This window comes from Panicum virgatum, chromosome 1K (assembly GCF_016808335.1).
Source record: "Panicum virgatum strain AP13 chromosome 1K, P.virgatum_v5, whole genome shotgun sequence".
Taxonomy (NCBI): domain Eukaryota; kingdom Viridiplantae; phylum Streptophyta; class Magnoliopsida; order Poales; family Poaceae; genus Panicum; species Panicum virgatum.
The window spans coordinates 25266654-25338742 of record NC_053136.1 but is presented as its reverse complement, the minus strand read 5'-3'; positions in this window follow the sequence as shown (position 1 = coordinate 25338742).

The following is a 72089-nucleotide window of genomic DNA, read 5'->3' as shown; positions in this document are numbered from 1 at the left end:
CGGCCTTTATATCTGGCAAAACCTTGGGACTGCACCGTCTTGCTCCTTGCTGATATGGCCGATATCTTGGCTTTATAGGTAAACGATGTTCAACAATAGATCTGTCCAAACTAGGCATCTCATAATATTCCCAAGCTGTAAGGATCGATGGACCAATAGGGGGGTGAATTGGGCCTTTTTCAAATTTCTAAAACAAGGTAAAGCAATCTTAACCTATGCAAAACTAGTAAGGCTCAATTCACCAACTGGTTAGCTAGACAAACTACACAAGCTTACAAGGAAACAACTAGATAAGAAACTAAGCAAGGTAGAGCTAAGCTATGATCTCTAAGGTCAAGCACATGGATAATTGCATGAAAGTAAGTGCTTGAAAGTAAAGAGTGGGCAAGAGACAACCGGATTTTTTCCCGTGGTGTCGATGTGTTGGCACACACCCCTAATCCACTGTTGTGACACTCACTACGAGTCTTGTCACCTCCCAAGTCACCGAGACGAGGGCGCTCACTAAGAGTCTCCGTTCACCATCCCGGTGTGGTAGAGCTCAAGCCACGTACAAACTTCTTCGGGCTCCCACAATCGTTGGCAAGCTCCGGAAGAATCACCTTCAATCACCAAGATCGCCTAGGTTCTGCCAATCACCAAGAGTAACAAGCTAAGTCCTTCACTTGAGCAAGAACCAATCACCAAGAATGAATGCACTCAAGCTTCTCTCTACTCAAGTCCTTAATCTTGCTTCCTGAATGATTGAATGAACAAGTATGTGAAAGATGAAGCCCAAGGTGGCTCTCAACAATGTATGAGTGTATGAATGTAGCCTGGTGTTTAGAGAGTGCAAAATGACCCATTGGAGGAGTATATATTGGCAGCTCACACGAATAGAGCCGTTGGAGAAAAGCTGCCAGAAAACTGCGTAGCATCAGTTAATCCGACGTACCTCCAATAGTCAGCGTCGGTTTAACCGATGAATGTAAACTGCCCATTCTGAAAACTAGCCGTTACAACTTGGGCAGATTAACCGACGTATCATCGGTTTAACCGGTGAGTGTAGTTGTCCACTGATCAACTGAAAAACTAAGTCTGTGGATAACTGCACCGACGTTAACTCAAAACCATCGTCGGTTTAACCGGTGAGTACAACTTCTGAAATCCCTGGAAAAACCATCTCACTGGTCAATTGCACCGACGTCTCATTTCAAACAGCATCGGTTTAACCGGTGTATTGAACTTGAAATGCCCTGGAAAAACCAACTCTAGACTAATGCACCGACGTTAATTCAATCAACATCGGTTTAACCGGTGTATAGAATCTGTCCAGACTTTTCTGACTGCGTTTAACCGAGGTATAGAAAATTGGAAGCGTCAGTTAAACCGGTGTATAGACTTTTTCTGATTTTGCCTTTTCTGATTTGAGTCTTGAGTGAAATCCAAATATTCTTGAGATATAAGTTGAAAACCACTTATTTGAACTTCTAGAAACCTGAGTGACCATAGTGTGCATCCATTTTCAAATGACCATGTCCATGCTCAAGTTACTTGACCTTAACCCCTCTTAATAGTGCGATCACTATAAAACTATAAAACCTATACTAACCTAAGTGTCCTTCTCAACCTTACGACACTTAGGACTAGAAAGATCCTTAGTCTTGATATATATATGAGTTGAATACTGAGATCGCCTTTTTGAATAATGAAATTGAGGGGCCTCTTTTGACATATGACCAAATGAGCGATAATGATCTATTAAGCTACACAAACTCATTAGTCACAATAATGGTTGTCATTAATCACCGAAACATACCTTGAGGGCCTAGATGCTTACAATCTCTCCCTTTTTGGTGATTGATGACAACACAAACATAAATATCGAGAGAGCGAGAAAGATAAAACAGGATAAACACAAGCAAACTCGATAAAGGACCAAAAGAGCTCAACGGCTCAAATGAAATCCATAGATATGTCTCAAACCACAGCATACTCAAGCGACAAATGTACATATCCATGAATTAACATCAAATGTGATACAAAGCATCAAAGTCCTGATAACTACGAGCTCTCTCTAATCTACCCGCCCCCTGACTCCAACTCCCCCTGACTCTCTCCCCCTTTGGCGTCAAAGCACCAAAAAAGGCGAGCTACTGGTCCGGCTGTCACGGTACGGCAAGGAAGCGGGAGCTGCTGGTCCTGCGGGTCTGAGCTAACTGGAGGTGTAGCTGTCGTGGAGGCTCTCGTGCTAGCACTGCCTAGGAGAGGATCCGTAGAAGTCATAACCGGGTCAGCAGAAGAAGTGTCAACGTCTGAAGTCGTGACTGCTGAGGCTGCCGGCTGCGTCGACTGTGGAAGCAGGGACTCCTCTCGTGCTCCTCCCCCTAAAGGTGCTGTCTGAGGTACAATGGGGAGGGCGACTGACTGAACCGTCAACGGTGACTCCTAGAAGAGCGTGGTAGCTGGCAGTGGTGAGAAGATCGGTCGACCGGCAGACCCAAGAAGTGCGGACATCGAGAACGAGGTCTCCGGTGTCGTCGAGAAAGCAGGAGCTGCAGTAGAAGCTGGCGGAGGAGCTGGTGTGACTGCAAGCTGAGGTGCTGCAACACCCTGAAGTCCTGGCTGCTGTGGGACGAGTCCGGTGTGAGTGTAAAGCTGTGAGATCATCCCGAACATCGCCATCATGCCCTGCTGCATCTGCTGGAACTGAGCGTTTGTCCTCTGAGAAACTCAGTCAATAAGCCCGACAAAGCGCTCCTCGGTCGCAACACGCTCTCGAGCAGCCTCCCTCTGAATGGCTGCAAGCTGAGCCTCGTGGGCTCTCCTGGCCTCCTCCTGTGCGATCCGATCCTCTCTCTGCTGGGTAACAAGCTGCTGAAGAAGAGAGGTGAGCTCGGACGGCTGAGTCACCTGGGACTCTGAGACTGTAGCAGCTGCTGAAGTCTGTGGAGCTGGCTCTCTAGACGCTCCTGCCTCGTGGTCGTGACTAGCTGGTGCTGCAGGAGGAAAGTACTCGTCGTCCTCGGAGGAGTCTGACTCAAGCTCAGACCAGTGAATCTCATCGTCTCCTCCGGGAAGCTCAGGCCTGCACCTCTGGTGAAAGTTGTGCCATAGCAGCTCTGTCTGCCGGTCTGCCCCTTCTCCTATCCTGCGGTGCAGTGGGTCGGTACACTGGAAACTTGGGAGCCTCATCGTGACGGTAGGGAGCGCTGATGGGTGACTCTGCTGGCACAATCATAGAACATATATAACTGATCCAGTGTGCATAGGGAAACTGTCGCACCACACCCATCCCGTCTGTGATCACATCCTCTATCTCAGTCAGAATAAAATCTACAATGTCAAACGGCTCGTGAGTGAGGATGTGTAGAAGCAGTAGCTGCTGCAGACCAGTAAACCCCTCTGGATAGCCACTCCTCGGTAACAGAGTCCTCCGGAGTGCCATGTGTACTGCGTACGCCTCTGGGGTCAGCAAGCTCGGAACTCTGGCGTAAGAGGCTGGGAACGGCTGGCAGAAGCACTGAGAGATCGCCTCGTGAGAAGGTGCAATCCCGCCAACCATCGCCCTTCGGGGTGGATCTGAGTCCCCGTAAACCCTCTCGTGCAGTGAGACGTCAACCAGGTCAACTCCAAGGATGCCTACAATCGTCGCCCTCGATAGACCAAAATCCTGCCCTCTAAACATGAAGTGCACGGCTCTGCGCTCGGGAGCTATCCAAGCTGTAGCGTAGAACACTCTGACCCAGTCCTCGATATATCTGTTCTGCTCCATCTCTAGCAACCTGGACAGACCTCTGAAGTGTGCAAAGTGTGCTCTGATGTCTGCTCCCCCTGCAGCTGTCCTCAGTGAAACCCAATCGAGCACTCTGTGTGGAAAGATCCGGTGGCCCCTCCTTTGATAGGTCTCGTAGAAGCTGGCCTGTAACAAGGTCCAAACCCTCCTGTCGACCCTGCTGTCACATGTCACTGGGAACCATACCTCCTCCTCAACACTCCACCTGAGCCTCTTGACCTTGGCCGCATTGGCTCTGGTCAAGTTCTGGAGCATCACTCCTGGCTCCAGACACACAACAGTGTCCATACGGAACACTGCGCGCTCGGCCTCTAGGGCCTCAGCTCTGCGAGCTGCTACAGCTGCTGCTGCGGACCTGCGAGGCTCCTGTGACTGGTGACCTCCTCGCGTCCTCAGTCCAGTGCGACGCTCGGTCGCTGGTGAAGACTCTCTTGCTGGGGATGTCTACCGAGTGCGGCCAGAAGTCGTAGTGTCGGTGACCCCTGTGTGCTCTGCCCTGAGTCTGCTCTGACTGCGCTGCATCTGAATCTGCATCTGAAACTGAGTGATCTAACTCTGCAGCTGTCGGCTCCCCCTTTGACGTATCACCCTCGGTCTGCTGTGTAGTGGCCCTGGTGGCCCTGGCACCTCTGACCCTGCCCATGCCTCAGCCTCTGCCCCTGCCCCTGGCTGGCTGCTCTCTGATCGCGAACGGGCGAGCACGGCCTGACGCCTGCTCCTCGGCGGCCTTGGCCACCATCTCAGCCCTCTCAGCCTCCTTCTCTGCACGAGTCCGCTTGCGAGCGGGCTTCTCGACCCATCTTGACTGGCGGTGGCTAGAGCGTGGCGCGGGAGTGTGGGAATGCGTACGCGGCGCGAAAGCAGTGCAAGACGCGGCTCAGGCAATCTATCGTACAGCTCGCGTGCAAGGTGTGGAAACGGTTGGAGCTCAGGCAATGCGGCGAGACGGCGCTGCATGGGCGATGTGGAGCGGCTTGGCTTGCTCAGAGTGATGCTGCGCATGGGCGGTGGCGATGGCATCACACAAGTGGCGGTGGCACGGTGCGGCGACGGCGGTTACGCGTCGCAGAGGGAGTGCGGGCGGTGCAGAGGACGCACAGGCGGTGTGGCGCGGCGGCGCAGCACGGTCGCACAGTGGTGGTGTGGAGCGGCGGCGGCGCACAGTGATGGCGGCGTGGATCGGCAGCGCTGGAGAGGCGGACCGAGCGGCGGCGGTGAGTCGAGTCGGGAAAACAAAAAAAGTGAGACGGGCGTGCACGGGCGAGAGAGATATATGACATGTGGGCCCTGCAAATTTCTTTAACGCCGGTCGATCCGACGCGTAAGGTTTGAACACCGGTTGAATTCGTCGGTTCAGTTCACTCGAGACTCAGCAAATTTGCATTTGGACGCCGGTTGAACCGATGCTGCTAGAAGAGAACTCGCCGGTTGATTGATCAAATCGCTGGTTGATTACTAGGACTGAACTGTATTTGCATTCGCCGGTTGATCCGATGATCTGGCTTTTGTATACGCCGGTTGAACGCCTGCAACTGACTAAGCTGAGACAAAAACTAAGTAACGCCGGTTAAACCGATGGGTATGGATCCATTGAGCGTCGGTTTAATCGGTGAACCCGAAAACCCCTCACTCAGCTCACTCTTCTATGCTAAGTCTAATAAACTTATAGAATTCAACTAAACACAAGTTAATGGACTTGCATAGGCGACTTTACCCCTCAAAATAAATAGGATAGCACACTAGCTTATTAGTTTTTTCTTTTCAAACACAAGGAAAAGCCGCAAAGCGGGACAAAGCACCAAATAAAATGTATGAGCCATGTCATAGGAATATTGAAGATAGAAAGCTTCAAACTCATCATGACATTGCTCACTAGGCAATAACGCACCTAACACTTTGCTCATTTCACTTTTCATGAATTAAGATCTTGCATATGAAACAAGTCTCATTTTCATCAAGTGATCTCCTTTGTGACCCTTACGCATGCAATGATGGTGCAAGCTACAACCACATGTGAAAGTAAAGTAAACATGAAGTGCACATCTATATGACAAGAAATGCATAGCAAGAATTTAAGATCTACTTGCCAAGTTTGAACCCATGGGAAACTTCTTCATGATGAGCCTTTCTACAAGCCTAGAGGAAAACAAGTGGACCACCACCTCTAGCTAAACCCTTGCTCATCACTATCTTACCATGGTTAGACAAGTGTCCTATATGTATGCATTTTTCTATATGACATAGCAACTTACATGACATTTGCCGCATCTAGCACATAAAGCTCATTCCTTAGCCTAACAAAAATACTCTCGTCTAATGGTTTTGTGAAAATATCCGCCAATTGCTCCTCGGATCTCACACCTTGAAGAGATATGTCTCCTTTGGCTTCGTGATCACGCAAGAAGTGATGGCGAATATCAATGTGCTTTGTGCGAGAGTGTTGAACCAGATTCTTGGCAATTTTTACGGCACTTTCATTGTTACAAAGGAGTGGGATCCTATCTAGTTTCACACCAAAGTCCAAAAGGGTTTGCTTCATATATAGGATTTGGGCACAACATGCACCGGCCGCTATATATTCCGCTTCCGCGGTGGACAAAGCCACGGAATTTTACTTCTTACTCGACCAAGAAACTAGAGAATGCCCAAGCAAGTGGCAACCCCCGGAGGTATTCTTGCGATCCACACGGCTTCCGGCAAAATCCGAATCCGAGTATCCCAAGAGATCTAAGCTAGCGCCTTTGGGGTACCACAAGCCTATGCTAGGGGTGTGCTTGAGATACCGAAGGATCCTATTCACAGCCGAAAGGTGTGATTCCTTTGGGTTTGCTTGAAAGTGGGCACACAAGCACACACTAAACATTATATCGGGCCTAGATGCGGTAAGGTAAAGCAAAGACCCTATCATGGAATGATAGAGGGATTGATCAACCGGTTTACCGTCCACATCCAAGTCGAGATGCCCATTGGTTGCCATGGGTGTCTTGATTGGCTTGCACTCATCCATCTTGAACTTTTTCAAGATATCTTTAGTATACTTTTCTTGATGGATGAATGTCCCTTCCTTCAATTGTTTGACTTGAAAACCAAGGAAGAAGGTCAATTCGCCAATCATGGACATCTCGAATTCCCTAGACATCATGGTAGCAAACTCATGGCTTAGTGAATCATTAGTTGAGCCAAAGATAATATCGTCAACATAAATTTGACAAATGAAAAGATCCCCGTTGATGTCTTTTGTGAACAATGTGGTGTCCACCCTTCCGATCTTGAAGCCTTGCATGATTAGGACGTCACGAAGCCTCTCATACCAAGCCCTTGGAGCTTGTTTGAGCCCGTAGAGTGCCTTGTGCAACCTATAAACATGGTTAGGATTCCTCGGATCTTTAAATCCGGGAGGTTGCTCAACATAAATAAGTTCGTTAATTACACCATTTAAGAAAGCACTTTTCACATCCATTTGATATAACTTAATATTATGATGTGAAGAGTAAGCAAGAAGGATGCGGATAGCTTCAAGTCTTGCGACCGAAGCAAAAGTTTCACCAAAATCCAAACCTTTGACTTGAGAAAACCCTTTTGCCACAAGTCTTGCTTTGTTGCGTATCACCACCCCATGTTCATCTTGCTTGTTTCGAAAGACCCACTTGGTGCCGATGATGTTCTTGTCTTTCGGAGGAGCTTCGAGGACCCAAACTTCATTGCGGGTGAAGTTGTTCAATTCTTCTTGCATGGCCATCACCCAATCCGAGTCCTCAAGTGCTTCCTCTATGCTAGTGGGTTCAATGCAAGAAACAAACGAGTAATATTCGCAAAATGAAGCATGCTTAGAGCGAGTTCTTACTCCCTTGGAAGGACTACCAATGATTTGACCAATTGGATGATCCTTGGAGATGCGACCATGCTTCACTAGTGGTACTTGCGTGGATGCTTGTTGGGGTGGATCATGGGTGACTTGTGCTTGTGGTGGAACATTTTGCTCTTCTTGTTCTTGGACTTGGGGTGTTGGCGTTGGCACATTTTCTTGAGGTTGTGGATCATCTTTCTCTTGATCTTCATCCACTTGGGGTGCCGTAGAGGTGCTTGGTGTAGATGAGGAAGGTCCTCCCCCTTGATCATTGCCTTCATGCACCTCTTCCAGTTTGATATCCCCAATGGACATCTTCAAAGCTTCATCAATCTCCTCATTACCTACATTGTCATAGCCAACAACCTCCTCTTGGGAGCCATTAGATTCATCAAACTCCACATCACATGTTTCTTCAACTAACCCGGAGGTTTGATTGAATACTCTATATGCTTTGGAGTTTGATGCATAACCAAGAAAGAAACCTTCATCACATCTACTCTCAAACTTACCGAGCCATTTCTTCTTATAGATGAAGCATTTGCAACCAAAGACTCGAAAGTATGATATATTTGGTTTCTTCCCGGTGATGAGCTCATATGGAGTTTTCTTGAGGAGTCGGTGGGGATACACTCGGTTGGATGCATGACACGCCGTGTTGATTGCTTCCGCCCAAAACTTCTCGGACGTGCCATAATCATCCAACATTGCTCTTGCTAGAGTGATGAGTGTCTTGTTCTTTCTTTCCACCACTCCATTTTGTTGAGGCAGTGTAGGTGGCGGAGAATTCATGCTTGATGCCCTCTTCATCGCACTATTCTTCAATCTTCATATTTTTGAACTCGGTGCCGTTGTCACTCTGGATCTTCACAATTGGGGAGTTGTACTCCCTTTGAGCTCTTCTTGCAAATGTCTTGAAGACTTCCGGAGTTTCACCCTTATCGCCTAGAAACATGACCCAAGTGTAACGTGAAAAATCATCAACGATTACTAGGCAATAGAGGTTACCACCAATGCTCTTGTATGTAGTTGGACCAAAGAGATCCATGTGTAGTAGCTCGAGCGGCTTGGAGGTGGACAACATCGTCTTGATGGGATGATGCGTTGCAACTTGCTTCCCGGCTTGACATGCTTTACATAGCTTGTTCTTGTCAAATGTGACATCCTTCAAGCCGGTGATCATCCCTCTCTTTGTGGGCTTTCTTGAGGTTGCTCATACCAATATGAGCAATTCTTCTATGCCAAAGCCACCCAAGAGACGACTTGGTGAAGAGGCATGTCATGGAGCTTGTTTGCTTTGAGGAGAAATCCACCAAGTAAATGTTGCCATGCCTAAACCTCGTGAATACCAATGACTTGTCTTCTTCAAGAGTTACTACAACACCATTCTTGTCAAAGGTACACGTTAGTCCAAGATCACATAATTGAGCAATAGAAATGAGATTAAAACTAAGTGCTTCTACAAACAAGACATTAGAAATAGATAAATCTTTTGAGATTGCTATTCTACCCAAACCTAAGACATTCCCCCTTGAGTTATCACCATAGGTGACATGTTCATGATCGCCGGGGTCTTCAAGAGAGGTGAACATGCTATCATTGCCGGTCATGTGTTGAGAGCAACCGCTATCAAGTACCCAATGTTTTCCACCGGCTTTGTAGTTCACCTACACACATGAGAATTCACTTTTGAGTTTTAGGAACCCAAACAAGCTTTGGGCCTTGCACATGTGTGACAAGAGCTTTTGGGACCCAAAGTTGCTTGGGGAGCTTCTTCTTTGACTCCTTAGCAATTTTGCCAATGAATTTGGCCTTCACCTTGCCCTTCACTTTACTCAAAAGAAAATGGTTATTTTGAAACATTGATGAGTAATTCTTTGGTAAAATGGGAAGAGGGCGTGATGGTAAGGTGCACTCCCTAGTGTGGTGCCCGGTGACTTGGCAATGTTGGCAATATGAACCAACTTCCTTGATGAAGCTAGTCTTGATCTCCGGAGAAGGAGTGGTGCCTTGATTTGGCTCCGGAAATGAACCAAGACCTCTCTTGCCATAGTCACGTGCATTGTTGAAGAGAATTTCCTTGTGGATGTATTCTCCTCTTGAGAGCTTCTCCACACTACTCTTGAGACTTGCCACTTGATCCATCAATTCCTTTTCCCTAGAAGGAGCAAGCTCGGGCACAATGTTAGTGGCATTTGCATTAATGAGTAGGTCATCACATGAGGTAGAAGCATTGACCTTTTCAATAGTTTCATTGACAAAGTTCTCAAGACTTGGGTCAATTGCTTCATAGGCAAATTCAAGTTCTTGATACTTGTGAGCTAACTCCCTATGCTCTTGTTTAAGCTTTTTGTGGCTCTCTTCAACTTGCTTAGCAAGTACACTTGACTCATTGTGCTTTTTGAGCAAGTCATTGTACTTGCCAAGCAAATCGGAGTGTGCAAGCTCTAACTTGGCATGAGTGCTCTCAAGAATCTTGACTTTGCCCTTTTCCCTCTTGATAACGGATGTATACTCATTAATGAGGTTAGTAAACTCATAAGGGTCAAGCTCTTCATCACTATCATTGTCACTATCCACCTCACATACCTTTGTTTTACCTTTTGCCATGAGGCACATGGGAGGTGGAGGTAGCGATGATTCTTCATTGGTGAGGGCGATGGTGACGATATCTTCTTCCACATCACTTGACTCTTCGCTTGATGAGACATCGGTCACCCACTCTTGTTTTTCTACCAAGAAGCTTCTCTTGGTGTTCCCCTTTTTCTTCGGGAAGAGCTTGGTCTTCTTGTCATGTCTCTTCTTCTTCCCAAATTTCTTGTTTTTGTTCTTCTTCTCATCTTCATCATCATCGCTTGAATCATGGCGATACTTGCTCTTGTTGTCCTTCTTTCTTTTGTCCGGCTTGGGGCAATTTGGAGCAATGTGACCTTTTTCTCCACAATTGTAGCAATTTTTGTTCTTGACATCTCCCCATGGCCAGAACATTCTTCTTTTAGGGTCAAAGTTGAAACCCTTTTTGTTGATCTTGTCATTCAAGCGTGTGAACTTTCTCATCATGAGAGCAAGTTCTCCATCATCTTCTTCATTGCTTGAGCTTGATTCTTGCTTGACCATCTTGAGCTTGCGGTGCTTGTTTGCCTTGGTTTTGAGAGCAATTGTTTTGCTTGTAGTTGGCTCTTCGGACATACCAAGGATCCCCATTTCATGAGCATGAATTTCACCCACAAGCTCTCCCACTTCCATTGTGTCAAGATTCTCCTTTTGAAGCATATCATTTATGATGTTGTATTTGGGCTTTGGTAGGAGCATGAGAATCTTGCGGTTGATGGAGCCACAGTCAATTTTAGAAACTTCAAGAGCATTAATGTCCTTGACAATGACATTCAAGCGAGAATACATATCATTGCAATTTTCATGAGCTAGCATCTTAAAGGAATCATATTTAGCTCTAAACAAGTGATACTTTTGCTCACGAACTTTTGTAGAGCCTTCATGAATTTCAATTAGCTCTTTCCAAATATCACTTGCTAAGTCCATGCCATTTACTCTAGCAAAGACTTCCTCACTAATGGCTTCGAAAATTGCATTTCTAGCCTTTGCATTCCATTTTAATTGTTCCGTGGTGGGAGTTCCGGTGAACCCGGTCTTAGTTGCCAACCGCACTTCGGGGGCAATCGAAGTGAGGCGGCGAACCACCCATGCGAACTTTCCAATAAGCAAAGTTCTTGCCCTCGAAGTGAGGCGGCGAACCACCCATCTTGGCCATAGCTCTAGGCGGTGAAGCCTAATGATCCAAATGAGCAACGAGGCTCTGATACCAATTGTAAGGATCGATGGACCAAGAGGGGGGTGAATTGGGCCTTTTTCAAATTTCTAAAATAAGGTAAAGCAATCTTAACCTATGCAAAACTAGTAAGGCTCAATTCACCAACCGGTTAGCTAGACAAACTACACAAGCTTACAAGGAAACAACTAAATAAGAAACTAAGCAAGGTAGAGCTAAGCTATGATATCTAAGGTCAAGCACATGGATAATTGCATGAAAGTAAGTGCTTGAAAGTAAAGAGTGGGCAAGAGACAACCGGATTTTTTCCCGTGGTGTCGATGTGTTGGCACACACCCCTAATCCACATTGTGACACTCACTAAGAGTCTTGTCACCTCCCAAGTCACCGAGACGAGGGCGCTCACTAAGAGTCTCCGTTCACCATCCCGGCGTGGTGGAGCTCAAGCCACGTACAAACTTCTTCGGGCTCCCACAATCGTTGGCAAGCTCCGGAAGAAACACCTTCAATCACCAAGATCACCTAGGTGCTGCCAATCACCAAGAGTAACAAGCTAAGGCCTTCACTTGAGCAAGAACCGATCACCAAGAATGGATGCACACAAGCTTCTCTCTACTCAAGTCCTTAATCTTGCTTCTTGAATGATTGAATGAACAAGTATGTGAAAGATGAAGCTCAAGGTGGCTCTCAACAATGTATGAGTGTATGAATGTAGCCTGGTGTTAAGAGAGTGCAAAATGACCCATTGGAGGGGTATATATAGGCAGCTCACACGAATAGAGCCGTTGGAGAAAAGCTGCCAGAAAACTGCGTAACATCGGTTAATCCGACGTACCTCCAATAGTCAGCGTCGGTTTAACCGATGAATGTAAACTGTCCATTCTGAAAACTAGCCGTTACAACTTGGGCAGATTAACCGACGTATCATCGGTTTAACCGGTGAGTGTAGTTGTCCACTGATCAACTGAAAAACCAAGTCTCTAGACAACTGCACAGACGTTAACTCAAAACCATCGCCGGTTTAACCGGTGAGTACAACTTCTGAAATCCCTGGAAAAACCATCTCACTAGTCAATTGCACTGACATCTCATTTCAAACAGCATCGGTTTAACCGGTGTATTGAACTTGAAATGCCCTGGAAAAACCAATTCTGGACTAATGCACCGATGTTAATTCAAACAACATCGGTTTAACCGGTGTATAGAATCTGTCCAGACTCTGCTGACTGCGTTTAACCGACGTATAGAAAAGTGGAAGCATCGGTTAAACCGGTGTATAGACTTTTTCTGATTTTGCCTTTTCTGATTTGAGTCTTGAGTGAAATCCAAATATTCTTGAGATATAAGTTGAAAACCACTTATTTGAACTTCTAGAAACCTGAGTGACCATAGTGTGCATCCATTTTCAAATGACCATGTCCATGCTCAAGTTACTTGACCTTAACCCTCTTAATAGTGTGATCACTACAAAACTATAAAACCTATACTAACCTAAGTGTCCTTCTCAACCTTACGACACTTAGGACTAGAAAGATCCTTAGTCTTGATATATATATGAGTTGAATACTGAGATCGCCTTTTTGAATAACGAATTTGAGGGGCCTCTTTCGACATATGACCAAATGAGCGATAATGATCTATTAAGCTGCACAAACTCATTAGTCACAATAATGGTTGTCATTAATCACCGAAACATACCTTGAGGGCCTAGATGCTTACACAAGCAAAGCAATCTTTGTATTCTTTCAATTAATTCTTTAGTTCCTGCTTGTATTAGGGATCCAAATTAGCACTAATAAACGTCAGCCTTGGCCTATCACCATCTCCAATATCAATCTCTTCCAGTAAATCGGCCGATGTAAACCCGCGCCCCAACTTTCCTTCTTCTTCTAGGAACTCATCCATTAATAACTTTCTAAAGAACCGACTGCTTGGATTGGTGTAGAATCGTTACCAGCCGATGGACCATCATTCTGTTCACCATCAGCTCTGGCCTTGACTCGCCAAATCTGTGCCTTGACTCCTTTTTTGCTTAGAGTCTGTTCGTGTTCTTCTTCTATGACCTCCAATTGATGTAGCCTCTGAACACGCCTCTTCTGCGATCTGGTCAAACCTCCTGGACACCATTGAGGTTGACTAGTGCGATCTGTACACGGCTCTCTTTCTGAATCTCTACGCATCGGTTGATCATCTTGTACTCTGTCATCGGCCATCTGCTCTAGCCAATCATGTGCAGGTATTCTTCTTCTAGCAGGATCACGTAGCATGGTCCTGCCCCCCAGTCGATCATACATCGATACCCTTTTTCTTAGCCGATCATGTATAGGAATACGCTCACGTCGGTGTGACTCATAATCATTATGTGGCTTCTTATTTGATCCGCTGCCTTGACCATTGCACTCAGGACAGTCATCTGTCGATGGCAATGTCAACCCTTCTTCCCAGCAGTAAACGAAGAATGGACACCTCCAATGTTCCTTCCCACGATGTGCCTCCTCCTCTCTGCGCTGCTGCCTTTCGCAGTCACGATGGAACTTATTCAACAGCATCTGAGACGTGACACGCCTGCATGGTGCTGAAGAGCATTCGGCCTCTTCCTGCAGATTCTTTCCTTTGACTTCATCGGCTGTTATCTGTGCTTTGGGATCAACAACCCCAGATTTCTTAGCCGATGATGACATCAGTATCTTGGCTTGAGGAAGACTTTTCTTTTTGGTCACATCTACCATGTTGGTGGCAAATGGATGCTGATCAATCTTCATCGTCCTCTTGGGTGCTTCAAATTTCGGCTTCCCTTCCACAAAGGCCAATTGAATCTGCTGTCGGAATACTTTGTACTCATTTGTATCATGTGACGTGGCATTGTGCCACTTGCAGTACTTCATGTTCTTGAGCTCTTCTTCCGACGGGATCTTGTGATATGGCTTCACCTTAATTAACCCTTCCGACAATAGCAAGTCAAATATCTTGTCGGCTTTGGTAATGTCAAACCCATATGATTCGGGTTCCTTCTTTCCAAACGGACACATCACTGGATTTTTGTTGTTTTGAATCCACTCAGCCGATGCGACCGTTTCTTGTTCTTTATCAGAATCATGATCAGCAGAATATTCCACGAAGGTCACTTTCTTCTTAAAAGGCTTCTTAGACTCATAGGACCGAGTCTCTCCTATCATCCGACTCGCGATCTAGCTAATGCTCTCAAACTCTTGTGATGCATACTTGTCCTTGATGTGTGGCAAGAGTCTGTTGAAAGCTGCATCGGCCAACTGCTGATTTGACAGAACCAAGCTATAGCACCAGTTCTTGACATATCTGAACCTTTGAATAAAGGCAGCCACTGATTCATCGTTTCTCTGCCTTAAATTGATCGGATCTGTGAGCTTCAGTTCTGTAATTCTAGAGAAGAAGAACTGATGGGACTGCTTTTCTAAATCGGCGCAATATAATATGGAATTTGTTGGCAATGTAGTAAACCAAGCAAAGGCCGATCCAAATAAAGATAAGGAGAATAATCAGACTGTAAGTGGGTCCTGATTGGCTACTTCTCCCAATTGCAGAAGGAACCTATTGATGTGCTCCATAATAAAAACATCCCCCTGCCCTGAAAACTTGGTGAAGTCAGGCATCTTGTACTTGTGGGGGAGAGGAATTTGATCATAAGCCAAAGGATAGGAAGTCTTGTACATAACAGACTGATGTTTCAGCCATAACCCGAGTTGCTCCCTCATTACTTCAGCTATCTTAGAAGTCCAATCAACCTATTGACCAGTCACTGGTATCTGCTGAGTAGAAACCACATTAGTTGGATTCATTGCCATTGCAGGTTGTGGTGATGTAGGGGTCATCGGCCGTTCTGCCGATGCCATCTGTTGTGCTTGCTGAGCCATCTGATTGGGTGACTGCTGATACATTGCCAGCGCTGAAGTGGTCGTCGGCTGTGGAGCCGATAGACTAGCTGACTACTGAGCCGTAGGATCCATGTATGGCACGTTGATGTATCATAACACTCCAGTCATCTGATCATGGAATATCCAGTTGACTCCACCCTGATGAGGGGATTTTGAGATCAGAATCTCTGAAGGGGATCTAGGTTGGAGTAGTAATGCAAGATGCTGCTGAGGGGTCATCGGCGGTGGCGCCGATGCGTTGACTTGTGCAGCCATCTGTGGACTCCATGTACCATGTGCAGTCGGCTGTGCTGCCGATGCATTCTGCTGGGTAATCATCGGCTGAGTAGCCGATGCACTCTGCTGTGGAGCAATCGGCTGGGTAGCTGATGCATTGACTTAAGGTGCGGATGATGCGATGAAGAAATCAGGTGGCATCCCATATCCAGTAGCTAGATTCCATCTCTTTGGGAATCCGAAAGAAGATTCCCCTTGAACCGCTGTAGGAACAGGCGCAGGAGTAGAATAAACAGGATTCTGCGGATGCGATGATGTCACAGCAGTAGTTTGTGTCGACGTCTGACTGTTACTAGCCTCTAGTTGGCCATCTGGTGCCGCCAAAGCTGCTGCCATAGCTGATTCCAAAGGAACATAGTTCATTTGATTCGGTTGTATATATCTTGGACCCACACATCCCTAGAATGTACCTTCTGCAAAAGTCTTGACTACTGCATTGTGCACCGTGTTACCCATGACTGTTGAGCTCTTGATGAATGCTTGCGCTACAGCTTGAGATACCATATCTATCATCTTATTTTCACGCTGTGCTTCTGTTAATGGTTGGAAGGATGGAAAGTCAAACTTCTTAACCACTTCTCCAGATCTAGTAGTGCTGAATGATTTGAGGCATTCACGCTTGTATCTCTCAACAGCTTCAAGATATTCTGTTTGTTGATCTTCTTTGAGCTTGTCCTCTTCAACGGGGACATAGTTGCCTTCACTGACTTTAGTTTCAACGCTAATTTTCGTCATGTTGAAGCTTCTGGTCCCACCGAGCGTGCCAAAAGATGTGTTGACGCAAAAATCAACACACTGAAATCCAAGGGCAAATGTTCAACAAGCTTAAGAAAGTCAACCAAGCGTTCTAGTCAATTTGACCTACAATTGACAAGGAATAAACAAAAATTAAATCTGAGAGCATATCGGCTGGAATTCAGAATATCTCTCACACAACTCGTATCGACAAGATCTGCTGATAGGGAAAAATGACAAAGGAATATTAAATGTAGGTGCGGAGTAAATAAGCGTGTCGGCAGGCCAGCCAATGCGGAAAACGACAAAATCAGCCTACGGGAGCCGATTGCATGTGTGTAACAAAATCTAAGCTACGAATGTGTAACTCAGATTATGTTGCTCGATAACACTTGAAATAGATCTAAACCAGATTTTATAATAACAAGATATTATTGCAAATTCTAAAGCCGATCTAATATGTTTCTAAGCAGATAAATGTGATAATGGCCAAAAACATAGGAAAAACCTACAAATCTAGCCGATATCGATAAATTGTGAATAAATCTAGACAAGAAAATAGCGATGCGCCCGAGATCAAAGCCTAGATAAACTCGATAACTTTTGAATAGATTTGAACGAAGCCACAGTGATACGCCTGGTAGCTAAAGCTCAAATTTACTCGATAAAACGAAGACTCACCAGCAAATCAAGTCGCTCGAATGTGAGATGTCCTTGATCAACTTGAAAGAACTCGCCAAAAAGAAAATAGTGAAGTCGCCGACAGAAAAGTAAATTGCAAGAAAATTATAAAGGGTTGTTGTATTGGATGTGTATCAAGTTTTCTCGGTCCCGTACAACTAATATATATAGCCTACGCTAACAAGTCCTAGACGATTACGGCAAATACATTACTTGACTAAAAAGTAAAAACTTTCTAATTTAAACTTCCTAAAAATCTATAACCGAATCATCAAAATTCTCATAAAGTTCGGACTTCTTCTTTCCTTCTGACTCGTCAGCAACTTCCATCGGCCGATTACAAAACGACGTGGATTAGCATCTTCCTGGCATATTCCTTTGGCTCATCGACTGCAACTCGATCGGCAGACCCTGGCACTATGCATGCTTTGGTTTCTTTCATATCGACAACTTCTCCTCACCGTCATGTTCCTTGACACGTGTCAAAAAATGGTGTCAACAGCTAGGCTAGCTATATCTATGTTATCTTATGGTTAGATCGTCAGAGATTAAACTACATAACACGGAGACCGCTATCGAAGTAACGAGAGAAGCTCCTACAACCCAGCGGCGTTATGCACCTCCTACCCCTCATACTGAACGTGGAGGATTACTAGGGCTCGAACAGGGCTGCCACCACCTGCCGGCTACCTCTACAAACCGTGGGTATAGCTGACATCCAGCAACTCGTAGCTAATCTAGACACCATGCCTACACTAGTAAGCAATTCTCTAGCACCCCGCGTGGAGCCCCCACCCTCCGGATGGACAGATATCACACTAGAGCAATGATACGAATACTGGAGCAGTTGATAGAGTTCTAAGGCCGATATGTTAACCATCGCAAGCACAGGGCGATCATGCAATGCGAGCATTGAATAATAACGCAACATACTTCTATTACATACAACCGAATATTACAAGAGAGAGCTAGAGATGAACCCATACCAAAACTCCTGTGCAACTCCGGCAACTCAATGACTCCTAGACTTCTCCTAAACTCCACTAGGCCTAAAGACTGTGCAAGATGAACTTGAGAAGAGATGAGTGTGGTGTGTGTGTGTGTGTGTGTTCATTCTCTACCCCCCTCCCCTTGTATTTATAGGAGGGACCCACGGGCTAAGACCTGCAAAACCGACTTGAGCAACCACTAAGGAGGCGACATGTGGCAAAGTTGAGGCGGTGGGGCCCACAGGCCTGGTCGGCTGACCAGGGTGGTCGGCCGACCAGGGTGGTCGGCCGACGGCCCAGGGGCTCTAATTGCCCCCAACTTCCTCTGGTGAGCTGTCCTGGGCTGTCTTGTCTGATCCCCATTGGTCATGGCCTGTCTTGGGTGGTCTGATCTGAGTTCTTGGGCTACACTTGGTACATTTGAGCCTGAATCGGTGCTCTGATATTTTCTGTGATTTTATGTCAGGACAAAGTGTGCTTGCAACCTGCATATTAGCTCAAAAACACATCTTGCATTGTCTAGAAGGTGAAGTGTGATTTAGGGACTTTATTGGATAAAGATGCGTGTAAGAAATGCAAACTCTCATGATTTTCTGATCGAGTTGACGCCTAAAAATGGTCGTTAGTGAGCGTCAACAGTTAGTAGCACAAAATTCAACATCAATATTACAACATCTTGCACAAGTTTTGCTCGTGGTAGAAATGAAGGATTTGGTTGCATCATTGGAGTCCTAGGTGTTATTCTTAAGGATGTCATGTTTTACTTCAAGATCCGTGTAATTAGCATGTAAACATGAGAAGTTTTCTTGAAGTGTTTCATTAACACCCTTAAGACTAGCAATTGTTTCATTTGATAAGGATAACTCTTTTCTCAAAATTGCAACCTCTTCTTTCTCCTTAGCTAAAGACGTCTCAAGTTCAAGAAGTTTACCAACTTTAGCATTGAGCAAGTCCTCTTGCACCTTGAAACTCCTCCTTTCTTTGGATAGAGATTTCTCAAGGCCTGTGGTTTTCTTTCGCTCAAGCTTAAGTAGTTCTTCTTGAGCCTCAAGAGTCTCATGCCTACCCTCAATTTCTACCATGAACTTCATGATTTTATTTGTAGCTTTTGGGCCTAGTTCTTTTATCATGTTTTCCAACTCACTATCATCCATATCGTCATCACTATCGGGAGAGGAGCATGAGTATACCTTGGCTTCTTTTGCCATGAAGTATGTGTGAGTGAAGTCATCTTGATCATCGGTGAGTTCTCCAAAGAGTGATGATTAGGTAGTACAAGCTTCGATAGCAAAGATCGCTACATCTTCATTATCGGATGAATCATCACTAGAGTCTCATTCAGTGCCTAGATGAGCTTCCCCCGTGTGTCTTGTCTTTCTTCTCACTCTTGTTCTTGTTCTTTGGGTTTGGGCAATAGGCAATGAAGTGACCAATTTGCCCGCATCCAAAGCAAGGATAGTTCGATTTTCTCTTGATGTTGCCTCTCTTCTTGTTCTTGTTGAAGTACCCATTCTTCTTCATTACTTTGTTGAATCTCTTGATAAAAAGTGGCATATCATCATCATCATCACTATCACTCTCTTTCATTTTTGATGATGTGCTCCCGAGAGTAATTTTCCCATTGTTCATTTGGCTTGCCTTGAGTGCTACGCCATTGTTCTTCTCTAGTTGCTCATGCAGCTTGTATATTTCTTGAGTGAGCTTAGCTTCATTAACAGTGATAACTTGTAGTTCTATTCTTCCAATAACATCGGCGGGAGTGAACCTCTTGAATCCTCTCTTCTCATGAATCAAGGTAGGAAGGTTGACATCTCTCGCCATGTATGCAACAAGGATCTTGTCAACAACATCTCTGTCAGTCCACTTCTTTCCACCAAGAGCTCTAATTTTGTTGACTATCTTGTTCAACTGGTTGTACATTTCTGATGGTGTTTCATTCTCACGGATGATGAACCAGTTGAGTTCTCCTTCAAGAGCATGAATTCTTCCTTCACACACTTCCTTGGTTCCTTCATGACTCAATTGAAGTGTATCCCAAATTTTCCTTGTCGAGTCCATTCCATCAACCTTGTCAAATTCTTCTTGGCACAAAGAACCAAGAAGTATTGATGTAGCTTGCATGTTACGTTGAATCTCGAATTCTGGATCTTGTGTGATAGGTTCAATCTTCATCGGGAATGTTCAAACCTACACACACAATCTTCCATAGAGCCAGGTTGACCCCAATCAAATGCATGTGCATCTTGTGTCTCCAAGAGGTATAGCCCATCCCATCAAAGTGAGGAGGCTTCCCTAGATTCATAGATGTGCCTTGAAAAGACGAGCTATTCAAATGTTCATAGTTGAAAGGAATTTTTGTGAAGGTCTTGGTACTTCTCTTGTTCCTTACCTTAGCCGACTTAAAAAAATAGTCGGAGTCGGATTCACCGAGTATATCTTCGGTCTCATCGTCAACTTTTCCTTTCAACCTGCCTGAATTTTCTGCCTTCTCGCCTTCTTCTCCTTCTATGATAGGAGGAGGATCAACTGGAGCTCCCATTGTCGACATCTTGATTCTCCAAGTGGTTAAGCTTCAATGCGGAGAACCTATGCTCTGATACCAATTGAAAGGTCCCTTATATCGACTAGAGGGGGGTGAATAGTAGATACTGAAAAATTTACACTTAATAGCAAACTGTCAGCAAACTTCGGAGTCTCCAGAGATTTGTCCAGGATATCCGAAGATGTTCGGATATTCCGGAAATTTTTCTGGAGATTCCAAACACTAAAACTGAAATCAAACTCGACCAATCAAACCTTGACCAAAAGTAGATTGAGTAAATTTCTAGACCTTATGAGAGGTAGTCCAACACTTTTATCTAGGAACCTGCAAACAAATCTTCTCCAACAAGTAGATCAAAAGCAAATACTAGAGAGAGCATTTGAACCAAGAACTATGACAAATCTCAAGAATCAAAGACAAGTACTCAGAGATTTGTTTACCGAAGTTCAGTTCCAAAGAACCTACGTCTCCATTGAGGCACCCAAGGAGTACACTTACTCCTTGGGCTATCTAGCCTCACCTTAGCAACCAAAATCACTAAGGGCTCTTGCTTGATGTCGAGGTTGTACAAACTTCTCGAGGCACTCCACAAGCCTGGGTGCTCAACAGGTGATGCCTAGCCGGCTAGGAGCTTGAAGCTCCAAGAGTAACAAACATGAAATCCACCAGCTTGACGAAGAACGAGGTGCTCAAGAGATGGAAAATCAGCTCACTAGCACTCTTTCTTGCTCTCCCACAAGTTTCCCTTCAATCCCCTCACTAAATCTTGCTAAAAGGCAAAGGGGAATGAAAGCTAGAGTTTTGAAAGCTCAGAACAAGAGGAGTCCCGAAACAGGTCGGAGAGGGGGGACACTGAAGGGGTATGTGGGGTTATTTATACCCCATCCCTCAAAACTAGCTGTTGTGTACATAAGTTCCGGAGATTCCGAAGAAATCTCTGGACGTTCCGAACATGTCTGGACATTCCGGATGATTTTCTGGATACTCTGAACAACTTGCAGAGAAGGCACTTTAAACTATTCCCATGTGAAGTGCAAGTGCAAAGGTGTCTCTCATAGGTTTGTTAGGTCATCTTGAGCACCTTTTCTATGCAAGTCAGTAGAAATCATGTCCCTCTTGATAGTACGACATTTCTAAATTCAATTTCAAAATATAAAATAAATAAAATCTCCATGAGTTGCCACTTATATCCTTCATTTCCTTTTTGGTAGTTATTTCCATGACTTAGTTTATGCTTTCTTGTTAACACCTGCTCATGATTCTCAATAAAGCCATTAGTTCCACAAGTATGTGTCATTTACCCATCAAAACCCACTAAACGGGCCTAGATGTACTTTTAGTACCACCTCTCAGCTTTGTCGTCGTCGGTGCCGGTATTGGACCTGAAGAGGAGGATGGTAGCTACATAGGCCGCCACATTGTGCCCGCGTTCGGCGGCACGGGCGAGCTCAATGATGCATGGTCGGGCCTCCGGCATGCCCTTGGAGAAGACATTGTTCATCCCGATGATGTAGCAGGCATCCGGGTTGCCGATGTCGGTTAGGTAAGCAAGGAGGGGGGCATAGCCATCACGGTCGTTCCATAATATGGCGGCGTTGAACCAACGTACATCGATGTGCTAACTGACGGCGCAGTTGCTGGTGACGCCACGCAGGAAGCGGCACATCGCCCGTAGACTGCGGAGGTCGTCCATGGGAGACACCGATGTCGCCACAAGGTGGCCCTCGATCTGAACACCACCTCCATTGCGAGGTCCTACATCAAGGGTATGTGCCTCCGCGCCGCCATGTGATTGCCGGCGTCGATGTAGGGCTTGCGTAGCGGCGTGGACGTCTCGGCGTGCGGAAAGAACCCGCTTGTGGTTTGTCTCGTCGCTTCAAGTTCAAGCGGCGCCTCGTCTTGGGAAGGATCTGTCTTTTTCATCGACACGTGGGTCCGGATCCATGAGTCAGTGACTGATGAATCCTATGGGGCAGTATAGTCATTTGGAACCACCACTGTGGTGACCTTTGTGCAGCACCCTTTTTTCCATAGGCCGAAGCCCTACAGGCTCTGCAGCAGTGCAGCCACACTGTGTTGTGCAGTCAAAGTGGAGGAGGATGAGTTACTCTACACTACAGCCACTCCTACTGGAACATCTTTCCATAAGATCTTGATTCCTTGAAATACATTGAAATTTCTAATGTAGGCTTTGGTTGGAAATATCAATGGTGCCGATAAATTACATATATACCCCTATAAAATGTAATCACTAGACCTTGGGAGAAGAAAACTATAGGTACTCTAGTTTCTTCTATTCATGTATGGTCATTTTTTTGCGACAAATTTTGAACTATAAAATAAGTCTAGAACAGTAGGGATCATTTTATATGGAAGACCAACTATCGGCCCACTTCTACCTTTTTCACCAGTTGCACGTCTTCTCGGTCGCTTGTGGGCCCTGTCTTGTTGGCCCCATATGTTAGTGGCTTTGGGCGAAACAAATGGACCTGCATCTCACATTGAAACCCAATCGACGCAATGGTTCAATGAATCGGTGATTCCGTGATTATTGACTTACCAAAATTAGGGCATGCCAAAGTATATATATCTAGTTATCTGGCATGATCAAACTTGCATGGTCTACCCTCCTTGTAGTGTTTCGGACCTCATCTCATGTGTGAGACTTGCATGTCAATCTCACAAAATAGAATGCGTGCAACGAAGGCACCTCCTGGTCAGTGCGACGGGTTGTCGCCCCATCATGCGGTGCGGCTGGCTGGCTGGTGCTGATTTGTGAGAGAAAAAACACTGCTGATTTGATGCTACTGATGTAACTTGACATAGTGACGTAGCGTGCTCTCTCTTGCCGCCTACTGACATAGTGACATACTAGTGACAAGAAATGGGAATTCTTGAAAATAACCCCAATTTTTTTGAATGGGAAAGGAAGTTCAGAAGGCGCCACATGTCGGGGGATGGCATCGGTCTTAGAGAAAGTTCATGAAGCAAAATGAACTAAATAATTCATGAATAAAAATAACTGAAAAGAAATATACATATACACACAATAGATTAAAACAATTCATGAAGCAGAAGCAATAATAATACATATACATATCTACACTACTTTTACGAGCTACTATTTCACTACTAATAATATTCCTTTTGGTCAAAAATGTGGCAAAACCGCCCGAAGAAATCCGACATAAGTGCGCTAACCATCATCGCAAAAGGCAATTAGGTTTAACTCGCACCTCAACCGGAAGACCACAGCAGTCCCTCGGGTAAAGTCCCGATAAAAACCACTTAACTTCCGGGATCGGCAAAGCAAACATATCCCACACGAAGGCGGGACCAGAGATTACAACAATTCACAATTTCCTACATCACAGAGTCTTGACTGAAATTATTACATACCAAGTTCAAAATCATGAAAGTACTTCAAGTTCAAAAATAGTAAACTAGTTCAGAGTTCAGATTGCCTTGTGCATAAGTCAGGAATGCGACATTGTAGCAACTCCTGATCAACAACCGAAGTCTAAAACTTTGCTCGGGATGAGCAAAGGGCTAGCTTGGGGGAGTAGTTGACGGTGCTTAAGTGCCACATCCGACCGTCAACTATACTCAATAATAAAGGAAAACTATACGCCTTACTGACATATTTGCATCACTAACCTTGCTCCACAGTTGTTTTCGAGTTTGTATGATTTCAGATGAGCAAGAGTGAAATAAGAGGAAAACACACAGCAGACGCCACACAACTACGCAGAAGATCTCATCCGGCGTCACACACTTACAAAGAGGGCCCATCTGGTAGAGCTAACGGGCGCGCCACGCATAATGCATACAAGGAAAGATACCAGGGCCCACATGTCAGCCTGCCAGAGAAGGATAAGGGCAAGAGGAAACTAGGTGGGGCCAGCCCACCCCCTGGGTCGGCCGAACCTGGCTAGCCTCCCGTCCAGGTGCATTTCGAGGAGGAGTCGCCCCCAAGTCTCCTGATCACCTTCCATACATGCATTTGGCGGGAACCGACCTCCACTAGTATCAATAGGGTCCCCTCTCACCCTTCTCAAAACACACACACCTCTCATTCGACTCTCTCCAAGAAGGCTCTCTCTCTTGCTCTCTTAGCTAGGTAGTGGAGCTAGGCTAGTTCTCCTTAGCGAAGCAAGTCATCCTCGGGGTTGTTGAGCAATCCTCGGCTCCCTGTATGGCTTTGTATCCAACTTGTCAGACTTCTATTCATAATATAGAGATGTGCCATGGTTGCTTTACTATCTTGATAGTTTATCAATCCATGCTTGGTTCGTTCATGAGTTATGCAAAGGTCTTGGTTAGGCCAGATGATCCGGGTACGGATAGAGGTTCGTTGTGCTTTCGGGCTTGCTCTAGTGTTTTACTTGTCCATCCGAAGGGTGGTAGACCTGGGGACGCTAGAGTAGTGACTTCATACATGAGCATGGTGCTTGGGTATGCGGGATCCATCGGATATGACCGTGCTCCACGGTGTGACTGGGGTAGACGGCAGGTGGTGACAGCCCTGTCCATCCGGCGTAATAGCTGTGTTGCGTTTAGCATATTCCCCGACGTTCGGGTTCGGTGTAGGAGTTCATGCAAAGAGGTAACGGGACTGGATGTACTCCGGTGCAGGACCTTCTCCCCGCTAGCCCATTTTCCTGGCACCTGCAGTCCTAACCATGTCCTAACATAACCCCAGCTTTGGATAGAAGCACTAGGACACCTAACCTAGCCTAAGCTCCAGCTGACTTAACATAGGGTAGAGTAGTCTCTTTGTTTTGTCGTTTCTCTCTTTTATTCCTCCCTCTTGGAGTGTGGATGTGTGCTGTGTCGCATTACCCTTACTTATTCTTTACCTGGACTTACCCCTGTTAGAGTTTTGCCTATTGCTTCAGGCACAATGTCATGGTTAATTTTAAGTACAATACCTTTGCTGCTGCCGTCCTTTGGGACACAAATAAATGACGATACCCTTACTTTCTGGGTGAAATACTATAACAGTATATCCGTGCGCTTGTGGATCCATCTATAATCGTATTGATTATACCACAAGTGGCACCCCTTGGGTGCAGTTGCTAGGACGGGTTCGGCGCCCTCATTTCTAGTGATTGCACTAAGGACCGCCAACTGGCAATTCTGAGGTTGTTACCGAGGTCATCGCAAAGCCGGTATCGACTTAAGAAATGCCAACAATCACCCACCTCAACTACAAGAGTCCTATGCCACGGTACGGTGCCGGGTCATGACCACTCTTCCACCCGCATCTGTGCGCATGTGAACAAGTTCAGAGAGGGTGAGGGAAAAGTCCACTCCCCGGTCCGATCAGGTACTTAAACTTACCGATTACCATATTCCTCGGCATGTGATTAGTACGTTCAAACGCTTAACCACCACTACCACACATTGCAGCCTTAACATTTTTCACTAAACAGACAGGGCATCAACAAGTACCGTAGCCCCACCCATGGACCTTATGGTTGCAGCGTGTAGTAAACATTCAACTCCTATAAGCTCGCAAGTGGCAGGAAATCACTCGACTTCTACCGAATCATTAGCATAGCTGTCTAGCGACCTGCACATACTAGTGTTCAAACATAGGTACCTAGGATCATGCAACTAAGGTTTCAAACAACTCCTTTCAACTTAAATGCACAAGTAGATAGGAACAATAAATTGCATAAATTGCAAATAGATAGGTCATGCTCTGGGGCTTGCCTTCTTGAGCGTAGTTAGCCTTGGGCTCTTTCGAACATTGGTTCGGGTCTTGCACAGCTTCAGTTAGATTAACTTGAGCTTCACGCTGCTCACTCTCAGACTTTGGCACCAGCTTGTACGTACCGTCAGCGAGAGTAGTCGAATCTACATGAATGCATATGCATGAGTTGTTGTGATGGTAACAAAACTTATATTAATTCACTATAGAGTTGTAATGCAACATAATCCAAGTTAAGTTGTGAAGCAACTCATCTATAAAACATTGAGCAATCATTTATAGAGTATTATTTAACCTGATTTAGTTCATAAAGAACTAGGGGTGGTTTTCCACACTTATAACATGTAGAACCTGATTTCGTTCATCGCCATATAACATGTACTAGTTAATCAATTATATAAAAAAGAAAGGTTGCTCAGCTCTTCTGGTCATGAAATTTACACAAGATGTAATATTTAATCAGTGATCTACTGTAAAAATTTCAGCTAATTTCATGTAGCAGATTAATAATAAAAATAAAGTAGGCAGCTACTGCTAGAAACAAAAGTAATTTGTACAAGTCAATGTATGCAAGTACAAGTACTGAAAATTTAACTGAGTGTTTATCATACTATTATGAATCTACTGTAAAATTTTCAGATTTAAAAGAGCAATATACCAGGCATAAAAAATAGAGCAATATATAGATGTATGGATCAAAACTAATTTTCACAGACTGCTACATTAACTTCCAGGGGATCAAAATATACCGTAATGGTTACTAACTTAAGGAAAAACTCTAGTAAAAAGAATAGATTTTTGTAGGCACACGAACTATTTTTCCTAATTTAGTACATTTCTTCGCACCACAAATTATTTGGACAAGTTTGACTTAACTAAAAAATGCCAAACTTTTGCTGAAGCATGCATGCATCATAATAGAGCAACTGTAAAAGTTTCAGCTTATGAATCATAGCAGAACAACTTGGATAAATAAAGATACTTATCCTAGGCATAAATCAAGACCTAAATAAAACCTATAGCTAGGAGTGTCAAATGGCCACCAAATTTTTACACAAGTCTACTCTCATAGTATGAAACATACTGACCGAAAATGGTGGACATGCAGTGGATAGAACATGAGATCTCGTTAAGTGCCAATAAACTGTGTTTTTAATCATATAGCAATAACTAGTGAGCAAAACAGAAAGTTCATGTAACAAAAATGATAGATTTATTCACTAGGAACAAATAACAGTTGAGTTTGTATTTTTCTGATTTTTTTACAAATTTATATCGATTTTACAAGTTCGCTGTTTTTGGAAAACAAAAGGAAAAGAAAACGAGACTTTGCACAAAGGCCCCTGGGAAGATTTGGGGGCTTGCATTCCAATCCTTTGCCGGCCCAGAACAGGTTGCGTCGGCGGCGGCCTCGATTCCTGACAAGGGCCGGCTTGCCGGCAGTGGGGAAAGGGCCTAGGAGCAAGAGGACATCGAGTTCTACCTATTTGTAGGTCGAATCGGGGTAGAGGATGGCTGGAGGTGGCTCCTCCGCGGAGCAGGAGCTCCGGCGGCGGCGGTTGGTGGCGTACTGGTGAACTCCGGTGGTCGGGGTGGCGGTGAAGAGTCCGAGGAGCTTTAGCGGGCCATGGGAAACTAATTCTCGGGGTCGATTTGGGCCGAGGGAGGGCGGAAGGGGCAGCTCCGCTAATGGCCTTGGCAGGTGCGCAGGCAATGGCACGGCGGCGGCGTTCTGGGCGCAGGGAAGGGCCGGTTTGTCTTGGGAGGGAAGACAAGTGGTGAGGGGATGTGGAGGAGCTGATGCAGTGCAAATGAGGGAGGGGAGGGGTTCTGCAGGGGGGGCACGGGGAGAGGGCGCTGCTAGGCCGGGGTGGCCGACCACCGGGCGCGCGGCGGGCCGGAGGTGCGCGCGCATGGCGTCCATGTGGCCGCGGTGACGGAAGAGGGCGGGCGCAGGTGCAGCTAGTCGGGGCCTTGCTGGGGAAGGGGGCTTGGCGCGGCTTGCCAGCGCAGGGATTCCCCTCCACGTGGTAGCCGAGCTCTGCTCGCTGGGTAGGGATAGAGAAGAGAGAGGAGGTAGAGAGAGAAGAGAGAAGTCAAACTGCGTGTGACTGAAATTTTCTCCAAAATTTGCATTGAAACTCGAAAAGGTTTGAATACAAAAGTTGTTCAAATTTCAAAATTCTACAACTTTCGTTTCAGACACTTTTTAGTTTGAAGCTTGGTTTGAAAGTTAAATTTTGCAACTCATGTGTGTTTGAAAAAGTCCTATTTGCTTTGAAATTCAAATTTTTCTTCTATTTTTGTGTGGCAACTTGAAAAACTTGGAACATGAAAGTTGTTCGACACTTGAAAACCTACAACTTTGATTTTAGGCAAAAGTTCATTCGAGCAATATTTTAAAAGTTATTTTCAACACCTATTTACGAGCTTTTGAATTAAATCATCATTTCGTGTGACAGCTATTAATTTGAAATTCAATTCTTCTGGCAAAATTTCCAACATCAGCTAGGATGCATTTTGTTACATTTTATTTGTCATCTCTTGGTGAGTGTGAAAAGCATGCTTAGCAACATATAAAAGATGCATTTTATATGCACATACACACATACGTGCAACTACTTTGATTATTCTTGATTAATTATGCACGATGATAGGTTTAATTCCTCTTGATTACCATTTTAATTACTTGGGCTGTCACAAAAAATCCCAGAGAACAACTCGATTTCACCACGAAGCCAGCAGTCCTCGCTACAAAATTGCTTTGTCATCCATGGAACTCGACCAATGTGGATGTAGGTGCCGCAATTCTCACTTGTGCACAAATGATCGTCGGCTCGCATCGGCAGCACAACCTTCTTCGGGCACGGCCAGTCCCAGTTAATCAAATTCTAGATCATCTGTTAGGCCGTACGGCGACAAGAAAGATGCTCCAACCACATTGTGCCTCTGTCCCCTGCTGGCGCCACCACTGAATCTTCCTCGCCCGTGGTGGCCGCCTGTCTCATGTACTGCCTAGCAGTTGCATCGATGCCGGCATTGCCATTGTCCATGTAGAGGAGGACGGCGGCCACATAGGCCGCGGCTTTGTGGTTACCCGCGGCGGCGCGCTCGAGATTCTCGTCGAGGTCTGGCCCTGGTGCTGTGAACACAGGTCCAGGGAAGACATCTTGCATCCCAGTGATGAAGCAGGCCTCCGGATTGCCAATGTTTGTTAGGCGATGAAGGAGGGCTTGGTACGCAATAGTGTTCCTCCACCTATTGGAGCTGGACACCCGCCCTAAGTTGATGCGCCAGCTGACTTCGGGGTTGCTACACACGCGGCGCATGAAGCGGCATGTCCCCCAAAGTGCACGAAGGTCCGCCATTGGCAACCACGAGGTCGCAGCGACGTTGCCCGCAATTTGAACGATCACATCGAAAAGAAGATCCCCTAGCCATGACCGGTGTTGGCGCTCCTTAAGTACCCATTTTATCCCTTGTTTATCCTTGATAATGGCATGAATTTAATATCAAAATCACTAACCGTCATAACCCCGGCCTAATTATTGGTCATTTTCACATTTGCACATATATTTTGGAGGAACTTCGTTTTTGCAGGGTTTTTGGCCTATTTTGGAGCATGAAATGATGAGGCCCGTGATCGAGCGCTAACACGGAGAAAGACGAAGGCCAAAGCCCAAAGGAAGGACCAAAGCCCATGTTGATTCGAAGCCCATTCATGCACATCCATCCTCCAAGAGAGCCCAAAGGACCAAGCCCACGAAGATGAGATCAAGATACTTCGGGATTAAGCAAAGCAAATGAAGATTTAAGGAAGGATTCCCCATCCTATCCTTTCCTCGAAGATATCTCCAAGATAACGACGTCCAAAGGGGTGCAATCATGAAGGACATAAACTCTAGAAGATGCGAGGAGTCTACACGCGAAAGATGAGACCGAGGCGGGCCCGAAAGAGGGTAGGCCGGCCGGCCTAGACCCATGAGCCGGCTAGCCTAGCCAGTTTCCAAGGCTGTTCGGCCTCCCCTTCGACCGGTGGCTTCCTCGACTCATAAATAGCTCGCACCTTATTCAACTCGCAGCATCCATCCACCCAGAACTCGACGAAAACCTAGGGCCAAGACCAGAGGGAGACGACGGCCGCCGCAAGTCTTCGAAGTTGTCTAGGAGATGGCTTAGGCCGCCCCTAGCCGCCATGGCCTCCCTGCGTGGTTGTGCCATGGTGGAGTTCATGAGCTAGTTGGAGTCGTCAATGGTATGTACTCGGTGGTGACGATCCAAACGAATCTATTATGTGAGTAATGATAATCATGTCTTCCGAAACTATTAGCGATCATGTCTCTCCTTTTTGATTTCGTTCTTGCCTTGGGTGCGCTTATTCCTAGATCTATTCTCGAGATAGATTGCATGGGGTGTTCTTGTAGCTATGGTGGCTAGGAGTTCATACCTGATCTACCCAAGGGGGTTCGACACGTCTAGCGTGCTTCAGGGTGCTTTTGTTCAAAGGGAGTGTCGTGACAGGGCGTGGCCTGAGTAGGGGGGTTCCCGAGGGGTTGGATTGGAGGTTTTGATTTAAAGATGCCATTGATTGAGATGCATGATTTATTTGCTCGTTAGCTTGAACTACAACTAGATGACAATAGGCCTAGTCATGTCTTTGGTTTTGCTATGGTTCGCCTATGTTCATGGATGAGATCAATCTTTACACAAACCCTAATTTAAATTCCAGCATTTAATAATAAATTTAATTGGCTTTATTTAATTTTCTAAGGTTTATTATGTTTAGCCTTGCATTTAATCTAATTTTGTTTCACAAGTAATTAAAATTTGTCTAAGTTTAAAATTTGTTGTTGTATTCATGCTAGTGCATTGTTTTTTTTTGTTTGAGTGCTAGAGCTGAATTCAAATTTAAATTTGAATTCAAATGGCTTAGGTTTGAGTAGTGTTTGAAATAGGAAAAATAAAAGAGAAAAACCCAAAACCCAAAGCAACCCAGCCCGGCCTGCCCTTTTCTCTTTCTTGGCCCGACCCGCACCCCTTTCCCTTCGGCCTAGCAACTCGCGCGCAGCCCACCTAGCGCCCGCGCCCCTCCCTCTCACCCCGCCTGACATCGGGCCCCGCTTGCCAGCCAGTGCAGCCTCTCTCCAGCGCAGCGCCTTCAGGCCCTCCTCCCGCACTCTTCCCCGGTTTCACCCGCTGACACTCCGGCCCCACATACCAGTTTCCTTCTTCTTCCTCGCGTCACACCCCTGCTGCTGGACCACCGCGCCGAGTTCCAAGCCGGACTCCTGCGACGTGGAACGCCCGGCCTCACAGGCCCACTGGTCAGCCGCTCAGCACGCCACGTCCCCCTTCTACAAGCTCCAGCCCGGACTCGGATCACGCGGGGCAGTTGCACGCGATCCGCATCCTCCACGAGCGGATACGCCATGATTTCTGCCTCAATCTTCCCGGGCACGCACGCCCAGGATCCCGGGATCCCTTTAATTGGCACCGCAGCCGCACCCCGGACCTCCTCCCATCCCGCAGCTGCCACCTCTGCACCGCAACACCACCACCGCGCAGCTCCGCCTCGCACCGCTCCTCTGCGCGGCCGCGGCCACGTTGCTCTGCTGCCCCCAGCCCCACCGGAGCAGCGCAGCGGCCTCGCCTCGACGCCAGGAGCGACCCCGAGGCCTCCCCGCACGACCCCAGCACCTGCAACGGCCATGATTTCCCCGGAGCGCTGCCGCAGGTAAGTGGTTCACCGCCCGATTTCTCGCCGCCGGCGACTCCTGAGCCTCCCCTGACCCCGTAGCATCTCCGCAGCACCTCCAGGAGTCGAACCAAGGGGATCTGAGGGCCAGAGACGCCCAGCAGCGGCCCCTTCCTCGAGCTCCACCCAGCGCCGCCGCCGGACCTTGTTGTCGACGCCTCTGCGCTGCGACCCCGACCGCCACACGCCCTTGGTAAACTTCGTCCCGCCTCCCTGTTGTTTTTGCGCTAGACCTTAGGACCGTAGGCTGTTCCAGAGGCCAGAACCCTCGCGCTCTGGCGAGCACCGCCACGGCGAGCTGCCCTCGCCGTCGAGAAGCCCTCTCCGAGCCCCGCACCGCCTGTCCAGGCCCACCTGTGCCTTACCCGTGCCACGCTCGTGCTCTAGGACCCAAATCCGAGTCGAATTAGGCCCCGGAACACTGTTAGCGGTGTTCTCCAACGAAGCTCCGCCGCGGAGCAAGGTCGCCGGCGAGCCCCGCCGCCGCCCCGCGCGCCCAACTCATTCTGGCCGCACGATCTCCATCGGACGGCCCAAAACAAACCCGAGCCGAGTCAAACAGATGGCTTACCGGTCAGTGCTATCACTTTTGCTAAAGAAACCCCCAGTTTTCCTAGAATCAACCCGCGCTCCGTCCAGTTCAAAAGAAATTCCAACTAGGCCAGTTTTTTAGCTTTTAGACCCCTAACTTTCTTGGTTTTTGTACCCGCCGTCCAGATTGGTAGATTTTGTGAGTTAGACCCCAGAACTAAGGTTTAATTACATTTTAGTCCTCGATTTTGCCCAGAAACCCCCTGGAACTCCAGTTTTCTTACAAATAGGTCCCTGGAACTTGTTTTTGGCCTAGATTGTGCGTTTTAGCTCCGTTTTAGGCGTTCTTTATGTCCACGCGATCATTGTAACGCGTAGAATAGTTCTAGCTTAGTTTTGTTTGCTGTTTTTATGTATTGTTGTACTATTTCTTAGTTTATGCTTTTGTTTGCATGTATGTTTATGTGGTGTATTGTTTTGGCCATGTGTTCGTGAGTAGACGTTGATCCATCTGAGGAGCCCCAGTACCAGTACCCAGAGCAGCCGTCTTCTGACCAGTTTGAGCAGCAGCAGGAGCAGTACGAGGAAGGCAAGTATAACATGAACAACCTATCACTTTAAATACATTTTCATACTGCATTTTAATACTGTATGCCTATAAGGACTTTCCTAGCCACTTTATATCCTTTATATATATCCCTTGGGTTGCATTTTGGTTAGTTGTGCTAGGTGCCGCGCTATAACACACTTGGTCCTTTTTAATTAATTTGATTAATGGTTTATGCAACTTAATTCTGGCAGTGGCCCGTTTGAGTGGCTCACGTCTCGTTATAAAATGGTTTTGTTATAAACATGGTTTAGGGGGTCAGCACGGTGCTTACTGCTGGGTTGGCCACTCTCCATAAGGACCGGTTTATAGAGCGACAACCTGGGACAACAGCGCTACCACAAGACTGGAATGGGACGGTCTTGGTGTAATAATTAGGTCTTTTTGGTTTGGAGTAACTTACCTGCGGGGCAAGGGTGGTAAGCTTCTATGTCCCTCGTACTGAGTGGCCTCGTCTGTGGTATTCTTGACGCCCACTAGACCTGCTCCATAGTCGCCGATCCAACCCTCGTGGTTATTCCTTACCAACGAGATTCTTTGTAAAGGCCTCGTAGTGAGTTTGCTAGTCATCACACCTAAGGAAGTGTGATGAACAACTAGCGTAGCTCACGACTTGTGGGTAAGATGTGCAACCTCTGCAGAGTGTAAAATTGGTATACTAGCCGTGCTCACGGTCATGAGCGGCCCAGATCCTCCTTTTGATTAGTGGGGTTATCTTCCTTTGACGAGGCAAGTTTCCTCGGGTAGCTTGGTTTGGTATGGTTCTCAGTAGTATCATGATTAATTTTGATTAATTACTATGTAACTGGGTTTGTGGTAATTCATCAACTTGTAGTAACTAGCTTTAATAAATTTTTGCCAAGACTTAAAAGCTAATGCAGTCAGTCAGCCAACCTTAGAGCCTCATAGTTTGTGTTATACTTGTTGAGTACAAGTTGTGTACTCACTCTTGCCTACTCTACTCTTTTTCCTCTTGGGGATACTCTACTGCTGCTCAATTCCTGCCGATGCGAGGGAGTTCGCTCAGTGCTACCAGGACTACGATGACTTCTAGGCGTTCGTCTCCCAGTCGACGTCCCTGTGGCGCTCTGCTCAGCTTCCGACGAGAGTTATCATTTATGTATTATGCTTCTGCATACTCTGTATCAGACATTTTGTCATTAATGTAATAAATAACATTCGTACTCGCTTTATTATGTCTTTTTACGTGTTATGTGCTGTGATATATTGTTCATTCTGTTGTATATACGTGTGACTTGATCCTGGCACGTATATGATTGCTCGGTTTATGTTCTTTTATAAACCGGGTGTTACAACAACACTCATATCTATTAAAGGTTACTCTATATGTGCAATTTATGCTTCATGTTAGGATAGATCCGTTAGATTAGATGGAAAACCATAGGTAGTTCTTTGTCGATCCACGGATTGATAAACCTTGGGGGAATACTCTAAGGGAAAAGCTACCACGATCCGTGCACTTGCGGTATATAAATTGGGGCGCTAAGGAGCGTCAACAAGCTTTTCTGGCGCCATTGCCGGGGATCGGCAACTCGAACCCTAGGGCGATCTATCTAGTTTTTTTGGACTAACCCTAATTATTATTATTGCATATACCCTTGTTTTCTTGTTTGTGTCCTTGAAAGCAGGTGAAAAAGGCTAGACACCAAACTTGGTCTTTGAGAAGTCCATAATCCACTTCAACAAATTTCAACAATCAGCAACAAGATGATCAAGGAGCCTCGACATGGAACATCGACAACATCCACATCGACATGACGGCAACAACATCAAGATTCACTCTTTAGTGGTAGGTGCTTACTTTTGTTAGTGGCCCAGCATCGGCTATCGAGTCTCGACTCCCCAAAGAAAAAGATGATAAATAAGGTATGCCGTCGTGTCAATTAATTTTAAAGACTAATGCTTTTGGGAAGAATTGTTTATTCTAGCAATAGGTATGAAGCATGCCCGCGAAGAAAATCGTGCGATCATCATCATCTATGAAGTGTTACTGTTGTGATGAGTTTTTCCTCCAAGATCAGAGAAATACTATGAGAAAATAATAGATTATTTTGAAGCTCCATCAAGTGTTTTTTCCAACGGATCAAGAACCGTCAACTTTAGAGATCGGTGTGAAGAGTTATGGTAAAATCTTTCAATGCTGCGCGTTCTGAAATCCCTCTGGACAGATTGCAGCGCCGTAATAAAACAAGCATAACTTCTTTATCCGGAGTCCAATTGGGGCAAATGACCACTTGTTGGAAAGATAATTTGATGCACCTTGCAATGGAGCAGAAGTTTGGTACATGTTCTGCACTGGATGAAGGGGAATTCAACAAGGACAGAGGCAGTGGCAACCGACGAAGAAGGTGATGACGATGTCAAAGGATGATTGGAAGGCTGTGTGCGCAAAAGATGATGATTTAAAGTTGACCAAAGCTGGAGGCAACAAGATTAGAAGAACCACAACACCATCTATCTTCTCCAGTGGGATGCTTGAATATACTTCTAATCCAGTGATGCTATCAAGGAAGGAAACTGTTCGGATCATCAACACGAAGCACAGGAGCATCTTTCAATCCCAACACCTTGGGTAGAGCAAGAACAATGGAGAAGACACATCATTGAAGCCGTGATATTTGCTGGTAATCAATGGTGATGACCTTGAAGCCTAGGGATGCACGACACTACGTTCCAAAGACCACATGATCGAGATCATTGACATCTTCGGATGAATTCACAAGAAGATATTGTTCTCATCAATGTCCAGCTTGACCTCAGAAGCAAATAGCAGCATATTTTTGGATATTCAAAATCTCCACGAAGTTCCCGTTCCAACGAATCAAGAACCAAGTCAATTGGAGATTCCTACAAGCGGTTATGGCCAAAATATTGAAGGGTGTGCACTCTGAAAATTTCTGGACAGCACGCAGCGCCAAAAGTGAAACGGGCATAATTCCCTCGTTTGGACTCGGTTTAAGATGAATGACCACTCATTGGAAAGGTAATTTCATAAACATTTCAATAGATCTATATTTTGGTATATGTTCTGTTGAGTATACAGGAGATATTCCACGAAGAAGAGGCAGGAACAATGAGATGAGAACAAGATAGAGAAGATGACGATGACAACAATGAAGGGGAGCTTGGGCGATGCTTTCATCAAGCGTACATGATAAAATTCAGAGGCTTGGAGCAGAGGAAGAACCCCAATGACATTGACAAATGAAGGCACAAGCGGTCGACCTTTGACAAACGAAGATGTTGCAAACAAACCACGACGGATTACAAGAGCGCGACATTCAACACATGGAGATGTGAGAAGCAAACCACGACGGACCACGAAGAGTGCATCAAGATGAAATCTCGCACAAAGCACCACGACTCCAATGAGTATGAAAAAGCTCCGAGGCTAAGGTATACATTGAATTCTCAAGCTTCTATTGTTATTGTTGATAATCTTTAAAAATCTCATGCTCGAACCGATAGTCGGAATGAAAGTTTAAATTCTATGCCTTGTTCTTTTCATGATGATAGGCTAGAGTTTCTAGAGAATGTTGATTTCATGCTTAAAGAACCTCTGCCTAATAATGAGCTCCGCGCTATGCAAGAAACACATGCTGCATTTAATTACACCATGCCTTGTTGATGAAATTTAATTGAGGGTGTGATTATGTTTACAAATAATTGCAAATTTCGATCTTTCTTTGCGCTTGGTCAAGCTCATGACCCTAAAAGAGCACATGTCGGGAGAAGCCCCGAATTTCACTAACCATGCAGGACATGAAACTCAAATGATGTGGAGGAAAACCGTGCCCAAAATTTTAAATACCATCATCAACATCTTCAAGTTTCAAGAACGGACGTCGCTAAGCCTCATCAATTTTGTGCACAAGTCCAGAGATTTACAATGCAAGAAAGTTGAATATTCAGGATCTCCATCAAGTCCTCGGTTCAACGCATCCATGACCGATACAATTGAAGACCCACGGGAGGAGCTATGTCTCAAACATCGGAGATGCACGTGCTGAAATCAGCACGGGGCATATTGCAGTGATGGGGAAAAAGGGGCATAACTCCCTCAGTTGGAATGCGTTTTGGGCAAATGAAGACTTGTTGGAAAGAAGATTTCGTGCACCTTACATTGGATCAATTGGTTGGCACAACTCCCAATCTGGACAGAGAGGAAAATCCGTGAAAAGAAAGGTAGCGACGAAGGACAACAAAGAAGGAGGTGACGATGATGTGAGAGACGATTGGGTAAGTTTTCCATTAAGCGTGATTGATTATGTTCAACATGGGAAGTGGAACAAGAGCTGTATGGAACACCTTCACCTCTTGCATGAAGGACCATGGTTTCGCATCAATTTGAAGGTAAGAAAGTCGAGCTCTATGACTTTAAATGAAGCGCTTTGCAGGAGGCAACCCGACCTTTTATTTTATTTATATTAATATGACCGTCTACATTGCACTCTTTAATCAGAATATCAAGTAACATTGTACCATTGCTCTAACAAAAACCATAACTTCATATTGTTCATTCTAAATGTTATTGAGGGAGCACTTTGTTATTTGATCTTGGGAAACTTGTAGACCTTTTTGTGTGCCTATTAGTGTTTAGAGTCTTTTTATTTGTGTCCTTTTAGAGGGAAATATGAAGTGTTGCACCACCCTTTGATTCTAAACTTGTGGCTAGTTAACTTAGGCTAACTTTTTGTTTTGTTTTAGACCACCTCATAATGTCATATCATTTTGTTCACCCAACCCATGTTGTATTGCATACCATGTTGTTCGTCTCACCCTTGCATTGCATTGCACATTGCATTTAAAAAAACTTTTTCTAAAAACATTGACTAGCCTCGCTTTTGAGATCCTAAAACCCTTAGGAAAACCACTCATAGAGCAATCCTAAAAACCATATGTTATGTTTTTCTTTCAAAAATAAAATCTAACTTTTGTTTCTCTCTAGTTTTTTTTTAAAAAACCATCTTAGATAGAATTTCTATACCCAACACTCACTCTTCAAAATTTTTGTTTTAAACCAAAAAAAATATAGGAAACCCATAAACCTACTTCTAAAACCTTGTTAGCTCGGTTGCTTGGTCCTTTTCGATAAATAACCTTTTCATTGACAAAAGCCTCACTTCTTATGAAGTGCCGCGAAGGCTTTTTGTCACTTTTAGCAATTGTTTTTGAATAAGCTAGTTGCGGAACAACATTAAAGGGTCCTTTCAACCTTGCTAACACTTGTTTTTGCTAACTTTGCATTTGCACTTTGCATCCATTCTATTGTTCATGCGACAAGTTGAGTCTAGGGATGCTTGGTTTGTTGGCATTTGTCTCTACTCCCGACCGTCACCCCGGGGGTAGTGTGTGCACTTGATTGTTTTGCAGGTATGACAAGGCATTCCCATGAATTCGTGATCAAAGAAGAAATCAAATTCGTCAACACCTCCAAAGTTCAAGAGCAAGCCTAGCTGTTTTCATCAAATTTTGCACATGGACAGAGACGTACAAGGAAGAAAAAGTTGATATTCAGAAGCTCTATGAAATTTCCATTCCGATGCATCCAAGATCAATGAATTTGAAGACCCGTACAAGGAGATATGGCAAGAACATTGAATGTTGCACGTTCTGAAATTCGTCGGGACAGATTGCAGTGCTGGGACGAAATGGACATAACTCTCTTGTTCGGAATCAATTTTTGGCGAATGAGGACTTGTTGGAAAGGAAAATTCGTGCACTTCGCAATGGAGCAATGTTTCAGTACACGTTCTGTTCTGGAAATTGAAAGAAAAATTCATGAAGATGAGGCAGCAATGGAACAACGAGGAATTGAAGGAGGCGACGACGACATGAAGAAATGATTGGGACCATGACTTTGTACAAGAAGAAGTTGAAGGAAAATTGAGGCAACAAAGGTGAAGATACATTGAAGATGATATTCATACACATGAGGGAAAGACTTCAAGAATTGCAAGATGGTCCATCTTCTCCTTCCACGCCTAGCATCATGCTAAGCATGGGGGAGGATTTCGTGGACAAGGAAGAAAGATCTCATGGAGTAAGATAATCACGGTTGCCACAAGATGCTCATGATTCTTCTTCCATGCTTAGCACAATGCTTAAGTATGGGGGAGGCCGCGCTACACTTTATTACGAGCATCGAGAAGGACGGTAATTCTTCCTCAACTCTCTCTTTTTCTAAATGCTTGTACATATATGCCTTCAACCATAGATGCTACCTTTGTATATCTCTCCCTATAATAACATGGCTACTAGAAGTACAACCTAGATTTGTTTTTGTTTTCAATGAATGATAACCACCATCACTTTGTGCTCACCACATTGATACATTTTGACAATGCCTTATGCTTATGGAAAAATGATGAAAGTTGCTGCTTTGTTTTACATACGCTATGTTGTATATGACTTGACCATTTGCTCTCAATTAAATGGAATTAAAATGATTAAATACCGGCTCTTTTATTTGTGTAGGTTAAATGACTAAATTCTAAACCCACATATTCTATGTTGCTCTTTGATTTAAGTCTACCGATGACCTTACACCTTGTGTTGTTTAATTTGAAAACTTAATTCCTATGCTATCTACATTTGTGAATCTCTAGCAAAGTTCTACCTACCAAAGACTATACATACATATTCTTTTATGATGAAACCTTTAGATTGCAAACTTATATTTTGATGAGTTGGATTAAGATTGATTTCTTTGGTATGAGACTAAGAAGCTGGTCATTCCGTTTTTTTGTGTAACCTTCTTTATGCTAGCCTATTTATCCATGCATTGTGAGTTTCTACTTCGGGAATTTTGCAAACCTCGCTGGATATCCACCCTGAACCAAAAATATCTTTTTGTGATTACCTCCTTGACCACAACCCAATTTGAGTATGGATTATCATTTTGACGGAATCAAAAGAATCAAGGGCACCATATAAAGAAAAGTTTTGGGAGACAAGGCTCCCCGGAGATTTAAGAGGTTCTACGAAGAAGAAGGTGAATTTGAGAAACTTACCCTAGCTAGTTGGTTCTCCCACTATTCATACTCGACGACGAGCATTTGTTCAAGCATGGGAGGATGGCTGGGTAAGTATTCTATGTTATCAAAAGTTCTAAGGAGCAAAAAGAATGAAAAAAAAGAAAGAAAGAGAAAAATAGAAAAATGAAAAAAAGGAGAAAAGAAAAGAAAAATGAAAGAAAAAAAGAGAAGAATAAAATGCTCCTTAGCTCTTTTTGGCTTCATTAATTTTCCAAGTTACTTTGAAGAACTATTCCATACTCAAATCTTCCAACCATGTGCAATCCAATAACGAGAACTTCATTTGTGTCTCGGGATCATCCATTTGCCACTTGCACATGTCCACCTATCTAAATGTGTGTGTTTCATCTTTCTCCCTCTCCAACATTATTTTCCAATGGCCTTTTTGACAAGTCTCAGTAAATCCAATAGATCTCTCTCTTAGTTTGATAATATTTCAGATATAATGTTTTGCTAGGATTGTTTTTACCTACCAAGCTCCACATAAGCCTTCCACTTTTATATATGAGTAGAATGGGTTGAAGACAATCTAATGTAGGATTGAGAGACTTGATGTGATGAGTATTTCCATGATCTTTTGCAAGAGAACCTCACTTATGTTTGATATGCAATTTTTTGAAAACTCTTCACGATGAAACAAGGTAAAGGTTTGAAGTTCGCTTAAGTTTGAGAGCATTGCATTTATTTATTATTGTGGCTTGTTCTTTAATTGCTAGTCTATCTTCCATAATGAAAAAATAGCCGGTCACAACATGAACTTAAATGGTAAATACTTGAGAGAGCAATATGCCTTGTTATGTATGACTAAGTGTAGAGAGGACATTGAGGGGCAATGCTGATTTCTTTATTAGCAAAGCTCATGGACTTACTCGAGGACGAGTAAGGTTTAAGCATGGGGGGAATGTTGGCGCTCCTTAAGTACCCATTTTATCCCTTGTTTATCCTTGATAATGGCATGAATTTAATATCAAAATCACTAACCATCCTAACCCCAGCCTAATTATTGGTCATTTTCACATTTGCACATATATTTTGGAGGAACTTCGTTTTTGCAGGTTTTTGGCCTATTTTGGAGCATGAAATGATGAGGCCCGTGATCGAGCGCTAACACGGAGAAAGACGAAGGCCAAAGCCTAAAGGGAGGACAAAAGCCCATGTTGATTCGAAGCCCATTCATGCACATCCATCCTCCAAGAGAGCCAAAAGGACCAAGCCCACGAAGATAAGATCAAGATACTTCGGGATTAAGCAAAGCAAATGAAGATTTAAGGAAGGATTCCCTATCATATCCTTTCCTCGAAGATATCTCCAAGATAACGATGTCCAAAGGGATGCAATCATGAAGGACATAAACTCTAGAAGATGCGAGGAGTCTACACGCGAAAGATGAGCCCGAAAGAGGGTAGGCCGGCTGGCCTAGACCCATGAGCCGGCCGGCCTAGCCCGTTTCCGAGGCGGTTCGGCCTTCCCTTCGACCGGTGGCTTCCTCGGCTCATAAATAGCTCGCACCTTATTCAACTCACGGCATCCATCCACCCAGAACTCGATGAAAACCTAGGGCCAAGACCGGAGGGAGACGACGGCCACCGCAAGTCTTCGAAGTTATCTAGGAGACGGCTTAGGCCGCCCCTAGCCGCCATGGCCTCCCTGCGTGGTTGTGCCATGGTGGAGTTCATGAGCAAGTTGGAGTCGTCAATGATATATACTCGGTGGTGACGATCCAAACGAATCTATTATGTGAGTAATGATAATCATGTCTTCCGAATCTATTAGCGATCATGTCTCTCCTTTTTTATTTCGTTCTTGCCTTGGGTGTGCTTATTCCTAGATCTATCCTCGAGATAGATTGCATGGGGTGTTCTTGTAGCTATGGTGGCTAGGAGTTCATACCTGATCTACCCAAGGGGGTTTGACACGTCTAGCATGCTTCAGGATGCTTTTGTCCAAAAGGAGTGTCGTGACAGGGCGTGGCCTGAGTAGGGGGGTTCCCGAGGGGTTGGATTGGAGGTTTTGATTTAAAGATGCCATTGATTGAGATACATGATTTATTTGCTCGTTAGCTTGAACTATAACTAGATGACAATAGGCCTAGTCATGTCTTTGGTTTTGCTATGGTTATGCCTATGTTCATGGATGAGATCAACCTTTACACAACACTCATATCTATTAAAGATTACTCTATGTGTGCAATTTATGCTTCATGTTAGGATAGATCCGTTAGATTAGATGGAAAATGTTAGGTAGTTCTTTGTCGATCCATGGATTGATAAACCTTGGGGGAATACTCTAAGGGAAAAGCTACCACGATCCGTGCGCCTATGGTATATAAATTGGGGCGCTAAGGAGCGTCAACAACCGGCGGCGCCGCTTTGCCTCCATGTGATTGCCGGCTCGACGACGTGTCAGAACTAGAAGCGGCGTGAGACGAGGCGTAGATGGAGCTGCGGCAGAGCGTGGATGGCGGGGAGCCGGAGCAATACAAAAAAAACCCTCATATGGAGCTCTTGAACGCATCGCCAGGAGGTGCTGCAGTGGGGATGGTGTGCAGCCATGTGGACATTGGCAAGCCGGAGCCGGTGATCGGAGAGGATGCGGTAGATTTTGGTGGGGGCCAAACTACTCCTGCTCTCTCTTGCAATTAACACGCCGTCGCGGTGGATTTAATTTGGAGAGTTGGGGTTTTTTGGGAGGGGAGGGGAAGTTGAGTCGGCGCCGCGTCTCAGGGGATGGCAACGGTCTCGAGAAATGTGATTGGGAGGAGTAACTGGCCCCTCTTCGCCGTTCGCCGATAGGTGGGACCCACATGTCAATGTCAGGCGTGGCCAGCCGCACCTCCTATCTCAGATCACGGTCGTGGAAGAAACTCTCATTTGGAGCTCTTGAATGTGTCTCTAGGATGTTCAGGCGGCACCGTGTCTCGGTGGGATGGCAACCGCGTGCGGAACAGTAACTGAAGCAGCCTTTGGTATGGGAAGGTCACAGAGTGCGATTCTCTCACCGTGTTCGATCCTTTGGATTAGAATAATCATTCAGAAAATTAAAATATACAGTAACAGGCCCGTCTTCGCAAGTCGCCGACAGGTGAGACCCGTATGTCAATCTCACATAACTAAATGGACGCGACGAAGGCACCTGGTCAGCGCGTCGCATTCTCGTCTCTTGCTTGTGGCCCCCGGTTTCTGCACCCCATATGTCAGTGGCTGTTAGGTGGAAACAACACGGGACACCGACAGCGTGGACGCCGTGTCCCCAAAACTCATGAAGCAGAAGCAATAATACAACATATATATCTATAGTACTTTAATTAACTACTAATAATTAATTCACACTAAAATTCATGAAGCAAAGGCAGCATAAAAGTAAAAGTTACACTACTAATAATTCAGTCTAAATTAAGCTGTCCTCATGAATAATATAGCGCGGTGGATAGACAAAAGCAAAAGGAAAGTAATCGTTGTGCCAATGCAAATTTACAAAATACCAGTCAAGAACAGCTTGAGCTCGCCATGAATCCAGCAGTCCTCACTGCAAAGCACTTTGCATCCAAAGTGCGGCCATGGTAGAACAACAATGGAATCGCACTTACCGCACTTGCACGGATCAAGATCAGCACGCATCGGTAACGCCGCCTTTCTCCTCATCCGGAGCCATCTTACCACCATAGTGACCCTCTCGTGGATCTATTAACTCTCCTTGTTGCTCAACATTTTGGTGCCGCCCCATGGCACCTTCACTATTTCATCGCCGATGGCCTGTCTCATGTATTGCCTAGTAGTATTGTCAACACCGGCGCCACCATTGGCCATGTACAGGAGGACGACAGCCACATAGGCCGCCACTTTGTGTTCGCCGTGAGCGGCGCGCTCAAGATTCTTATCGATGACTGGCAGGGGTCTGATGATAGGATCACGGAGGATAGCAATCATCCCGATGATGAAGTAGGTCTCCAAGTTCCCAACTTGGGCCAAGCGAGGAAGGAGGGTCAGATAGCCATCGTGGTCGTACCGATACATCTGGTAAAACCTCTCGACGGAGATGAGCCGGCCACCTTCGGGGTCACGGCACATGCGACGCATGAAGTGGCAGGTCGCCCAAAGTGAACGGACGTCCTCCATTGGCCGCCTCCATTGGCCGCACCGAGGTCGCAGTGACGCAGCCCGCGATCCGCCAGCGACGACGGGCGGCGTTGCCTCACCGCCATGAGAGCCGGCCGACGAGGAAGGAGCTTTGCCGTATGCACGTAGGAAAGCCAGAGATGTGGCATTCAGATTACTTTAGCTCGAGAGGGGCTAGGCAGAGGGGAGAGTTGTGGATTTCTTGAAAAAAAAGACCACCAATTTTGGATAGGGGAGACGAAGTTCAGCTGGCGCCGCCAACAGCTTTTGCGGGAAGATGCGCGGGAAAAGGACACGACCCCTCTTCGCCGGTCGCCGATAAATGGCACCCGCATGTCAATCTCACAAAAGAACACGGATGGTTTCCTATCCTTAAGTAGTCGGGGGGACATTCCAAATAAAATGCGAATATGGTCTTGAAAAAACTCTTGAGTAGCGCAGGGCCGGAACCTGTTTTCACATTGGGCCTTTCTTCTTCATGCGCCGAATCGAGTGGATCCTGGTGGCTCACACAAACCTCTCTACCTACACCACAACAATTTCGTATCGGACCTGACTGTGAAAAGGGCCCAGGCCTTATATCTGTAGGCACCACCTAGCCACGGTGCATGCTGGATAGGCCAAACATGTTAGCTATGGGCGATGGCCTAATGGCCCGCACTCGTACACGTCGACGTCGGCTCACTGCTATCTAGTGGAGCCCGCATTGACATATTTGACCCACAACCCTAACACGTGGACCTTCTGGTTTCAGTCAGCACATGTAGCTACCAGCTAGACATACTGGACCAGTTAACTGGGGCCTACAGTTGCACGTGTTACCCACATCAGCCTGCTGGGCCCGCACTTGTACAAGTGGACGCCCGGTCAAACCTCTCGCAACGGACTCACGTTGATATAGTTGACAAGCAACTGTTCCATGATGAAGCGCCCCGGTCTGGTTCTACAACAAGTCGTCACACGTGGCAGCCGCTCTGGTTCTATGACAAATCGCGTCAATCACAGGTAAGAGGACTAGATGGCACACCTTTTTTTGTGACGATATGAAATATTGTTATGTGACACGTGTTTTACTTTCGTCATAGTTCTGCAGGTGCTGAGGGCTGAGGGTTGTGCCAATGAACTATGATGGAACCCAAGGTGTATTGTGACACGTGCTTTGCTTTTGTCACGGTTGCGTAGTGTTCGAAGGCCGCCGACGAAGATCTATGACGAACCTATTTTTTTATCATAGATGTCGTCTGTTCAATGACGATGCTAAAAACATCATGCGGAAAAACATCATGATTGCTACTATTTCTACTAGTGTGACGTGTCATTGCTCATGGGCTACGTCCCCTTCTCTTGGGCGGCTGCCAAGTGGGCCACTTTTGGCCCTTGGGCTCGCTTGTGCTTGCCCGGGCATTTTTGTCTTGGATAATTCTTGCTAGTTTCCTTCACTTTTATTTGGCCAGAATTCATCTGCACACATTTTCAAACTAGCATATGAGGAATTTGTTAATAATTCATCTTATGCTAACATAATTCCTTTCGATGCACAACTTTTTGCGTGATAGTTGATGGTCAAAATGGGTCAATATTGACCATCAACATCGAACAACGACGTGAGAGGGATAGATTGATCGAGCCGCCGGCTGGATAGTAGACACTGCTCAATCAGGAGCAGGGTTGGTGATGTGTGTGATAGAGATAGATCATGGTCTCATCTCTCGCTCATGGACGTGTATGGTGAGTGTACTACGGGGTGTTTGGACGATCCAAGTGCTAATAATGTCCAACCATTACTAAAAAAACGCTTGTTAAAGGTGGGTAACGTGCCCGTCCCTAAAAACCCATTTGAATGGGTGGGTCAACCCCTAACCCACCACTGCAATGTCCTTCCCACTAAAAAAATTGTGCTCAATTAACCCATTCAGATCCAACACTTAAACAACAATGTATATGCAATCAAATTATATAACTACATTTGTACATCAATACTTAAGTTTGCACATCGACAATCAATACTTAAGTTCGTACAAGCTGTTCAAATCCATAAGAAAAGGGTAGGTCTACGTCCTTAAATATTACAAATTTCATACTTCTCCAAATAGGAGTGTTTGGAGAGCCATCCATAGATCATCGTGGTCTAAGCTCTCCCTCATGGCTGAGTACGGTGAGCCTACTACGGGGTGTTTGGCGCCGAGTGCTGATAATGTGCAAAAGAGCTAAAGTTTAGTAGCACTAGTTCATCCAAATAGTAGTGCTAATGACATGTGCTAAACTTTAGTGAAGACAGAGAAACTTTAGGAGGGGTATGCCGTATGCCTGGTAATATGTGTTACTCCCTCTGTCCCAATTTATTTGTCATTTTCGCTTTCCTAGATACATAGTTTTTATTATACATCTAGATATATGTCATGTCTAGTGCATAACAAAATCGATGTGTTTAGAAAATCAAAATGACTAATTGTTTAAGACAGATGGAGTAAAATTTAGCCCATTCAAACAGAATGTACTACAATTACATGCGTGCCACACTACTCGTACTAGCTAGCTCACGATCAGTCGCCGCATGGCTCACTCTCAGGCTAGTTCCAGTGAAGTTTTATGGGCATTTAATTTTAATGATGTGGCAATATATTTATGAAGAGTGATAAAAAAGAGTTTTACGGGATGCGAAAGGAGTTTTATTCCCATAAACTCATCTGGCATGATTTCCTAGTTTCACTATGCATTGAGACTGACATTAGCTTCTTTTTGGTAGCGTTGGACCAGACCAAAATAAAACCAGCGCATGCACGCTTTTCAGCTTTTGCATCGACCAAGCCATTACTTCTCTGTCTGTCTCTCTCTTGTCGTCGGACATACCTAATTAAACTGCTCAACAGTGATTATCTCGAATTCTCGATCCACCAGGGAGAGGGCCGGACGTGCGTGCGTGTGATTCCTCTTGCAAGCGAGCGACGACCGATAATATTAATCACGTGCATGGGGCAATGATATATGGAGTGTGTTCCATTTGGTGGAGCGATGGATGTGACCGACGGGAGCGTGGATTTGCAAAAGGGAGTGGTTTGTTTTGGTACGGTGCATTGTGCGGGCCGGCCGGGTCGGAGCTGACCAGTGGTGAGATCACCAACAACGTACACGGAGAGAGAGAGAGGCAATGCAATTATGCAAGGGGGCTGGGGGAGACCGTCGCCCCGGCACAAAAGCTGCATGCCGCAGAGAAAAGGTTGCTTGCGTCCACTTTTTTCTGGCTGTTTGCTTCTTCCCAGTTGCCCCCCCCCCCCCCCCCCCCCACACACATCTCAAGCATGCATACACCTCGACGACAACGCTGATGGGTGTTGGACCACCAAAATTGACGCCAGCCTAGACCAACCGGTCTGACCAGTTGCCTCAGTCGGTCTGACCGGTCTGTTACGCTGTAGCCGATCCGGCAGGATCCGATCGGTCTGACCGGTCTAAGCAGAGTTCGAGTACAACTAGGGATTTTCATAGATTTAGATCTTATAATATAATTTCTTGCGGGGTAAGTCCACCCACCCTATAAATATAAAGGGCAACTGCTAATTGAGGGATCCAATCTATCAAAATACAAAATAAATCTACTATTTCATTGTCTTTATTTTTATCTCTCAACCCTAGCTTTTCCAACCCCATTATCCTCTGTTCTTCCTTCATCTCCGCGACGTCTGAAGGCGTTCTAGGTGGCCTACCGATTCTAGAACAACCCTACGTGCGCCTGCCCTGGCAAGGTCCCTCCCAGGCTAGTGTTCGTCGGATCTCGCTGTCTCACCCCGGCGACAGGTTTGACCGGTCCCTCTGACCGGTCTAACCGCCCTACACAGAAGGCGCTGCATCAAGCTCCTCCTCGCGCCGCGCGACCTTGCGGAATCGTGTGTTGGCTCTAGATTGGCACCAACATATTTTGGCGACTCCGCTGGGGAAGAAAGATCTTGGTTATCAACAACCAATATAATCTACATCAAAGAAGATGGGATCAACTACTGAACTGAATAAGGAGAACATCATCCCTTCAACTAAAGAGCATCTTCCTGAAGATATTCGCCAATTACTAGAGAAGTGCAAGAAGAAGTGCGATGAAGAAAATCTGAAAGCGGCACTTGCAAGCATCAGGGTTGATCGACGTGGCAAGGTCACCAAGATCAAGGAGATCGACTTCACCTCTACTTATGCGGATGGATCTGAGGTAACACCCCCTGTATGTGCCACATCTACTGGTGTTACTGTGGAACAAGTTGAAAATTTGTTCGCTGAGCAAGATGTGCGATTAGTTAATTTAATTACTGAAAAGATGATGATATTAGCTAGTAAATAGCCAGTAATTGATGACACGTCGCCTGTTTCTACTGTTGAATCTACTGATATCCCTGCCTCTCAACCATCGGTAACTTTACCGGCGAGTCAACCGTCATATGGAATGCCGACGAATTATTTCAGTGGTCAAACAGTAACGCCAACAAATGCGTTGGTGGCTCAGCAAACATATTCTGATCCACTTACAAGCGTTCATGGTTCGGCTAACTTTTGCCGAACGTATGAGTTGGAAAATTCTACACCACCACATTCTACTCATACCTATAACATGCCACCAGTACCCCCCAGAGGAACTATGCCACAATTCGGTCCTATCACAGATGAGATGTTTGACCAATATGTGCAGCGATGGCAAAACAGGCAGCAACCGGTCAGACCGACCCAACAAACCGGTCAGACTGGTGCACCTCAACCGGTCAGACCGGTCGTATCGACCAGTCAGACTGGTTCCCCCGGTCATGCGACATCAAACTAGTAGATCGTGTCTACCTCCATACAGCCAAATTCATCAATTAATCTTGAGAAATTTCTTGCTGCATGTAAGAATGATTTGGCTAAGATGATCAAAGAAAGTCTTGGAGTAGATGTTAAAGGCAAAACTCTATCTTATCAGAAGCAGTATCCTATATCTTTTGATACGGTTACATATCCTGCTGGTTTTAGATTGTCTGAATTTGTGAAGTTTAATGGAGATGATAGTAAAAGCACTTTCGAGCATGCAGCCAATATCTTGCACAATTAGGGGAAGCTAGTTTTATAAACGAATTAAAAGTTTGTTTGTTTTCTTTATCTTTAACCGGAACAACTTTTTCTTGGTTTAGTTCTTTGACTCCTAACTCCATTACTTCATGGGAACAATTAGAGCAAAAGTTTCATGATCACTTTTTTTTTGGAAGTTATGAGCTTAAATTGTCCCATTTAACATCGGTTAAGCAAATGTGTGATGAATCCGTTAATGATTATATTAGATGATTCCGCGATACAAAAAACCGATGCTTTAATGTGAATCTTGCTGAAAAGGATCTAGCAGATTTAGCTTTCAATGGCTTGCGATCTCACATTAAAGAAAAACTAGAGGGCAATGACTTTTTTGCGGTTAATCAAGTGCATCAAAAAGCTTTGGCTGCAGAAAGCCGAAGCAAAGAGTTGCAAGAAAGTCATAGACATCATCGTCCAAATACTCATGCTCTTGGTATCATTCAGATTATTCGGACGATGAGTCTAAAGATGTTTACGCTGCTGAATTTGTGTGGTCGCCCAATGATAAACCAAGTAATTGCACTTCTTTAAAGCTGATTTTTAAAAATCGGCATGATGAGGTTAAATATACTTTTGATGTGTCAAAGTGTGATAGAATCTTTGATAAGTTAGCAAGGCTTGGGAAGATTAAGTTCTCTCACACAATTCCACCGGTATATGAGTTGAAAAGGCGTGCTTATTGTAAATTACATAATACTTTTTCTCATGCTACCAATGATTACAATGTTTTTTGTAGGCAAATACAATCGGCCATAAATGAAGGACGATTAGTCATATCTGCAATGCAAGTTGATCAGAATCCTTTTCCAATGCATGCACATGTACTTGAATTGAAGAATCCTAAGGTTTTAATTCGGCCAAGACAAGTCGAATCTACTAAGGGGAAAAATGTGGTCATTGGAGAAGAAAGACCTGAGAAAAAAGTGCTGCAGAGCAAGACTCCTCGAGCTTCAACGGAGACATCAACACTCGGGGGGGCAACGCAAAGAAAAGAAGACCGGCAGCAATCTGACCGATCAGACCGGTGCGTCGAGTGGCCCGACCGGTCCCCAGGGCGGTCTGATCGGTGCCCAGGCCAGTCTGGCCGGTGCTTCCAGTGATTCTGGAAATTCCTCCACGGCTAAATTTAGAACAAGGCCGAGCTTCAAAGAGCTCCGGGCCAAATATGAGAAGGAGGGAGCTGTCCAGAATAAGAAGAAACAACCAGATGGAGCCAAAGGTACCAAGTCAACGTCAACATCTAGTGAGCAATCGGATTTTCACATACATCAAGGTAATTGTATTGTTACGCCAAATTCTGAGCCGATTGCTCCATGGTTATGGTCATATCCTTGTTATTATACACCTTTGGATTATAGTAGGATGTATATGCAACCATATTATATTCAATATCCTTCTATATATCCAAATTGTATTACACCAAGACCGATTAGCAATAATCTGGTCGGAAAAAACCCTAATTGCAGCAAGGAAGGTGAGGAGAACGTGAAGAAAGATTCAAAGTATTTACAGCCGAGGTGGTGTCCTTCCGGTTTATCTCACACTCAAAAGCAAAGGTTGCAATGTATGCATAATCAAGAGAAGATGGAGCAACAAGTGGAGGTCCAGCCAACAAAGCCAGTAGCTATGAAGAAGGTTTGGAGGCCTAAGCAAATTGTTTCATCATCAACTTGAAGAAAAGCAAGACGTGGCCGATAATTTTTATCGCCCTTAGCACAAAAAATGACCGATGCATTAATAATCATCGCCTTTAGACAATTTTGGACCAGAAAAGTGTTCTTTAGCACACAAACTTTGCCAAAGAATAGGGGGGCATATGTTGACGACCAAAATTGGCGGCAACCTAGACCAATCGGTCTGACCGGTTGCCTCAGGCGGTCTGACTGGTCTGTTACGCTGTAGCCGATCCGGCAGGATCTGACCGGTCTGACCGGTGGGTCTGACCGGTCCAAGCAGAGTCCGAATACAACTAGGGATTTTCATAGATTTAGATCTTGTAATAGGATTTCTTGCGGGGTAAGTCCACCCACCCTATAAATATAAAGGGCCACGGCCGATTGAGGGATCCAATCGATCAAAATATAAAATAAATCTACTATTTCATTGCCTTTACTTTTATCTCTCAACCCTATCTTTTCCAACCCTATTATCCTCTGTTCTTGCTTCGTCTCTGCGACGTCTGAAGTCGTTCTAGGTGGCCTGCCGATCCTAGAACAACTCTACGTGCGCCTGCCCTGACGGGGTCCCTCCCGGGCTAGCATTCGTCGGATCTCGCCGTCTCACCCCGGCGACCGGTCTGACCGGTCCCTCTGACCAGTCTAACCGCCCTACGCAGGAGGCGCTACATCGAGCTTCTCCTCGCACTGCGCGACTGTGTGCAATCGTGTGTTGGCCCTGAATTGGCGCCACCAGGATCCCGGTCTTGCTCCTCTATTATATTCTACGTACGTGCACCTCCTCGCGGTATGGGATTTCAAACTCTCTTCAAGCTAGCGTGGTCAGGTCAGGGCCTGACAGGCACAACGCAGCATATATGCATTCATGGGCAGCGGAGGAGACTGATGGATCGCTAAAGCAAATAAATGAGGTACCAGTATACTGAACTGCAATGTTGCACTCGAGAGTGTACGTGACAGAGATCGAAGCCCTGCATGAACAAGAAGCGAACCGGCCGGAAGCATCGTTAGTTATGTATAGCTCCTCTCCTTAGCATCCGCAGTCTACCATTGCCATTTAATTTTTCTCTCCATACATTGCCATGTGAAAGAAAGGCAATATAATCTACCAGAGAGAATGAGATGCATGCATTGGAGGAAGTGGGGGGCCACCACACCATGCTATGCATCATTGTGCTCGCGTACACATCATTTCACCCAAAGGCTGGCCTGGGCTGGGCTCTCGATCAGGCGGAGACCAGACCTCAGGTACACGCACACTGCTGAGTAGTCCAGTTTGATCACTTGAGCCTATGATGGCACTGACTAACAGGCGATCGGACAGAGTCGGCCGCGGGTTGAAGAAGAAGCACAAAAATGAAAAACACTCCTACAATACATGGAAAGAACCCAATAAATTAAAGCTGTAGTGCTGCTGGCTTGCTGCTTGGTGATCCACTTCAACCCGGTCATTGCATTGGCGTTGCAGTGGTAAAAAAAGGTAGATAGGCAGTCTCGTCTCAGCTGGCTAGGTAGGTCGCAATAGCTTAGCATGCACACAAATAACCGGGTCGCATGCAGAAAGGACTACTGGCAGATTGATTTGTGTATCAATGGCGAAATTGGGTGTGTTTAGATCCCACAAAAAAAACCCCAACATCCAAACTTTCCATCACATCAAAATCACATTGAAATATTAAATATAGCAAATAACCCATGCATGAAGTACTAAATGTAAGTAAATAAAAAAAGTAATTGCATAGTTTTGATGTACGTTGCGAGACGAATCTTTTGAGCCTAGTTAGGTTATGGTAGGACAATATTTAATATAAACAAACAAAAGTGCTATAGTGGACTACAGTGTCCGATGTGACTTTTGGCATTCCTTTTCCCTCCAAACACAGCCATTGGGTAGTGTCAGAATCAAACACCCATAATTGCTTTTCCCCGCCCTCACGACGACGGATCGGTCAAAAAGACCGTGGCCCCGTCATGATCGATCCCACTGTCACTGTGGCGCATTTCCAGGACGGAGCCACGGAGGAGCTGAGCTGAGCGAGGTAGCACACACCACACCACAAGCTGCTGCTCCATGCCATGCGCTGGGCTAGCTCGTATTAGCATCAGTACCACCATGGCAAGGCACACATCTCGCTCGCTTTTCCCCCATCGCTCTCACTCGGTTCTTTTCGTCTCGCCTTTTCGCTGCTCCGCTCGATCTATCGTGGTATAATCAGATCAGTCCCAAATATATACTCGCTGGCAGGCAGGCAGGCAGCAAAGTGGCGGTGTTTAGATCTGTTCGCACAAATTTAGGGCCAACATACGAACACGCTAGATCACGTAGCGAGCGACGGCACAGCTGCAGCGCCGATTCTTAGGGTGGTCAGACCGGTTAGAGTAATCGGTCAGACTGGTTCGCCGGTGAAAAACGGCAAAGTCCGACAAACGCTCGTCCGGGAGGGACTCCGTCAGGGCAGGCGCACGTAGGGTTGTTATAGAATCGGCAGGCCACCAAAAGCACCATCAATCGATGTAGAGATGAAGGAGGAATAACAAATAAAATAGTAGATTGGAAAAGTTAGGGCAAAAAGAAAAATAAAAAAATAAAAATTGTATTATTTGATCAATTGGATGTCTCAATCGACTATGGGCGAAGCCAGACCAAAAGAGCATCGGGGTCTTATGTGTAAAACGATGGGGTCATAATTGACCATTAACAACTAACTACAACAATTTAGCACTGACTTTTGCAAAATCCGTCGGGGTCGGTGAACCCCAATGCCAAGGCACAGCTCCGCTCCTGGGTCGTGACCCTTTATATTTATAAGGTGGGTAGATTTATCCTGCAAGAAATCCTTTTTACAGATCTAAATCTATAAAAATTTCTAGTTGTACTCAGACTCTGCTTGGACCGGTCAGACTGGTCGGTCATGCCAGACCAGCTACAGCAGTTAGACCAGTCAGACCGCTTGGTCAGACCGGTTGGTCAAATCTACTACTAATTTTGATTGTCAACAAGATCCTTTCAAAATTCTAAAAAATTTTCAGCGCTACAGTAACTTCGAACGCTTGACCACTAATTAGAAGTATTAAATATGATATCTGACAAAACTCATTCCATAACTCCCGGGTGTAATTTCGAGACGAATCTTTGAAGCCTAATTGGGGCATGATTGGACAATGTCGTGCTACAGTAAATAATCTCTAATCATAGATTAATTAGACCCATTAGATTCGTCTCGCGATTTACAACCCATCTAAATAAAAATTTTATAAGTAAACTTTATTTAGTACTTCGAAATAGTAAGATTCCGTTTGCCTGCGGCAATTTCAATGTCCTCAATCCTGTCCCTCTCCCCGCGGCTTTCCACGCTTTCACTACCAAGACTGACTCCAACAGGGTAGCTATTACGGCACCCAAACGTATTTTGTCTCGTTCACGTCAAAAAATCAGGCTCCAACGGGATAGGCAAAGCACGTTGCCATTTTCCCTCCGCGCGTTGTCAGAACCCAAATATAGGTTGTCTCTCCCGTCTCTCTCCTCCACCAAATTAATTGGCCGCGCAACCGTCCGCTCGGGAGCTCTTTCTTTTAGCTATGCTGTTGGAATGGCCACGTTTTGGGTGGGGTACCAATATACTGTGCACCACGTAAATCCTTAAATGGGTCTGGTTTTTAGATGTACGCTGTTGGAGACAGCCTAAGCCTGTGTCACAAGTAGAAAGGGCCCCATAGGTTCGTCAGAGATCACTATCTCAGGTCAGGGAACTCGCCTGTGCATTGCCGCCCCGCCCCTGTTAGGGCCTCTGATCTCTCGCCTGCCAATCCATGGGTAGGGTGTGGTGACCATCAGACCATCTAGCTAGCCTGAGGCCTGAAGCGCGTGTCGAGATTCGTGTCGTCGTGGCGGCATGAACAAGCAGTGGTAATCGACGGCACGGCGCCGGCCAAAACCGAGCCCTACCTTATCCAGCCTGGCCGGGACCCACCGAGATATTGAGGTGGCACATATACCGGCCGACAAATGTATCTACGCTTCAGCATGCACAGGACCATGTAAAAAATGCACAGAATCTATCGCCACAACAGGCGCCAAGGGCGGTCGGGAAAGACAGTGCAGTGCAATGCAATGCAATGCAAACTATTAGTACGGTGAACCAAGGAGCTGAGGCACGTCAACATCAGGCGCGCGGATGAAAAGCTTGGGCGGTGGCCGGCAGCTTCACGTCTAGCATGGTCCGTTGCCATGGGCCTTTTTCAGGTTGCTTTTCCTTCACTCCCATACTCGCTTTGTCGACGATCTATAGCCGCAACAGTAGTGCCCCTGCTCGTTAGAGATGGCAGCAGCTGCAGCTGCACTGCATGCATGCGCTACTTGGTCGACCAGGTGGCAAAAAAAAAAACTTTAGCCGGCCACTGCTGCTCCGCCGAGCCAACCAAGCAAACCCAATCAATTGAGATGAGAGAGGTCTGACGATCCTGGTGGGCGCGCGCGCGCGCAACGATAGATACGACCGACGCGACCAACCAACGGCCAGGTGCGCCCAGCCAGGCGACGCCTGAACAATAGGAATGTGCTACAGGGGCGGAATTTGTTCGTTCAGTTGCACTGCGAGCATGTGTTATTAACGAATACTACTCCTACATAATAATAATAAAGACTCTTTGTTACATTCTGCGTGCACGATTTGGCTCCGGCATCATGGCACAGTCACCCGCTACAGTGTGACTCCCATCAGCTGGCCGGGGGCACGGGCGCCGGCGCGCCGCGCCGGAAACATCTGTTCAGCGCCGATGACGACACGTCCCGGCCGGGGGGAAAGGAGAAACAATCATATGCCATGTAGCCCTTTTGCGAGCAACAAAGAGCACAGTGCCACCAGGACACTGTCCACCTTCGACGACACTCTTTAACAACCTAAAGGGGGATCCAGCGAGGCTTACCTTGAAAAAGGAAACGCGCCTCTTCTTCACTTGTACCGCACATTGTTGAGAGGTCAAAGCAAGGTAGATCCAGCATGGTATCTTTATTTGCTAGGTACTGTATGTTGTATCTTTCTCACTACAAAGTTACTATGTACACGGGGCGGAGAGTTACGCGAATTTCTCATCAATCCTTTCTTTTTCTTTTCTACTTCCATCGATCGATATCACAGTGTTTCCCCGGCAGGCACTGATTTCCGGTAGCCAGCTAGTACTTGAAAATTGACATACGTCCACATCCCTATCGATCGACGACGCTGCCACCGGTAGGTTGCTAGTGTATTTGTGCCTTGCAATTGAAGGAAAGCTAGCGATCGAGAGTTTATGCGAACGGGCAACCGCGTCTCCCTCCGGCACCGAAACTGAGCTCCACACGGACCGGGAATTACTCTCGGGACAACGGAGAGGCCCGCTTTATGTGGGTAACTGTGGCTGCCATGAAGTACCTATAGCTGCGTATTGACAGGAGACTGGACGAGGAGGCATGAAATAAAAAACAGTATGAGGTGGTAAGGCTGTCCGCACTTATCATACTTCAAATTCATCCTCTAAAAAAATATTTTATTCTGGTCATCGAAATTCTCTCCTCTACAGTACCTTCTCCCGCACCATGCATCATCTATATCTCTACTATATACCAACTACTATGAGATGGGACCCACATTTCAGTTTTTTTCTTTTTCCTTTCCACTTCCTCCCCATTAGTTCTCTCTCTCCCCTCTCTTCTCCAGGCCAGGCCTCCCTCCCCCATTCCCTCTCTCTTCTCTCCCTCTCTCCTCACTCCCTCCACCCATCCCACCCCCTTCCCCACCGGCGGCGCCCTCCCCCCTCACAACCAGATTAGGGGCAGGGTGCGGCCGGGTAGCGCTGCAGGGCCGGCTGAGCGGCGGAGGTAGGGTGGACCGGCCGTGGCACCGATAGAGGCGGGGCGGAGCAGCTCGAGCGCCGGTGAGCTCCGGACTCCGGCGGTCCATGGAGCTCGCGGCCTCCCATGGAAGCGCTGCGAGATCCCGGGCTGGTGGCGGGCCTCGCGGCAGTGCGCAGGATCCCCTCCTCCTCGCTCCTCCTTCCGTCGGCGCTCCTCCTTGTCCTTGCTCCTCCCTCCGCCGGCACCCCTCCTCCTCGATCCTCCCTCCGAGATCTGCACCTTCCAGCGGCCAAGCTCCGCAGCGGGGGAGGACCAGCAGCGAGCTCCTTCATCAGTAACTAAGGATGAGTTAAGGTCGATCTCTCAGGCTAGATGCTCGCTTCGGGCACCGGCTTACCCCTGAAATGGTCAGGAGACTCCGGCTAACGGCTCTACGCTATATCCGAACGTGGAGGGCTACTAAGGCCCAACAGGGCTATCACCACCTGTGGACTACCTCTCAGACCATGGCATATAAGGCAAACGAAGGTAACCCTTGGCTTAGACATTACATCTATGCTACTGATTACTACCATAGTCTAACTACGTTTGGTACCCCGTAGCAAACTACGACACTTTGTATAAAACATAGCGACAAACCCGCGAGTAAGAGAACTGATCTCACTCAAAGATTAGTACTATGCAATAACAGAGAATCACAAATACTAACTTACTTTACTCCGAAAGAAGCCAGTATCTATAGAGGTACAATATTGGAGAAGAACACCGACAGACCCGGTGCTTTCCCAAACTACTCCTCACTCTCCTCCTTTATTCTAAGCACTAGCAAACTAGCGCCTCGCCTTTGCAATGTGGTACTACTCTACTCCCTTGGATGATGTGTGAAATGAGGCATGAGGGAGGTTCCCTTTTATAGCTTGAGGACGTCGGTTCCCGCTATATGCATATATGGAAGAAATCAAGGTTGAGTAGGTGCTACTCCTCCCCAAGACACACTTGGACGGGTGCCCATCTGGGTTAGGGCGACCCTAGGGCTCGGCCGGCCCTAGATGGCACTCCCCCAGGCCCTCCTTCCTCTGGCTGGCTGGAAGGTGGGCCCTAACCTTATCCTTTGGGTGCATCTTGCTTGGCGTGGCCGTTTCCTATGGTTTCTGGGCCCTTCTTGTAAGTGTAACGCATGACTGGATCATCTGTGCATTTCTTCTGCATTCACTTGTGTTTTCCTTTGCATTTAAACTGTGGGTGCCTGTAGACCATGATTCACCAAAACTCGTGGAACTTGATTAGATATAAGCCCTACAACTAAGTTTGGTGATGAAATGTTATGAAAAGCTGCAGGAGTTGACGGCAGATTTTAGGATTTAAGGGCCGTCAACAATACCACCACACTTAGCCTTTGCTCGTCCTCAAGTGAAGGAGAAAGGACTAAGGTGAAACACAACTTCCAAAGGTATGAAGCGAGCATAAGAGATATTCCAACCTCACCTTGCACTTGTGAACTTTGAAGTGTTTATCATGCCATCTCGAGTAGTTGGGGAGTGGAATGGTCTTGAATCAAGTCACCTCAACTCCTTATGTCAAGTAGCTTGGGATTCTTTTTTATTAGTTTTCAAAACAAACATTGCTTAGCTCCTTATTTGATACTCCTAGATAACTCAAGATGTTTCATTCCTCACCAAGACCTTTTATGTGCCTTTCTTTTTTTTTACCTTACTCCTAATGGCTTCTTTTTGTGGAGCTGTAGGTATGGAGGATATGAAGGCAAGCTTTCTTCTCATATTTTGCTAAGTCAAAAACCAGATCCAAAGGAGAAACAAGTCATAAACCGTGATCAAGATATGCAGGTGTGTGGATAAATTGTTTTTTTTGGTGGATGGTTGATGAACTCATTTGCATGATCCCTCTTTCTCCCTTTTTTTTCTTTTTTTTCTTGGATATGGGTTATCTTTTTCTTCTTCTTTTTCTTTTTGACATGCCTTGTGGGCATGTGGCATACCTTCTTCGGGTATGCATCTTTTTCCCTTTTTTTCTGCACAGCCCGTATCCTTGATGGTAACTTTTAGAGAAAGAGTCATTTTATGGCATGGATGTACAAGGCTCAATGAGAAAACAAGTTGCTTATGTGGAAAGGCTTTTCAAACTTGGAACTCATATGGCTCTGAATAGGACTTTGGCCAATCAAAGAGGAGCTTTGCAAGTTATTTTTTTTTAAATAAATTTTCCCAAGTACTTAAACATCATGAATGAAGATCATGTCATCAAACCATATCGCACACATCATCTACTTAGATGAGCATGTTGTCCTAAAGATATTTGTTCACAAGCATCAAGATAATAAGTATGGAATATAACTTATGCAAATCAACCATAAAAAGTATGTAGAGCAAGTGAAGCATGTTGATTCATTTTATTTGAGATTGATTCATAAGATCAGTTTTAAAACTCATTCAAACTCAGAACCGAGGAGAGTGAAGCTTGGGATTGCATACCTTCGCTGCGTGTAGATGATCTGGGGGTCAGGCGATCCCCCTCACACACACACACACACACACACACACACACACACACACTTATTCTTCTGCCTGTAATTTGTTAGGGAACAAAGCAAAACAAAAAGGAGCCTAAGAAGACAAGGGTTGTCTAGCCTATTTTATTTTGGAAGTTGATTTTAAGGCTAGGTTTCTTCGATGAAGTTGATCACCTCATACTCTTTATTATCGGGATCTAGGAAGATTTTTAAATGATGACCGTTTACCTTGAAGGTCTTATCTTCGCCATCTTGAAGAGTGATTGCTCCGTATGATGCGACGTTGATGAAGATGTACGGTCCTTCCCATTTACTCCGAAGCTTCCCATGTCCAAATAACTTAACCCTGGAATTAAAGAGTAATACCTTATCTCCTGGTTTGAACTCCTTTTGCTTGATCCTTTTATCATGCCACTTCTTGGTCTTCTCTTTGTAGATCTTGGCACTATGGTATGCTTTGTTCCTCCATTCTTCTAGCTCTGATAGCTGTTGTTTTTTGTGCATTCCGGCTTTCTTAAAGTCCATGTTGAATCTCTGGATTGCCCAGTATGCCCTGTGTTCTAGCTCGACAGGCAGGTGGCATGTCTTCCCATACACTAGCTGTTATGGTGACATGCCCAGTGGTGTTTTGTTGGCAGTTCGATATGCCCAAAGTGCATCAGGTAGCTTTGTCTTCTATGATTTCCCCATCTATTGTACGGTCTTTTACAGAATGTTCTTGTTTTGTTTATTTGATGTTTCTGCTTGACCATTGGTTTGGGGATGATATGGAGTTGAAATGTTGTGCTTTGCTCCAAGCTCTTTGAGGAAGTTTCGAAAGGTCTTATCAATGAAGTGAGACCCTCCGGCACTTATCACCATCCTTGGTGTCCCAAAATGAGGAAATATGATCTCATGGAACATCCGTCGAGCATGCTTGGAGTCGGCCACACGACATGGCATTGCTTCTACCCATTTGGACACATAATCAACTGCCACCAGGATGTATTGTTGTCGTAAGACTTTGAGAATGGTCCCATTAAGTCAATGCCACATACATCAAATAGTTCTATCTAGAGGTTGTTTTGTAGGGGCATTGCATCTCGTGTAGTAATTCCTCCATGTTGTTGGCATCTTCTGCATCTTCGAATGAAGTCTTTGGTGTCCTCGTACATGGTTGGCCAAAAGAATCCACTTTGCCAGATCTTGGCCTGAGTACAGTATACACCATAGTGTTCACCATAAGGTGCCGCTTGACATTTCTCAATGATTCTTATTCCTTTGGCCGTGGGTACACATCTTCTCAGCAAGCCATCATCACAAACTCTGTAGAGGTACAGATCATCCCACAAGTGATGTCTACTTTCGTAGATCAACTTCTTCTTGTTTTCTCCCGGTGGTACATACCCTGCAACCATAAAATTCACAATATTTGCATACCAGGGTGTGGTGTCCGTTACCTTCATGAGCATGTCATCTCGGAGGAAGTCATTTATCGGTAGCTCCTGCATGTTAGTGAAATGCATACGCGACAAATGATCTGCAATAGAGTTTTCTACTCCCTTTTTATCCTTTATTTCAATGTCAAATTCTTGGAGTAGAAGGATCCAACGTATCAAGCGTGGTTTAGCATCTTTCTTAGTGAGCAAATATTTCAAAGCAGCATGATCGGTATAAACAACAATCTTTGCTCCTACTAAGTAAGATCTAAACTTGTTGATAGCAAAGACAACGGCAAGGAGCTCTTTTTCAGTGGTATCATACTTTAGTTGAGCTCCTGTCAAAGTCTTGCTAGCGTAAGAGATCGCGTGATGCTTCCAATCCTTAGTTTGGCCGAGGACGGCCCCTACGGCATAGTCACTAGCATCACACATGATCTCAAATGGCAGCGTCCAATCTGGAGGCCGGATGATTGGCGCTGAAATGAGTGCCTTTTTGAGAGAGTGAAAGGCAGCGAGGCACCCATCGATGAAGTTAAAGGGTGCATCCTTAGCTAAGAGGCTCGTGAGGGGTCTAGCGATGTCAGAAAAGTCTTTGATGAAACGGCGGTAGAACCCAGCATGGCCTAGGAAGCTACGGACTCCCTTGACATTGATAGGAGGTGGAAACTTTTCAATAACTTCAATCTTAGCTCGATCCACCTCTATCCCATGTTCAGAAACATGGTGCCCCAAGACAATGCCCTCACGGACCATGATTGCACTTTTCCCAATTAAGCACCAAGTCTTTCTCCGCGCATCATTGTAAGACCTTATCTAAATTCTCAAGGCAATGATCAAAGGTTTTTCCATAGATAGAGAAGTCGTCCATGAAAACTTCCATGATCTGCTTAATCATGTCTGAGAAAATAGACATCATGCACCTTTGGAATGAAGCGAGTGCATTACACAACCCGAACGACATCCTACAACAGGCATACGTTCCATAAGGGCATGTGAACGTGGTCTTACTTTGGTCATCGGGGTGGATGGAGATTTGATGATAACCGGAATAACCATCAAGGAAACAGAAGAAGGAATGGTTTGCAAGCCGCTCCAGCATTTCATCAATGAAAGGCAGCGGGAAATGATCCTTCTTTGTAGCTACTAGAAAATGCACATTAGGCAATGCCCCAAAATCGTTGCAATAAGCCCATTTTTGTTGCAATATGAAAGAAATGCAACAATTTGGGGGTCATTGGGAAAACAAACTGGGTGTTGCATGTAAGTGAGTTACAATAGCCTATCGCATTAGATTGTGTTTTGTTGGGAATTGGGATAATGTACGCGTATTGCATCGACTTTCTGCATGGCAATATGTTGTTAATGCAACAACCATGGTCGTTGCGCTTAGCAGAGCGAGGATTGCTATAGTTGTTTTTGCAACCACGTAGTTTAGATGCAATCAAGCACTATTGCAATGGAAGATTTCAGATGCTATAGCATATATTGCAATGATATCCAGGTGCAGCAATAACTCATATGATGTAGCAATATCCTTGTAAGATGTAGCAACGATTTGTCACCCGTTGCTATTTCCTTAGAGGATATCACAACGCCAGTTGAAGTCGTCGCGCTACCCTTAGGGGATATCACAACGCCAGGAAGAGTCGTTGTTATATCCTTAGGGGATATCACAACGCCAGGTCAAGTTGTCGCTATACCCTTAAAGGATATCACAACGCTAGGAAGGGTCGTTGGTATAACCTTAGGGGTTATCACAATGCCAGTTGAAGTCATTGTTGTACCCACAAGAGATATCACAATGCCAGTTGAAGTCGTCGCTATACGCTCAGGGGATATCACAACGCCAGTTGAAGTCGTCGCTATACCCTTAGAGGATATCACAACGCCAGGAAGAGTCGTTGTTATATCCTTAGGGGATATCACAACGCCAGTTCAAGTTGTCGCTATACCCGTAAAGGATATCACAATGCCAGAAAGAATTGTTGTTATATCCTTTTAGCTTGTAACAACGCATGGACATGTCATTGCTATATCCTTAGACAAAATCACAACGCCAGTTGCAGCTGTTGCTATATCCTTGGAGGATATAACAATGACACTTCAAGGCGTTGCTTTATACTATTTGGATATCCCAACGCTATTATGAGTCATCGCTATATCATTTTAAGATATCCTAACGCTAGTACTATTTGTTGCTTTAACCTATGTACGGAATCCCAACGCTCATTTGAATCGTGGCAATAACAGAACAAATCCAAATATAATAGAAATTGATGCAAAACACAATTGCGTTAATCAAAGCATTCGATTTGGATCCAGGATTATAGACAATCATTGGTCAGACCCCCAATGTATTCAATGCTAACTTCTTTGGAGACAAAATACCAATAATGTCTACCACATCAAGCACGATATAGTATGGAGTGCACATAATACAATAACATGAGATCAGATGTCCATTGATCATATCCATCTCCCTGAGTTTGTTGAGCGAAAAGCTGATGCAGACATCAATAGATGTAGGGAGCAAACAATGATGAGTCGTAATTGGCTGCCGAACCTTGATTCTCCAGCATCTCAAGAAAAACATAGTTCATAGTGAGATGAAATAGTTATAGATTGTACATGTTTGCGAAAGCGAAATGGCAGTTCCATACCTGCAGTTGTTGTTTTCTTTTTGACGATCAAGTTTTAGCTCCATTTTGTAGCTATTGTGGAGTAATGAATCTTGGTCGTGTTGTAGGTTTCATATTCTTAACTTGATCATTGAACAGACTCTTAGAAATGTTGTTGGTTGCTCTTACGTTTGGAGCAGGAGGTGGGACATTTTCTTTCTCTGTTGTGATTTGACTTTGTGGCTCATTCTGCATTGTAATGTGGCAATAAATAATTATCATTTTACTGAATGCACAAAACATCGAGATATGGATTGTTTAATTTCATTACGTACCTATTTCGGTTGGGGTTCTGGAGCCTGTACTGGTGTTGCAACATTATTAATGTTTTCCTCAGTGGTCTTAACTCCATTCTCAGTTGGTGCAGCAAGAAGGTCTACCTCAGTGCTCCTATGTTCATCTTGTACCATATTGTTCGTTGCAGGGATATCCTACATGCGTATAATAATTGTTGGTATTTTGCAACGTCACGAATAAAATCCGCAAGCGCACGGATACCGCTGTAGCTTTCACCCAAGAGTATTCCAGGGTATCGTATCCACTGAGAAACATGAGTACGCTATCTACGGGTTCAGGCTCATCCAAGGACACACACACCGGTGTGGAGCAGACAGAAGAGAAGACTTTCTATATCTAGAATCTATGCCTAGAAGAAGAGATCACGTCACTGTTATACTTCGAGCTACCGGTTTCGACCGGCTTAAACAAGCCGATAGCTCCAGTAATAGTGCTCTATCCAATATCCGAACGTGGAGGATTACTAGGGCTCGAACAGGGCTGTCACCACCAGCCGGCTACCTCTACAAACCGTGAGACTATCAGACAACTGAGTGGTATAGTCCAGCCTAGACACCACCTCTACGCCTTTCCCTACTAACCTTAGCCCTAGCCAAGACTACTCTTTTCTATCCGGGGTCTTAAGCTAAGATCAAATGCTACTCGCTAAGCATACACATCAACTAATATAAGGCAGAGATGATAACTTGCGATCTAAACTCTAATTCTAAATAAACAAAGAAAGTCTCGAACACTTACAACCGAATAAGCATTCGTCGAGGTACAAGCGGAGAAGAGTGCCAACAGACCCGGCACTTCCCCGACTCCTCCTCACTCTCCTCCTCTTCTTCTACACCTCCTAGTCTACCTAAGCATCTAGGATGAAGGCCTCAAGCTCCAAGAGAGAAGGTTAGTTGAGTTGGGTGTGGTGTGTGTGTTATTCTCACCCCCTCCCCTTGTATTAATAGGAGGGAGCCACCCCGGTAATGCAGCCAATCCTCCTCAAACCGCCTTCTAGAGACAATAGAGAAGTGACACGTGGAAGCTAGAGGCCAGAGGGCCCAGTGCCAGGTCGGCCGACCTCTGGCCACCACCTTTCGCCCCCAAATTTGGACACATGACTGATGAGTGGGCCCTTAGGTCGGTTCTTGGTGACTTGGCGCGAAACTATGTCGGTTGCATGCCCTGCTGGGTCCATGGATCTTCTTGCTCATGTCTGATTGGTTGAGGTGGAATTGCTTCGGATCGATGACGTGTCACGCGTGTGGGCTGAGTCTCCTTCTTGTGTGAGCTGCCAAACAGGCCCATTTTGTCCCCTGGGCTTGCTTTTGCTTGGCCTAGGAATTTAGGCCTTAGATAATATGCTTGTTACATGCAGTTTTGGCCCAAATTTACCTGCACACATTCTCAGACCAGCATCTGTGGAATTCGTCAAATAATCATCCTATACTAACATTTATCCCTTCCGATGCTCCACTTTTGCACGATAGTTGACGGTCAAAATGGGTCGTTAGTGACCGTCAACAAGATCCCCCACACTTAGTTCTTTGCTCGTCCTCGAGTAAAAGCAAGAACTAAGGCGGGCCCAGACTTCATATGATATGACACCTGCATACAAATTATTCTAGGTCTTCCCTTTGCCTGTGAATTTTGATGTGTCTACCATGAATTGTTTGGGAAGCTTAAGAGTGGAACGGTGCTGACTCCAGTCTCCTTCACTTTCCTGCTATATGACTGGGGTTTTCAAAATATTTCGCAAAGACCAACCATAGCCTTACTTCTCCATAGGATCTCTCATGTCGCTCACTATGTATATATCCTCACCAAAGCATTGCTTGTTTTCATCCTACTTTTAAAGATAGTTTATATGGGGCTCATGGTAGGAGGAAAAGGAAGCTTGCACTTGTGTCACATATATTGCAAAATCAAACAAAAGATCCATGGAGATAACAAATCAAACAAGTTGATCAAGATTGTGCACATATGGAAGGTGGATGATGGAATGAAATACTCCTTTTATGAATCTCTCTCTCCTTTATTTGGATAACTTGAGGACATGGCTATATATATATATATATATATATATATATATATATATATATATATATATATATATATATATATATATATATATATATATATATATATATATATATATATATATATATATATATATATATATATATATATATATATATAATGGACATTGATGTGTCCATTTTTTTCTTTTTTTGGGGTCATGCTTCTTGGGCATGCCATCTTTTCTCTCTTTTTTTCTTTTTTTTAATAGCTCATGCCTCATTTGAAAGATACTAGAGAGAGAGATATCATTGGAGTTTTATTTTGTGGATGGATGGAATGGCATAGCTGACTTCCAGTGTAGAAGTTCAGCTAGTGGACTGCACATGATCTTGATCAAACAAGTATGAAAGGCATCTCACTAGGGTCACAAAGTTTGATGAAGCTCAATGTAACAACAAGGCACATATGTGTGAAGATTTATCTCATGAAGATTAACATATGGCTTTGGTAGGACAGACACGTGGAGTTGTAAAGCTATGGAGGTTTTCCTTTTGATAAAAATTTCCCAGACATATAAACAGAGAAAGAAAGGATTCTTCCATCAAACAATATCTCACTAGTGAACAACTTAACAATTATGGGTTCCCTAAGATATGATTCACAAGCTCAGGCTTAGCAAAGAATAAAAGGTATGTGAGCCAATCATAGAGAAGCACAAGAGCCAGAGGATACTCCTTGAGTTTAATTTTTGTGATTGATCAAGATTTCATTTAAACTCATAGGATAGGGAGAGTATGAGGGGTAGAGTACACAAACCGTCGCGATGAAGATGATCGGAGCTAGTGCTAGTCAGCCAAACCTGAGGTTCCACTGCCCAATACGAGCTCTGATTTGTCTTGGCTTTTTGCATTTTGGTTCGTTTGGTGTTGCGCACGTGTTGTGGGATATCTCGAGTGTATATGCATGAAAGTTCAAAGAGTTCTCCCCCACACTTGTTCTTGTACCTGGCGCTTATTCAAAAACAAAAATATAGAAACAATCTAATAGCTCTACCGGTTTTAAGAACCAGGGAGCTCCTAAAATTTATTGAAACTAAAATTTGATCTCACCATGATACTTACTCAAGCAAGGCTGAATTAAGATTGCATCAACATGCATATGTTGTACAACATTAATCCAAAACCTTGGCTTACCTTTCTGCTTGAATTCTGCTCAATGACTCGCCCACTTTGGATTTGAAGTTTTCTGCAAGGGTTAGTCCATATATGCAACCAATATCTATAAAAGTATTAACTCCAGAACGTCAATCAAACTTGGCACAAGGTCTAGTTTGACTAAAGAGGACATTTTAACCCAAACACCATGCTTGATTTGAAAGGCCTATGAATGTGTTTTCGAACACACATCCAAACTAGAGCATACAAGAACAAATAAAGAAAGCATGAAGCATGATTGAGCTTTATTCAAACAGAGATAAGCATGAGTACGAACCTCGTGATCCTCGGGCGACCTCCCGGCAGGGCTTTGTTTAATGTCAAAAGCAGGACATCGAGAGTACTTACCATGATGGTTTATTGATGAAGACTCAATGTTGTCACCATGGTGACTCCTCTCATTTTTTTATAGAGCAAGATGCGAGGACATACACCAATTCCAAGACAAGACATGAATTGAGAAAAGAACTTACTTTGGGGTACTCACATACCTCCCCCACACTTGGAGTTTTGCAAACTCCAAGTGTATGGAGTTCAAGTCTCCTTTTGTAGTTGTTCCTTCATCAAAACATAACGATGTATTGTAGTCGGTGTAGCTCTCATGTTTGTAGGTGTTGCTTGTCCGTCATTCTTCTTGATCTTCCCTTGGAAAGGTTAGCGACCAAAAATACCCGAAGGGAAGCTATATCCTAGAACATGCTCTTGCTTTTTATTGAAAGGGAAATAAAGAAGTAAATAAATAAATGATAGTTCGGGCTATCTCCCGGCAGTTCTTTGTTTCTGGTCATAAGCTCGACCATGATAACTCTTGCAGCCATCGTTGGTGATGGGTCATTGTTTCACCACCAATCGTTGAAGCTAGCTACAAGGTTAGTGCCACGGTACACCCACGAAATCTGCAATATTTACGATAAACATATACATCTACAACCAACCTTCTAAAGATTTTGCAGAAGAGGACCATAAGGTGGTTATAGTCCTCGTGTGTGCACAGTGCACTAAGCATGCCTGACTCTGAAGTTGCATTGAATGAGCATGGTTTATATGGTATGTCAAAAGTGAAGCTTCCATGCTCATTTGTGGAATCCTTTTCTTCAGACTCTAGAGTCGGTGCCTAGAAAAATTACTTGGCCCATGATTTCTCCATCTCAAGAGATTTATCATGGAAGATCATAGTTGTAACTCGATAAAGATCAAGAACAACGTATTCAGGGCCAGCAGGAAGAGGCTCACACTCGATCGAGGGGGACGATGAACGTTCGTCTTCACAAAAGTGAAGGCTATCTTTCGAGTCGTACTCTTCAGAAGATTCTACATCTTCCAAGAGGACGGGGTCGGATGATACGAATGGATATGTATGCACCATCTCCTCGAGCAAGTTCTACTCCGGGAAATGCTTTGCCATGTGATTTTCTAAACAAGGAGCAGTAGTGTTTTGGCATTTCTTAAGTCGATACTGGGTTTGCGATGACCTCGGTAACAATCTCATAATTTCCTATTGGCGGTCCTTAGTGCAATCACAAGAAATGAGGGCGCCGAACCCATCCTATCAACTGCACCCAAGGGGTGCCACTCTCGTGGTATAATCAATACGATTACAAATGGATCTGCAAGCGCATGGATATATCCTTGTAGCATTTCACCCGGAGAGTAAGGGTATCGTCATTTATTTGTGTCCCAAAGGACGGCAGCGGCAAAGGTATTGTTCTTAACATTAACCATGACATTGTGCCTCAAGCAATAAGCAAAACTCTAAGAGGAGTAAGTCCAGGTAAAGAATAAGCAAAGGTAATGCGACACAGCACACAACCACACTCCAAGAGAAAGGAATTGTTGACGCTCCTTAGAGCGTCAATTTACGTACCGCAAGCGCACGGATCGTGGTAGCTTTTCCCTTAGAGTACTCCCCCAAGGTTTATCAATCCGTGGATCGGAAGCGAACCGACTAGGGTTTACCATCTAATCTATCGAACCTATCCTAAACATGAAGCGAAGATTGCATATAAACTGAACACTTGATAGATATGAATGAAGCATAAGTGTTCATCACACCCACAACCATAGATGAGATAACACAACCAAGGAGCTAGGGCCTATCGTCTCTAGGTACAGTTCTAGTCAAAAAGGTGATCAAAACATAGATTGCATCTCAACTAAAGGTACACGAAATCATCTCTCAGAAAGGCTGCTCGCAAGCGGCCTACTTTCCAAAAGGTCGCCGGTGCGAGGTGCGTGTCGACGCCTAAGGTTTCCCAAAGCTTTACCCCAAACTCCCTTGGTACTCGCCATCGATCCTATTCCACATCATGTCATCGCTAGAATTTTTCCCTCCGCCATACTGTCACCACACCAGGGTAATCAACCAACTAGCTAAAACACGCTACCTCAACGTATCCACAAGATATAGACTAATCACCACGAATAGATCTAATCTTACTATGAACATATGGATGCATCACATATGAGAAAGAAAGCATGCATTGAAGTAGACCAAAGTCGAGACAACTAGAATAAAGAGTAGATTGATATCACCATCGTGTGTGTACATACCCCGACGAATGTTGGGGGTGACTCCCGAACTCCACCATGGCACAACCTCGCAGGGAGTCCATGGCGGCTAGGGGTGGCCTAAGCCATCTCCTAGGTACCCTCAAAGACTCGCGGCGGCCGTCAGCCTCCTCCGGTCTTGGCCCTAGGTTTTCGTCGAGTTCTGGGTGGATTGATTCCCTCCCTTGGGCACCTAGGGGGTTGTATTTATTCCCTTGGGGCGTGTTCCACCTTGCCTTGCACGAGATCTTCCTTGGGAGAGAAGCAAACTTGGTTTCCATAAAATCAGCCTCGTCCAGATTTTCCTGTTTCACAGCCCTTCCTTGCCGATGCCATATCTCCTATGTCCGGACTCTAAATAATGCAAATTCGGTGTCCAGATTGTGTGCCACGAAATTATCTCCAACTTTGGTATTCATTGCTTTCCTTGTAAACGAAGATAAGATCCCCAAAACAGCCTCGGAAGAAAATCTGTCTAATTTCGGACTTGTCTGCGCAGCAGGTATTTCGGGGGCCATATCTCCTAGTTCCTTGACCCGAATTGGGCCTTCCATATGTCCAAATCAAAGCTCTCATCGAGGCCCACAACTTTGGTATTTAATCATTTTCCATTAGAGGCCGTTTAAGTCTCTGAATCCGCACCGAAAGATCATGCTGTTTGCGCGAATATCTCTCGGGCTGAGTTGATCTCATGGGTAAACCTCCAAATCTCAAGCCCATCTTCCTCCATGTGGCTTTTCTCAATATTTTGACTTTTTTCGCCTTTACATGTGGGCTTTAGACGTCATTATCTCCGCGATTTAGATAGGGGTGCTTGTCGTCCAAGCTCCAGCATCTTCTGTTTAAGTCCCCAAAGTTTTACGGCTTCGTGCTTTGGTCCTTGGGCTCTCTTGGAAGGTGGATGTGCATGAATGGGTTTCGAATCAACATGGGCTTTGGTCCTTCCTTTGGGCTTTGGCCTTCGTCTTTCTCCGTGTTAGCGCTCGATCACGGGCCTCATCATTTCATGCTCTAAAATAGGCCAAAAACCTGCAAAAATAAAGTTCCTCCAAAATATATGTGCAAATGTGAAAATGACCAATAATTAGGCCGGGGTTAGGACGGTTAGTGATTTTGATATTGAATTCATGCCATTATCAAGGATAAACAATGGATAAAACGGGTGTAACGAACATGGCACCATTTATGCCATTTCGAGTGATTTTGGTGATCGAATGACAACACAACACTTGGACTAATATGATTGTTAAGATGATCACTCTCAGGCTTTTAGGTTCAAGTGATGACAAAAAGAAAGAGAAGATAGGCGTAGCAAGGCCTGAAGGAACTTCATTTTTGCCTTCGGATCAGGAGCACCGGAAGAACCGATGCCTATGCATCGGTGCATCCGACGCTTGTCGGAAGAACCGGCGCTATGAAGTTTGGTGCAGAAGGGAATCAAAGCCAAGTCAGCCTAAGCACCGGTTGAACCGACGGGTCAAAAAGGGGGCATCGGTGCATTGGGCGTCCTATGTTCCAGAGACGATGTCAAGACCCCAGGAGAAGATTCTTCAGCACCGGTTGAACCGGTGAAGCATCGGTGCATACCATCGGTGTAATGACGTCAGCTGTCAGGAGAAGATTCTTAAGCACCGGATGAACCGGTGATGCATCGGAACAAAGCATCGGTTCAACCGGTGGTCAATGCATCAGCTGTCAGGACTTCAACGGCTACTTCGGTTTATGAGTGACCGGAAGAACCGACGCTACCTCTGCCAGAGGCATCGGTTCTTCCGGTGATACACAGATTTTCAGCTGACCGTTGGAGCAATGGCTACAAGTCTTGGTGGCCTATATATACGCCTCACCCCGGCCATTTGAAGTTTGCTGGAGTTGCTGGACATCCCACACACACCCAAGAACATCTCCAAGCCATACAAAAGCATCAAGATCATATCTTTAGCCCTTAGCACACTTTGAGAGTGTTGTGTAAAGGATAGCTCTTAGTGAGTGAGTTTGCAAGGCTTCGAGCCTTTGTGTTGTGGTTCATTAGTGAACCAAAATAAGAGCTTGGTGCGCCGGCACCTTGGAGCGTGAAGCTCGCCGGCAACGTCATCGACCCTCCGACTTGGTGTGGAGCGGCGACGACATCTTTGTGCGGGGGACATGGAGACCCCCATCCTTTGTAGAGAAGCTCCTTAGTGGAACCCGGGGCCAAGGTGACCGTGATTGTGTTCTCGGAAGAGACTTGGTGGCCGAGTAGCAATACTCTTAGTGAGTGCTACAACAACGTGGATGTAGGTGTGCCTTTGTGGCTAACCGAACCACGGGATAAACACCCGCGTCAAGAGTTTGCTATCTCCTATCCCGCTCTTTAAGCTTCCGCATTTCATACTAGCAATTTGTGTGTCTTTACTTTCATAGAATAGTTTCTTGATAGGAAAGGCTATAGGTTGCTAAACTCTTTTGGGATAGGGGTTTTTACACTAGAACAACCTAGTTGCAT